The 60,948-nt window shown below is 43.9% G+C and overlaps 2 protein-coding genes across 5 annotated transcripts; both read right to left on the bottom strand.

Moving 5' to 3' along the window:
• Positions 1 to 8,648: 8,648 nt before the first annotated feature.
• Positions 8,649 to 54,247, bottom strand: ZNF684 (zinc finger protein 684). 3 transcript variants are annotated; one of them, XM_066269513.1, is made up of 8 exons: positions 54,169 to 54,247; positions 53,259 to 53,313; positions 27,627 to 27,823; positions 23,043 to 23,081; positions 14,960 to 15,086; positions 13,715 to 13,762; positions 11,234 to 11,290; positions 8,649 to 10,156 (listed from the first exon to the last, which is right to left on the bottom strand). In XM_066269513.1, exons 3-8 carry the CDS (start codon positions 27,648 to 27,650, stop codon positions 9,240 to 9,242), a joined length of 1,212 nt encoding a protein of 403 aa, XP_066125610.1. In that variant the 5' UTR covers positions 27,651 to 27,823; positions 53,259 to 53,313; positions 54,169 to 54,247; the 3' UTR covers positions 8,649 to 9,239. The 3 variants fall into 3 exon arrangements, with proteins under 3 accessions (XP_066125610.1, XP_066125613.1, XP_066125614.1); XM_066269516.1 differs by lacking the exons at positions 53,259 to 53,313; positions 54,169 to 54,247 and adding exons at positions 17,288 to 17,385; positions 30,156 to 30,293; XM_066269517.1 differs by lacking the exons at positions 11,234 to 11,290; positions 53,259 to 53,313; positions 54,169 to 54,247 and adding an exon at positions 30,156 to 30,293.
• EXO5 (exonuclease 5) lies at positions 45,573 to 54,248 on the bottom strand. 2 transcript variants are annotated; one of them, XM_066269518.1, is made up of 3 exons: positions 54,169 to 54,248; positions 53,259 to 53,313; positions 45,573 to 47,078 (listed from the first exon to the last, which is right to left on the bottom strand). In XM_066269518.1, exon 3 carries the CDS (start codon positions 47,050 to 47,052, stop codon positions 45,940 to 45,942), a length of 1,113 nt encoding a protein of 370 aa, XP_066125615.1. In that variant the 5' UTR covers positions 47,053 to 47,078; positions 53,259 to 53,313; positions 54,169 to 54,248; the 3' UTR covers positions 45,573 to 45,939. The 2 variants fall into 2 exon arrangements, with proteins under 2 accessions (XP_066125615.1, XP_066125616.1); XM_066269519.1 differs by lacking the exon at positions 54,169 to 54,248 and adding an exon at positions 53,420 to 53,471.
• Between the last annotated feature and the right edge of the window lie 6,700 nt (positions 54,249 to 60,948).

Genomic DNA, 60,948 nt, shown 5'->3' on the forward strand with positions numbered 1-60,948 from the left:
AGTGGGATTTATTCTTGGGAGGCAAGGCTGGTACAATATTTGCAAATCAATCAATGTGATTCATCACATAAAAAAAAAAAGGAGAGCCTGACCTGTGGTGGCGCAGTGGATAAAAGCGTCGACCTGGAAATGCTGAGGTCGCTGGTTTGAAACCCTGGGCTTGCCTGGTCAAGGCACATATGGGAGTTGATGCTTCCAGCTCCTCCCCCCCTTCTCTCTCTCTGTCTCTCCCTCTCCTCTCTAAAATGAATAAATAAAAAATTAAAAAAAAAACATAAAAAAAGAGTCTTAAAAAAAAAGGAGAAAAACCACATGATAATTTCAATAGATGCAGAAAAAGCGTTTGATAAAATCCAGCACCCATTCATGATCAAAACTCTTAGCAAAGTGGGAATACAGGGAACATACCTCAACATGATAAAGGCCATCTATGACAAACCCACAGCCAATATTATATTCAATGGGCAAAAATTAAAAGCAATCCCCTTAAGATCAGGAACAAGGCAGGGTGCCTCCTTTCACCACTCTTATTCAACATAGTTCTGGAAGTACTAGCCACAGCAATCAGACAAGAAAAAGAAATAAAAGACATCCAAATTGGAAAAGAAGAAGTAAAACTATCATTATTTGCAGATGATATGATATTGTATATAGAAAACCCTAAAGTTGCAGTAAAAAAACCCTGCTAGACCTGATAAATGAATTCAGCAAAGTGGCAGGATATAAAATCAATACTCAGAAATCAGGGGCATTTTTATACACTAACAACTGTCAGAAAGAGAAATTAAGGAATCAATCCCCTTTACCATTGCAACCAAAAAAAATAAAGTACCTAGGAATAAATTTAACCAGGGAGATTAAAGACTTGTACTCAGAAAATGATAAAACATTGATGAAAGAAATCAGGGAAGATACAAACAAGTGGAGGCATATACCGTGCTCATGGTTAGGAAGAATAAACATCATTAAAATCTCTATATTACCCAAAGCAATTTATAAATTCAATGCAATACTGATTAAAATACCAATGACTTACTTCAAAGATATAGAACACATATTCCAAAAATTTATATGGAACCAAAAGAGAACACGAATAGCCTCAGCAATCTTGCAAAGGAAGAATAAAGCGGGAGGTATCACACTTCCAGATATCAAGTTATATTATAAGGCCACTGTACTCAAAACAGCCTGGTACTGGCATAAGAACAGGCATATAGATCAATGGAACAGAACTGAGAACCCAGAAATAAACCCACACTTTTATGGACAACTGATATTTGACAAAGGAGGTAAGAGCATACATTGGAGTAAAGACAGCCTCTTCAACAAATGGTGTTGGGAAAATTGAACAGCTACCTGCAAAAAACTGAAACTAGACCACCAACTTACACCAGTCACAAAAATAAACTCAAAATGGTTAAAAGACTTAAATGTAAGCCGTAAAACCATAAGCATCTTAGAAGAAAACATAGGCAGTAAGCTCTCTGACATCTCTCGCAGCAATATATTTGCCGATTTGTCTCCACAGGCAAGTGAAATAAAAGATAGTATAAACAAATGGGACTTTATCAAACTGTGTCTTCTGCACAGCTAAAGACAATAAGAACAGAATAAAAAGACAAACTACACAATGGGAGAATATATTTGACAATGCATCTGATAAGGGGTTAATAACCTAAATTTATAAAGAACTTGTAAAACTTAATACCAGGAAGACAAACAATCCAATCCAAAAATGGGCAAAAGAAATGAATAGACACTTCTCCAAAGAGGACATACAGATGGCCAATAGGCATATGAAAAAATGCTCAACATCACTAATCATTAGAGAAATGCAAATTAAAACCACAATGAGATATCACCTCACACCAGTCAGAATGGCACTCATCAATAAAACAACACAGAATAAGTGCTGGCGAGGATGTGGAGAAAAGGGAACCCTCCTGCACTGCTGGTGGGAATGCAGAATGGTGCAGCCACTGTGGAAAACAGTATGGAGATTCCTCAAAAAATTAAAAATCGAACTGCCTTTTGACCCAGCTATACCACTGTTAGGAATATACCCCAAGAACACCATAGCACTGTTTGAAAAGAAGAAATGCACCCCCATGTTTATGGCAGCATTGTTCACAATAGCAAAGATCTGGAAACAGCCCAAGTGTCCGTCAGAGGACGAGTGGATTAAAAAGCTTTGGTATATATATACTATAGAATACTACTCAGCCATAAGAAATGATGACATCGGCCCTGGCCGGTTGGCTCAGTGGTAGAGCATCAGCCTGGTGTGCAGGAGTCCCCGGTTCGATTCCTGGCCAGGGCACACAGGAGAAGCGCCCATCTGCTTCACCCCTCCCCCTCTCCTTCCTCTCTGTCTCTCTCTTCCCCTCCCGCAGCCAGGGCTCCATTTGAGCAAAGTTGGCCCAGGTGCTGAGGATGGCTCCATGGCCTCTGCCTCAGGTGCTAGAATGGCCCTGGTTGCAACAGAGCAATGCCCCAGATGGGCAGGGCATCACCCCCTGGTGGGCGTGCCAGGTGGATCCCGGTCGGGCGCATGCGGGAGTCTGACTGCCTCCCCGTTTCCAACTTAAAAAAAAAAAAGAAAAAAAGAAAATAAGTTAAAAAAAAGAAAAAAAGAAATGATGACATCGGATCTTTTACAACAACATGGATGGACCTTGATAATATTATACTGAGCGAAATAAGTAAATCAGAAAAAACTAAGAACTATATGATTTCATACATAGGTGGGACATAAAAATGAGACTCAGAGACATGGACAACAGTGTTGGAGTTACAGGGTGGGGAGGAGGAGAGGGAGGAGGTTGGGGAGAGGAGGGGCACAAAGAAAACCAGTTAGGTGATGGAAGACAATTTTATCAATGTCACCCCATTAAAATTTAAAAAAAGAAAAAAGAATTTGTCTCAAGGCTAATTCAGGCAGTTGGAAGAATAGTATAAGGATGCTAATTCTGCTTCTCAAGCCACATCCTGCAAAAGGGGCCCCAAGCAAATTGGTGATTTGGCTCCTCTGATTTTGCCAATTGGATTTAAAATAAATAGGTCAGGAACGCCCTGAAATGGAACTAACAATACATGAGCATAAATTTAAAGGACTTTTAGATACTGGAGCTGATGTATCTGTTATTGCTAAGCTACATTGGCCTCCTTCCTGGCCCACTCATGCAGCAGCCACAGAATTACAAGGTATAGGGCAGAGTAAATTCCCTCAACAAAGTTCTAGTTTTCTACATTGGGAAGATTAAGAAGGTCATTCTGGATTTTTTTTTTTTTTTTTTTTTTTTTGTATTTTTCTGAAGCTAGAAACCGGGAGAGACAGTCAGACAGACTCCCGCATGCGCCTGACCGGGATCCACCCGGCAAGCCCACCAGGGGGCGACGCTCTGCCCACCAGGGGGCCACGCTCTGCCGTGACCAGAGCCACTCTAGCACCTGGGGCAGAGGCCAAGGAGCCATCCCCAGCTCCTGGGCCATCTTTGCTCCAATGGAACCTCGGCTGGCCATCTTTGCTCCAATGGAGCCTCGGCTGCGGGAGGGGAAGAGAGAGACAGAGAGGAAGGAGAAGGGGAGGGGTGGAGAAGCAAATGGGAGCTTCTCCTGTGTGCCCTGGCCGGGAATCGAACCCGGGACTTCCACACACCAGGCCAACGCTCTACCACTGAGCCAACCGGCCAGGGCCACATTCTGGATTTTTTAAGCCTTATGTGCTCCCTGGATGGCCAGTTAATGTGTGGTGTAGAGATGTTTTGAAAAATATGGGAGCATTGCTTGTCAGTCCTAATGGTTTAGTCAGTACTCAGATGCTTGATCGGGGATTTTTTCCCACCAAGGGACTAGGGATAGAACAGCAAGGAATTCTCACCCCCATAGAAGTGGCACCCAATACCAGAAGGTGTGGATTAGGATATCAAAATTTAGCATAGTGGCCTTGGTAGCTCCTGCTACCTCAATAATGCATTGTGCAGACCCAATTACTTGGAAATCAGATAATCCTGTATGGGTAGACCAATGGCCCCTTTCTCAGGAGAAACTTAGGGCAGCTGCTCAATTGGTACAAGAGTAGCTACAGCTTGGGCACATTGAACCATCTAATAGCCCATGGAATACGCTTCCATATTTTGATCTTGTTGCCTCCTGGATTATCAAGGGGCATAGGCGACCCTTACAGCTTATAGGTTTTTTTTTTTTTTTACTTTTTTTTTTTTTTTTAATTCATTTTAGAGAGGAGAGGGAGAGACAGAGAGAGAGAAGGGGGGGGGAGGAGCTGGAAGCATCAACTCCCATATGTGCCTTGACCAGGCAAGCCCAGGGTTTCGAACCGGCGACCTCAGCATTTCCAGGTCGACGCTTTTATCCACTGCGCCACCACAGGTCAGGCTCAGCTTATAGGTTTTGAGCCTCAAAATTATTATTGTTCCTTTTTTCAAAGGATCAACAACAATGGCTCTGGGAAACTTCCACTAAATGGCAAATCGCTCTTGCAAATCAATGGACAACTTTATACTGAAACTGTCAACTTAAAATCAAAGACTAGAATTATATGCCATTATCATGGCTTTTCAGCATTTGCCATATTCCCCCTTTAATCTATATACAGACAGCAAATATTTACTTATGGTGTTTCCACTATAAAGACTGCTGTCTTAGGGACAAATGCTGATGAACTATTTCAGCACTTCTTCCTTCTTCAAAGACTTGTTTGTCAACATAGAGCTCCATGTTTTATAGGACATACTCGAGCTCACTCCATGCTCCCTGGAGCTTTAGCATAAGGGAATGCCCTTGTTGATCAAGCTACCCAAAAGAAAATTATTTGGAGCAACCATGACACATCGAGCAATTCAGCCTCATACTATCCATCACCAGAACGCTGCAGCCCTGTGCAAGCAGTTTCAACTTTCTCGGGAAGCAGCACAGCAGATTGGGAAATCCTGTCCAAGGGGTCCTATACTACAATCTGACCCTTCATTTGGAGTTAACCCTCAAGGACTCCTACCAGGACAACTTTGGCAAATGGATGTTACTCATATACTTTCATTTGGCAAACAGTCCTATGTCCACGTTACAGTGGATACCTATTCTGGATTTATAGTAACCTCTGTCAGAACAGGAGAGGCTGCTAAGCATGTTATAGCTCATTGTCTGTATGCATTGTTCTATTATTGGAATTCCTAAACTGGTTAAACTGACAATGCTCTTGCATATGGAGCAGAAGCATTTACTGTATTTTGTCAAACCTTTCAAATTATGTGTATTTCTTACAATCTTTAAAGTCAAGGTATTATTAAAGTGTACCCAGCAAATATTTTAAGGTCAATTTAAAAAAATTTCCCGGGTTCGATTCCCGGCCAGGGCACACAGAAAAAGCGCCCATTTGCTTCTCCACTCCTCCGCCGCGCTTTCCTCTCTGTCTCTCTCTTCCCCTCCCGCAGCCAAGGCTCCATTGGAGCAAAGATGGCCCGGGCGCTGGGGATGGCTCTGTGGCCTCTGCCCCAGGCGCTAGAGTGGCTCTGGTAGCAACATGGCAACGCCCAGGATGGGCAGAGCATCGCCCCCTGGTGGGCAGAGTGTCGCCCCATGGTGGGCGTGCTGGGTGGATCCCGGTCGGGCGCATGCGGGAGTCTGTCTGACTGTCTCTCCCTGTTTCCAGCTTCAGAAAAATTAAAAAAAAAAAATTTAAAATGGGGGAGTCATATCCTGGAACTCCTACGGGTCTACCATATCATGCTTTTTATTTAAAAAACTTTTAAATTTATTTTGAATGCTGATGAACAGGAGACACCAAATCTTTTTCTCCTGCAAACTACTACCTTCTTTATTTGATCCAGCTAATAACACTCATTTGTCTTTTTCCAAATAGCTCCAGATATATGGAAAAGATTTATATAGGCAGATGGGGATCCTCAAACCCCTCAGTGAGATCTTCTGAGCATGGCTTTTAAGATACCAAGAGGCAGAAAAAGCCCAATAGAGATCAGGGGAACTACCAGCTTTTAGGATATGCCCTTAAAGGATCCAATGCTCCAAAGGGGTCTCATAGGATGCCATCTGGGTCCTGCTTCAATAGTGGAAAGGAAGGTCATTGAGCTAAAGCCTGCCAGGCTTACACGCCTCTGCTGTGAGGAAACAGGGACACTGGAAGGTGGGCTTCCCCCTCACTCCTCTAAGGGAGGGTTCAGTCTCTTCCAGCCCTGCTCCAGCCACCTATGACCTAACCTTGCCCAGTATGCTGGGGTTTGCCACTGAAGGCTGAAGGTGCCCAGGGCCATTGGCCCCATCTACGACACTATGGACGAGCCTAGGATATTTCTTCCAAGAAGCAGGTAAACTGACCTCATTTGCAACAAGGGCCACTTAACTATGTCGTGCCTGAATAGTCAGGTTTTTTATTCTTCCCTCGAAGATCTCTGTTGTGGGTGTTGATAGTCCTATTTTCTGCTGCTTTGTTTAATATATAGTTTCCTTTATTCCTCCTACCTCAATGCCCCACTCATATTTCAGGCTGGGACCTACTCCTAATTTAGAGCTCTCTTTCCCCCTTTTGCCAACTTCTATTATGAATCTATCTTTGCCACCCAGCTTAGTGTATCCCAAGGTTCTCTTTACCAAGCCACAGTCACAGAGCTCCAGGGAAAAGCACCCTGGTCTCATCTCTCCAGGCAGAGGAGAATAGAAGCTATATCTCCACACATGCTGCAGATGGCTTTTCCAGTCTACCTGAATCATTACCAGCTAGAAGCAGCAGTCACTGGGACTTGGACGTGAGCTTCAAAGTATAGAATTGTGACAATTCCAGTGCCATGCGGACTTTTCCTGGATGTGGACTTTTCCTGGACTCCTGCTCCTTGTGACAGCTCCTAACAGACTGAACTGGGGTTGGATTGCATTTTTCAGGGATTTGGCATGGTGTTGGGGCCAACTTGGACTTGAACATGTTAAGGACACTACTCTTTTATGGATTTTTGCTGTATTGGCCAAGAGTTTGCTTAAAGGCTCTAATCACTGTAAAAAAAAAAATAATAGAAGACTAGATAAGATGTGGCACATATACACCATGGTATACCATTCAGCCATAAGAAATGATGACATCAGATCACTTACAAAAAAATGGTGTGAGCTTGAAAACATTATACAGAGTGAAATAAGTAAATCAGAAAAAAATAAGAACTGCAGGATTCCACACATTGGTGGGACATAAAAACAAGACTAAGAGACATGGAGAAGAGTATGGTGGTTACAGGGGGCGGGGGGAGGGAAGGAGGGAGAGGGGGAGGGGAAGGGGCACAAAGAAAACTAGATAGAAGGTGACGGAGGACAATCTGACTTTGGGTGATGGGTATGCAATAGAATTGAATGACAAGATAACCTGGACATGTTTTCTTTGAATATATGTACCCTGATTTATTGATGTCACCCCATTAAAATTAATAAAAATTTATTTATTAAAAAAATGGTGGAGGATGAGGAATTCATAAGGAATCAAGGGTAGGGTGGGAGTATTCTGGCTACATAACTTAACAGGGTTCTTTTTTTTTTTTTTAGAGACAGAGAGAGGGATAGACTGGGACAGACAGACAGGAATGGAGAGATGAGAGCATCAATTATTAGTTTTTCGTTGCACATAGCGACATCTTAGTTGTTCATTGATTGCTTTCTCATATGTGCCTTGACCATGAGCCTTCAGTGCCAGCGACCTTGGGTCCAAGCTGATGAGCTTTTTGCTCAAACCAGATGAGCCCGCGCTCAAGCTGGCAACCTCGGGGTCTCGAACCTGGGTCCTCTGCATCCCAGTCCGACGCTCTATCCACTGTGCCACCGCCTGGTCAGGCGATGGTTCATCCTTTTAAGGGAATATGTGGAACTTTAAAAATGTCACATTTCATTGGCTCAGCGGTAGAGCATTGGCCTGGCGTGCAGGAGTCCCGGGTTTGATTCCCAGCCAGGGCACACAGGAGAAGCGCCCATCTGCTTCTCCACCCCTCCCCCTCTCCTTCCTCTCTGTCTCTCTTCCCCTCCCGCAGCCGAGGCTCCACTGGAGCAAAGATGGCCCGGGCGCTGAGGATGGCTCTGTGGCCTCTGCCTCAGGCGCTAGAGTGGCTCTGGATGCAACAGAGCGATGCCCCAGAGGGGCAGAACATCGCCCCCTGGTGGGCAGAGCGTCGCCCCTGGTGGGCATGCCGTGTGGATCCCGGTCGGGCACATGCAGGAGTCTGTCTGACTGCCTCCCCGTTTCCAGCTTCGGAAAAATGAAAAAAAAAAAAAGTCACATTTCAAAGCAAAATTGCTATGCAGAAAAACTTGCTCTTTTCAACGTGATTAATGGTGCCTATGCTGTCATATATACTGCTCACAAAAATTAGGGATTATTTCAAATGAATATGAAGCAATAAAATATCTCCTAATTTTTATGGGCAGTGTAGAAAATTCCAGGCACTGCTAGGGGGTAAACTTGTATTAATTTCTTCCAAAAAAAAAAAATCAGATCTAAAAACCATTTCCTCAGAGGTTGCAAGATAACGACACCTTACTTTACTAAAATCAAATACAGATAGATGCCCCTGTTAAATACTACTTGACCTATGCTTATATCTTATGTAAATACATCAATGAAAAACAGTAATATTGAGCACAAATGTTTTATTTTCCCCAATGGAACGCTTACTGTAATACAGAATACAATTGTTTTTTCTCTCAATTGGTATATTTTTAAATTTTTTGCTTTGGTGTTTATATACATAGGAAAATGTCTTAAGTTTTATAAATTAAAGAGGATGAGGAATTGATCAGGTATCAAGGGTGGGATGCGAGTATTCTCTCTACAAGTCAGTAATACTGCTCTGCCCATTAAAGTGCCAGCAAATGGATAAAAATATTACTGAAATTCACACTACATATTAAACCACCTTCCCCCCGCATGATTTTAAGAAAAAATGGTATTTACTGCAGAAACTCAGTATAATGTTATGTATAAACATTTTGTACACTCTCACATAATTATCTAATTTGTTATAAATATAAAATCAGGAATGGTAAAAGTAGTTTTCATCAATTCTTTATAATTTAATATTTTTCTGTAAAAACTTTATCACTTCCTGAACATGTTTGGAATTATCTTTTTATGGGAATTGACTCTTCCATATTAATTCTAATTCTTGGATTTCTCACCATGAATTCTCTAAGATTTATTTAATATCTAAGGTTCTCTCATATTCATTAAGTGATTATGCATGAATTTTTTGATGTACCGTAAGATTTGACTTCTGAGAAAATGCTTTACCACATCTGTTACATTCATAGGGCTTTTCTCCTGTATGAATTATCTGATGTCTAAGGAGATGAGACTTCTTGATGAAGGCTTTGCCACATTCAACACACCCATGAGGTTTTTCTCCTGTGTGAATTCTTTGATGCGTAACAAGCACAGATGTGTTGCCAAAGGCTTTGTCACATACGATACAATGGTAGGGTTTCTCTCCTGTATGAAATCTAGAGTGTTTATTAAGGGATGAACTATACCTGAAGGTTTTCCCACATTCCTTACACACGAATGAGTTCTCCAGTGTATGAGATCTCACATGTTGAGAAAAGGAGGAGTTCCACGTGAATGATTTCCCACACTGACTGCATTCATAAGGTTTCTCTCCAGTGTGAAGTCTCTGGTGGACCATGAGCTGTGCTTTCTGCCTAAAAGCTTTCCCACAGTCACTGCAAACAAAGGGTCTCTCTCCATTATGAATTTTCTGATGAGTTGCAAGGTGCGCCTTACTGCTATAGGCTTTCCCACAGTCATTGCATTCAAAGCGTTGTTTTCTTGTATGATTTTTTTCATGCCTAATGAAATGAAACTTCTTTTTGTAGGCTTTCCCACAATCCTTGCATTCATAAGGGTTTTCTCCATTATAACGTCTATTATAATTAAATAAGTCTAAAGTAGGTTTCAAACTCTTCCCATGTGATTTGCATATATATATCTTTCTTGCATTCAGATGATTTTTTCCAATATAACTTGTGCTCATGTTACAACCATGGACTCTCTCTACAGTCATAATTTTATTAAACATGAACAAAACTGAATTCAAAAAATTGTCTTTGCTTTCCTGGTGCTTCTCTGAGTCATCAACAAATAGGCAGTCGGCTTCTAAAAAGGAATACAATAAAACATTCCTAGTTATTTTTTTCCACCAACAGTTATAGAAAAACTTATATGACTTGAAATCTAGTCTTTCATTTTGAAACAAATCCTGTATTTGCCTTGCTCCCAAGCTTTTGTTTTCAGTTTAAATTGAATTTATTGGGGTGACACTGGATAACAAGCTCCTGAGCTTTAAGAATAAAACTCTAAAAAGGAAATGGGAACCGATGAATGACAGTAATGAGAAGAGATGGCTTATCTTATGACTTGTGGAAAGACAGTAAAATGGGCACAAGGTACAGTGAGTGAGGAGGGTACAAAGGAAGTCAAAGGTTGCTAAACAAGGCTACATGGGTAGCTCACAGAATGAAGAAAGCCCACTGTGGAGATCTGATTAATGCATAGGGTAACTAGGAAAACAAAAGACAAAGGAGTTAAGAGAAAATATCAGAGGATAAATTAAGAGGAGGCAGATCAGAATCAGAGTCCTCACTAACTAATCTCTAGATTACCCTATAGCTCTGTTTCCCTCATTCACATCTTTTTCCTCTTAATCACCTGGCACAATGTCAGTTCCCTTCAGGAATATTCTTGTAACTCCAGTCCTAACCCCATCCAAATCAGAGCTGAGACATATCTGTAGACAGAGCTCCAACTTTACTACAGCTGGGATTCATTTTCCCATGTACTTATTTGTAAGCCCAGGAGTACAATGTCCACACAAGTCATTCAAGTGGAAAGTCATCCTTAGCCCAAGCGCAGATTCAGTCTGCTTGCTGTCATTTTTATTCTGACTGGGTTTCTATGTATGAAAACTATTTGTCATATTTTTTTTACAAGAACTGTTTTTATATCCTCTATCAATCTGCCTAACAAAGTAATGCCCAGAAATTTGCCTTGTTCCTGAAGTCAGACTTTTTCATGCCTATCCTCAAAACCCCATAAATCCCAAATCTGTCACTCCATCAAAAAAGAAAGAAAAAAAGAAACTATGAAGAGGGCATTATAATTCCGTTTCTGAGATTCCTTCCATATGGAGTTTTAACACAAAACCCTTAGTTAGCCTCTTGCTCCATGACTTACCTTTCTGTGGAGCTGGATTGAGTAGTGGCCACAGACTACAATCTTCATAGAGCGGTTCTAAATATAGGGATTGGGTTTCTGTATTCTCTCCTCACTTCAACCAATGGGAATCAGCATCCCATGTTACCCCAACCAATAATAACCAGCTGAAAAACCCGAGGTAATTAGCCTGGTGAACAAACTTTGCAATATAATGAATTCACTCGTGGTATCTAAGCATGCTTTCTTCTAGTCTTCAACAAAAACCTTCCGTTCAAGGATTCTAGACTTTAGCTACAATCTTTTGCTCATTCTCCTTTCCCACTGTAACTTGCCCTCCTTTATCCCCTCTTATCCTATCTAGTGCTTAGATATCTTTAGGGAGGAACCACCATTTCAAGATATTAAAAAGAGACTTCCAATACTCGCATACCTTAAACTTTAAACTCCATTTTCTCTGAATGTCTAAGATAGTCACTGCTGCTGCCTACATTATGCATTCTGACAATTAACTAGAACAGAACTGCAATGTTATCATGCAATGAACAAATGTTCCACACCCATCAATTTATATATATTTTATATGGCTAAGTTTTGCCTTCTTTTACTACAGTTTATATATCTGAAAAAAACTCATTGGTTTTTGTTGTTTTGCTTTCTTTGAATACTTCTAAGGAAACAAGAGCCTTCTTGAAACTAAGATTAAGAAACATCCCCACAATGCTGACTTTACAACACTGAATTAATGAAATGGCCCGACCTGTGGTGGCACAGTGGAGAGAACACCTGGAACACTGAGGTTGCCGGCTTGAAACCCATCGAGGCACATATGAATACTCCTTGCTCCCTCTCTTTTTCTCTCCCCTCCACCTTCTAAAATCGATAAATAAAATCTTAAAAAACAAACAAACAAGAATTAGGCCCTGACCAGTTGGCTCAGTGGTAGTGCAATGACCTCACTAACTAACCTCTAGATCACCCTATCAGGATAGCTCCATTTCCCTCATTTACATCTTTTTCCTCTTAATCACCTGGCACAATGTCAGTTCCCTTCAGGAATATTCTTGTAACTCTAGTCCTCTAACCCCATCCAAACCCAGCTGAGACATATCTGTAGACAGAGTTCCAAGCCCAGGAGTATAATGTCCACACAAGTCATTCAAGAGCTGGTGTTTGCTTCCCAGTCTGGGCACACAGGGGGAGCAACCATCTGCTTCTCCCTCTCCTATCTCTCTCTTCTTCTCCCACACCCATGGCTCCATTGATTCAAGCACATTGGCCCTGGGCATGGAGGATGGCTTTGTCAAGCCTCTGCCTCAGGCACTAAAAATAGCTCTGTTGCCAGCAGTCCCAGATGGGCAGAGCATTGATCCCAGACAGGGGTTGCCAGGTGGATCCTAGCCAGGGCACATGTGGGACTCTCTGTATCTCCCCTACTCTCACTTAAAAAAAAAAATGAAATGTTCATTGAATGTCCTTTATGTGTCCAACAATAGTGTAAAGGAAAAATTATATAGGTCTTTCTCTTCAGGGCATTACCATAAGAAAACTTGCTTTAAAAAAAATCTAAGACAGGATTTGTCAAAAACAAATTTTTTGATTGATTTGAGAGAGAAAAATAAACATCAATTTGTTGTCCCATTTTATTTATGCACTCATTGGTTGATTCTTGTACGTGCCCTGACAAGGTATCAAACCCGCAACCTTGACATATCATATGATGCTCTAACCAACTGAGCTACCCAGTCAGGTTTTTATGACAAATCCATATTAGAGTTGGGATGGGAGTTCAAAGAACGTAGAAATTAACCTAGGCTGGAGTTACCATTAAAGAGAAAACTGAACTCAGATTTAATAGCATGCTGGTTTTAATTAGATGGAGCCCACCAGAATAAAAGGACTGATGCAGAGAAAACTGTGTACAGGGAACACTAATGAACCCAACTGCCAGGGAATAGGGAAAAGATGAACAATTCCGGATAAAGAAAATGGGATCATGTTGGAGATTTAAAAGCCATTTATATATCACAATACTTATGTTGTGATATAAAGGAATAACTTATGTTTATCAGGAACATGAAAATAAAAATAGAATAATTTTAATAAATCTTGCAGGAACATCTAAGATAAACCAGAAAATATAAAAGAATTCACAATAAAGGAATATGAACAGCCTAGACACCATATCAGGAGTTAAAATTAATTTGGTTTAATTGTGTACCTGTATATGATTTTATTAACCAATGTCACCCTAATAAATACAATAAAAAATTTTTTTAATTCATTTGGTTTATGCCAGTAGTTAAGGTCCCAGGTAATCTAAAAAACACTTAATTGGTGTCTTAATCATTTAAAATGTACTTCTTCTATAGGCTCTGTGGAAAGTGAAATTTTTATTTTGAATCAGTCTGGGATAAACTAATAGTTGAAATAATAGGCAATAAGTCACAACAGTACTTAAGGAGAAATTCTTGAGAGGAAAAAAAAAACTAAATTGCTTACCACAGTGATTTTGAGACTGCAAAGCAGCAGGCCGGTCGTTATCCTTTACTGTAATATAAAGACAGTGGTGAAGGTTGAAGAATAATGGCTAAGAAAAAAAGCAACTATAAGGCCAGGTAGGATAAAATTAGGGTGATAGGTAGTCAGGCAAAGATGCTGAAGATGGTATAAAACACATAACTTCAGTCTTTAGTGAGTGTTTCAGAGGGAGTTACTGTCAGAAAAGTTCAGAAAGTAGAAGAGAAGGCAAGAAGCAAAAGCTGAAAAAGCAGTAAGAAAGGGTGAAGGCAAGGAACCAACCTAAAGTTAGAAGAGAATTTCCAATAGATAATCAATATTGCCACATGAAACAGACAGATAAACTAGAATGTAGACAAGGTAAGGATTAATATTTTCCCTATTTTATAAATAAAATTGTGCTACAAAGTAATTAGGTTAGACAGTGATTGGTGGAGTAAGACTTCAAATTCACACTATCTGACTACACGCTAAGGATCAGATGTATGGAAAAGATCTGCAGTCATGTTGGGGAGGAAGGGGAATGAGGATTTTAGGAATTAAGAGAACAAAGCAAGGACTAGATGAAGCAGGCAGTGCGAGTAGAGAAGAAAGGGACAATCATTCATACAAGAGCTGAGCACAGAGAAAGAGCAGCAGTGCGGGGAGAGTAAAAGTGAAGGTGTCATTTGGACATCTGATGATGTTATGTCAGGTGTACCCAGTAACTTCCAAAGGTGTGTGGCTGTTAAGAAATGCTTCCTGAAAAACATTTCAGAAGTGCCTGTTCCTCAATGACTAATTCCTAAAACTCTCATCTACCTGTTTTTCTCTGACTCACCAGGGTGGCTCCAATTTGGGTTCTCTCCCTCCACTATCTGCAGCTCTTGTCCTTACTCTACCTTGAAGATCACTTTTGTTTTGGTAACTGGACACCCCGTTCATGGGAAACAACACAGCTGGGAACAATTGTGCTAGGGACAAACTACCTCACAACTCAGGTCTCCTTGAGTCTCAGGGCCTATCAACGATGACAAACAGTCTTTAGAACAGAAAAACTCTTCTCCACTTGGGGAGGTAGAAGAATAAACAGACTGACTTCCAAAGGGGATGAAGAATCTCTGATCACTAAAATTCAGAGCCAAACTCACTAAAGCTTCAGAATGTTCAGTTTTCACAAGCCTTCAAGGAAGGGCACTATTAATAGATTCTGAATTACAATGAAAAGTTACTACCCACTGTCCTTACCCACTGAGATGAGGTTTCTAAAGTTCTCCAACATCACATCCCAATACAATGTTCTCTGATCACAGTCAAGCAGCTGCCACTCCTCTGAGGTGAAGTCCACAGCCACATCCTGGAATGTCACTGATCCCTGCAACAGCACATTGATCTTCAAACTAAAGTGTGAATCATTTGGGGACTTGCAAGATAATCATGTCAGTCTCTTCTGGTCATATCATGTTCATTGCCAAGTTTTCAGAAAGTTATATATGATAACAACTGCGTGTCTGATTCAGAAGTAGACTCCGTAATAGAAACAAAAGTCTTATTTAAAATATTCAACTAGTGCCAAGACAATTCAATGGGGGAAAGTATAGTCTTTTTAACAAATGGTGTTGGGACAGTCAGATATACATCAGCAAAAGAATGAAGTGAGACTCCCCCACTCCCATACACCCCTCACATCATATTCAAAATGAACTAAAAATGGTTGAGAGGCCTAAAGGTAAGAGCTAAACCTAAAAAATCTTAGAAGAAAACAGGAGTAAATCTTTGTGATCTTGGATTAGCCAGTGGTTTTTTTAATATGACAGAAAAAATGTAAGTGACAAAAGAAGATTAGGTAAGTTGGAATTCATCAAAATTTTAAAATTTTGTGGTTCAAAGGACACCATCAAGAAAGTGAAAACACGGCCCCTAGCTGGTTTGCTCAGTGGCTAGAGCATCAGCCCAGTATTGAAGCATCCCAGACCTGGTCAGGATACAAAAGAGAAGCGACCATCTGCTTTTCTTCCCCTCCTCTCCCTCTTTCCACAGCCTGTGACTTGATTGGTTTGAGCATAGGTCCCGAGCACTGAGGATAGCTCGGTTGGTCCAAGTGTGTCAGCCTTAGGCACTATTTCAAGCATCAGACCCGGACATGGGTTGCCAGGTAGATCCCGGTCAGGGCATGTGGGAGTCCGTCTCACTATCTCTCCTCCTCTCACGTAAAAAAAAAATAAAAATAAGAAAGTGGAAACACAACACAGAATGGGGGATATATTTGCAAATCACGTATCTACTAAGTGATATGTATCTAGAATATAAAAAGAACTCATTACACAACAATAACGAGACAAGCTAATTTGAAAACAGGAAAAGTATTTGAACAGAAATTTTTCCAAAGACATAAATAGTCCATGAGCACATTAAAAGATGCTCAACTTCATCAGTCATTAGTAAAATGTGAATCAAAATCTCTATTAATAAGGTATCACTTCACACCCACTAGGATGGCTAAAATTAAAGACAACGATAAGTGCAGCAACTAAAAAACAAACAAACAAAAAAACTAGTTGGCAGCTCTGCAAAATGTTAAAAAGAGTTACCATATGATCCAACAATTCCTAGTAGGTACATATTCAAGATAACTGAAAATACATACCCACACAAAAACCTGTGCACAGATGCTCATAGCAAGCAGAATTATTTTTTTTATTTTTTTATTTTTTTTGCATTTTTCTGAAGCTGGAAACAGGGAGAGACAGTCAGACAGACTCCCGCATGCGCCCGACCGGGATCCACCCGGCACGCCCACCAGGGGCGATGCTCTGCCCACCAGGGGGCGATGCTCTGCCCATCCTGGGCATCGCCATGCTGCGACCAGAGCCACTCTAGCGCCTGAGGCAGAGGCCACAGAGCCATCCCCAGCGCCCGGGCCATCTTTGCTCCAATGGAGCCTTGGCTGCGGGAGGGGAAGAGAGAGACAGAGAGGAAAGCGCGGCGGAGGGGTGAAGCAAATGGGCGCTTCTCCTATGTGCCCTGGCCAGGAATCGAACCCGGGTCCTCCGCACGCTAGGCCGACGCTCTACCGCTGAGCCAACCAGCCAGGGCCGCAAGCAGAATTATTAATAGCCAAAAAGTAAAACCAATATGGGTATCCATCAACTAATGAATGGATAAAAAAATACTGCACATGATGCAATACTGCTCAACAATTAAAAGGTAACTAAAACATAGATGAAAATATGGGTGAAAAAGTTACAAACAATCACATATTGTATGATTCCATTTGTTTTTGTTTTTGCAAGACAGAGAGAAGGACAGACAGACAGGGACGGAGAGATGAGAAGCATCAATCATTAGTTTTCCGTTGCGCATTGCGACACCTTAGTTGTTCATTGATTGCTTTCTCATATGTGCCGTGGGGGTGTGTGTGTGCTACAGCAGAGTGTGACCCCTTGCTTAAATCAGCGACCTTTGGGCTCAAGCCAGCAACATGGGGTCATGTCTATGGTCCCATGCTCAAGCCAGCGACCCCATGCTCAAACCAGATGAGCCCACACTCAAGCAGGCAACCTTGGGGTCTCGAACCTGGGTCCTCTGCATCCCAGTCTGATGCTCCATCCACTGCGCCACTGCCTGGTCAGGCATATGATTCCATTTGTATAAAATGTTCAGAATAGGCAAATCTATAAAAACAATAAGTAAATTAGGGCTGGGGAAGGAAGGAATGGGTATGGAGTTTCTTTTGCAAGTAATGAAATGTTCTAAAATTAGATAGTAGTGATGGTTTCACAATTCCATGAATATACCAAAAATAGTGAATGATATATCCTTTAAACAGGTCAACTGTTAACATGCAAATTATATATCAATAAAATCACTTTAAAATATTGCTTATATAGTAGTCTTCATTCATTCACTTATATTTAATGATGACCAGATATTATACTAGTGATGCAAAAACAAGAAAATTACTGCCCTCAGTAATCTTACAATCTATTAGACACTTGAAAATAAACATGTAAGTACAGTAAGATGTTAAGGGGCCCACATAAGCATAATAAAATAGGAAGATGCGAATTTTTGTTAACATGATAAAATATATCCTCTCAACCATAAAGCCAAACCCGTGCTTAATTAACTTAAATTTAAATTTTTAAAAAGATTTTATTTACTCATTTTAAAGATTTTTTTATTTGTTCATTTTATTTTATTTAAAAAAATTTTTTTTATTTATTCATTTTTTTAGAGAGGAGAGAGAGACAGAGAGAGAGAAGGGGGGAGGAGCTGGAAGCATCAACTCCCATATGTGCGTTCACCAGGCAAGCCCAGGGCATTGAACTGGCAACCTCAGAGTTTCCAGGTTGACGCTTTACCCACTGCGCCACCACAGGTCAGGCTATTTATTCATTTTAGAGAGAGAAAGAGGCGGGGGAGGAGCAGGAAGCATCAAGTCCCATATGTGCCTTGACCAGGGAAGCCAGGGCTTTGAACTGGCGAACTCAGCATTCCAGGATGACGCTTTATTCACTGCGACACTACAGGTCAGGCTATTTACTCATTTTAGAGAGGAGAAAGGGAGAGAGGAAAAGGGAAAGGGAGAGGGAGAGGGAGAGGGGGAGAGGAGGAGAGGGGGAGAGGGGGGGAGAGAGAGAAAGAGAAAGGGAAAGGAGCAGGAAACATCAACTCCCATTTGTGCCTTGACCAGGCAAGCCCAGAGTTCCAAACCAGCAACCTCAGCATTCCACGTCGATGCTTTATCCACTGTGCCACCACAGGCCAGGCCTTATATTGAAATTTAAAAAGGCATATGGCTACATGTCTGTCACAAAGAAATATTAAGACCATAGAGAGCAGGAAGGAGTAGGGGTCAGCAGCTACATAACACATGGGCTGGCCTACTATTTTTGTAAATAAAGTGTTACTGAGACATAGTTATATTTTACCTCAACTATAAGGGCAGAGTTGTGTTGTTTCCACAGAGCCTATATACCTTTCAGGCCTAAAATATTTACTACCTTGCCCTTTTAGTTAAGAGACTAGGTAAGGTTTATCCCTAGTAAGGAATACATAGATAGCTCAATATTAGTAAATGTATTAGAAATTCTCTAAACTGCTAAAGAAAAAATATATAACTTAATTGACAGGTATTAAAAAAGAATATGATTTTTAAAAAACCCATTTATGAAAATAATGGTCACAAACAAAAACAAAAGACAACTATTTACCACAATACAAGAGAAAACAGTGAAACACTGGAAACATTCCCATTAAAAATAGAACAAAAAAGCCCTGGCCGGTTGGCTCAGTGGTAGAGCGTTGGCCTAGCGTGCGGAGGACCCGGGTTCGATTCCCGGCCAGGGCACACAGGAGAAGCGCCCATTTGCTTCTCCACCCCTCCGCCGCGCTTTCCTCTCTGTCTCTCTCTTCCCCTCCCGCAGCCAAGGCTCCATTGGAGCAAAGATGGCCCGGGCGCTGGGGATGGCTCTGTGGCCTCTGCCTCAGGCGCTAGAGTGGCTCTGGTCGCAATATGGCGATGCCCAGGATGGGCAGAGCATCGCCCCCTGGTGGGCAGAGCGTCGCCCCTGGTGGGCGTGCCGGGTGGATCCCGGTCAGGCGCATGCGGGAGTCTGTCTGACTGTCTCTCCCTGTTTCCAGCTTCAGAAAAATGGAAAAAAAAAAAAAAATAGAACAAAAAGATTTTGGCTAGCAATCATATTCAAAATTATAATTACTAGAAGTCCTGTCCATTGCAATAAGACAAGAAAAAACAGAGATATACATATTGAGCAGTCAGGGACAAACTCCATTTGAAGAATACAGGATTGTCTAACTTAAAAATCTAAAAAATCAGCCCTGGCCTGTTGGCTCAGCGGTAGAGTGTCGGCCTGGCGTGCAGGGGACCCGGGTTCGATTCCCGGCCAGGGCACATAGGAGAAGCGCCCATTTGCTTCTCCACCCCCCCCTCCTTCCTCTCTGTCTCTCTCTTCCCCTCCTGCAGCGAGGCTCCATTGGAGCAAAGATGGCCCGGGCGCTGGGGATGGCTCCTTGGCCTCTGCCCCAGGCGCTAGAGTGGCTCTGGTCGCGGCAGAGCGACACCCCAGAGGGGGCAAAGCATCGCCCCCTGGTGGGCAGAGCGTCACCCCTGGTGGGCGTGCCGGGTGGATCCCGGTCGGGCGCATGCGGGAGTCTGTCTGACTGTCTCTCCCTGTTTCCAGCTTTGGAAAAATACAAAAAAAAATAAATCTAAAAATCAATTAAAAACCTCTTAGACTTAAGAAGAATTCTAGAAATTAACATATAGTCATGTGCTGCATAATGTTTCTGTCAATGACTGACCATATAGACAGTGGTGATACCAGAAGAGTATAATGGTGCTGAAAAATTCCTATCACCTAGTGATGTTGTAGCTGTCATAACCTCATAGTACACAACACATTACTCATGTGTTTGTGACGATGCTGGTGTAAACAAACCTATTGTGCTGCCAGTCATATAAAAGTATATACCACATATAATTATGTACAGTATATAATATTTGACAATGATAATAAACTATTGTTACTGGTTTACTATTTACTATACTAAACTTTTTATTGTTATTTTAAAGTGTACTATTTCTACTTACTAAAAAATAGTTTCGGCCCTGGCCGGCTGGCTCCGTGGTAGAGCATCGGCCTGGTGTGCAGGAGTCCCGGGTTCGATTCCCGGCCAGGGCACACAGGAGAAGTGCCCATCTGCTTCTCCACCCCTCCCCCTCTCCTTCCTCTCTGTTTCTCTCTTCCCTTCCCACAGCCGAGGCTCCATTGGAGCAAAGTTTGCCCGGGCGCTGAGGATGGCTCTGTGGCCTCTACCTCAGGTGCTAGAATGGCTCTGATTGTGGCAGAGCGACGCCCCGGATGGGCAGAGCATTGCCCCCTGGTGGGCATGCCGGGTGGATCCCGGTCGGGCGCATGTGGGAGTCTGTCTGACTGCCTCCCCATTTCCAACTTCAGAAAAATACCCCCCCCAAAAATAGTTTCCTGGCCTGATCAGAAGTGGTGCAGTGGATAGAGCCTCGGACTGAGACACAGAGGACCCAGGTTCAAAACCCTAAGGTTGTTGGTTTGAGTGCAGGCTCATCCAGCCTGAGCACAGGTTCGCTTGCTTGAGCATAAGATCATGGAAATGACCTCATGGTCACTGGCTTGAGCCCAAAGGTCACTGGCTTGAAGTTACCTGCTCTTCTGAAGGCCCTCCCCTCCCTGCCCCCCATCAAGGTACATATGAGAAAGCAATCACTGAACAACTAAGGCGCTACAAGGAAGACGTGATGCTTCTCATTTCTCTTCCTTCCTGTCTGTCTGTCCCTATCTGTTCCTCTCTCTGACTCTGTCCCTGTCAAAAAACAAAAAAATGTTTTCTGTAAAACAGTATGGTATGTTATGCCAGCAGCCTCATACGTTTCATGTTTACAGTTCTCTTGATTGAATCATTTTCTCTTGTACTTGGTTTAATCGCATGTTGTTTTATACATACATGGTTTAATCGCATGTTGTAATATACTATACAGACTTGCAACCTACAAGCAACAGGTGATACCATCTAGCCTACATTTGTAGTTGGTTATACCATCTAGGCTTGTATAAGTATATTATATGATGTTCAACCAATGACAGAATGCTTAACGATGCATTTCTCAGTTGTAAAGCAATGCATAACTACAAAGCCAAACAGATTAATCCATATTTTCCTATATAACAGAATAGCCAATAAGAAAATATAATGAAAAAAAATTATCATTCTCAATAGCAACTTTAAGCACATAAGAATAAACATTACAGCCTGACCAGGTTGTGGCATAGTGGATGGAGCATCAGCCTGTGATGTTGAGGACCCAGGTTTGAAACCCTGAAGTCACTGGCTTGAGTGTGGGATCATGGACATGACCTCGTGGTCACTGGCTCACCTAGAGCCCCCAGGTCAAGGCACATATGAGAAAGCAATCAAATGCCAGACCTGTGCTGGTGCAGTGGATATAGTGTCAACCTGGAACACTGAGGTTGCCCATTCAAAACCCTGGGCTTGCCTGGTCAAGGCACATATAGGAGTTGATGCTTCCTGCTCCTCCCCCTGCCCTTCTTTCTGTCTGCTCACCCCCACCTCTAAAATGAATAAACAATAAAAAATGAATTTAAGGGAAAAAGCAACCAATTAACAACTAAAGTGCGGTGACTAAGAGTCAATGCTTCTCATCTCTCTCTGTCTCTCGCTAAAAATTAAATAAAGAATAAACATTACAAAAAATGTACAAGAATTACTATGAAACTATAATGAAGGACATATAAAAAATTAAATAAGTTAAAGACTCATTACTGAAAAGTCATTAATTCTCTTCAAAGTAATCTAAAAGTGTAAATGCAATCATAATAAAAACACCTAACATACTTCTTCAGGAACTTTGACAACCTCATTTTAAAATGCACATAGAAGAGAAACTGCTCAAGAATGGCTGAAGAACCTGACCAGGCGGTGGCGCAGTAGATAGAGCGTCTGACTGGGACGCGGAGGACTCAGGTTCGAGACCCTGAGGTAGGTTGCCAGCTTGAGTGCGGGCTCATCTGGTTTGAGCAAGGCTCACCAGCTTGCGCCCAAGGTCACTGGCTTGAGCAAGGGGTTACTCGGTCTGCTGTAGCCCCCCAGTCAAGGCACATATGAGAAAGCAATCAATGAACTAAAGGAGCCACAATGAAGAACTGATGTTTCTCATCTCTCTCCCTTCCTGTCTGTCTGTCCTTCTCTCTCTGTCTCTGCCACAAAAAAAAAAAAAAAAAAAAAAAGAATGGCTGAAGACACTGAAAAATGCACAAGGATACCTGTTATTTATTTTTCCAGACGAACTTTAAAAGGGTTTATATAGTACTGTTTGGCACTTTTTACTCCAGGAAACACTCTAAGAAAGGCATAGGAAATCTGATGTTATATTTATCACAGGGCTCTTGATGTGAGTTTTTAATATTATCTCTATGAAAACCCTTTATAAGATATTTTCTTCAGAGAAATGTGTCAGGAAAATCTTTACTTATCTGGGAAACTACTTTGCTTTATCCTCACAGACAATGCCAACACTTTAACTGGTTATCCATTTTCTATGACTGTCAGAAACAGTGGATACACAAATACAGCTCAAATTTATTACAACTATGTGCAGACCCTGTGACTGAAGTATCAATTTGCCTATTTTCTAAATTTCCTTTTGGACCTCATCTATTCAATTTACATTTTCCCTGACTGTACTATAATTTCCTTTTTACATGGACTTTGAGAGGTTTAAATGACTGAATAAATTAAATGGATGTCTTACCTGAAGGTTAATCATTTTCTGCAATTCTTGCACAGAGATCTATGAAAGTAAAAATGGGAAAGAGAATAATAGCAGGACATGAAAGACCAGGACCGCTCTATCGGAACATAAGTACTCACAATGCAGCCTCAGAGAATGCCACCAAATGGGAGAATGTTTCTAGCCAGTCAGAAAAGCCCCTATTTTAAAAGCACCACTGTTGGTCAAATAAGTTTTTAAATATGACATATGTTTGCTCGCTTTTGGTGTGGGAGACAGGCTGTAAGCTGGCAAAGTCATTATAGCCCCACACCCTTGACTGTTGCATGATAGGGTGTGGTGCACTAATATGAGGAATCCCATTTATGCCGTAGATAAGTGACTTTGTATCAAAGACTTCCTTATTTGTATATTGGATTAAAGGTTTTGATTTCTACACTATAAAATGGGGACAGACCGGGGGCCTGCTCTCTCGGTTCCTGCTATCACCATGCAGGGGCCTCCCTGATCCCCTGCCCTCCATGGGAAAAGCAGGTTGCAGAAAACCTGCTTTTCCCTTGACTTCTCTTGTGGCTTGCCTGTCTTGGTGAGACACCAATAAACAGAATGGCTCACCATCCTCTGACTCCACCATTTCTTTACCATCTGCCCGAATCCAATGGGAACCTGCATGTGAATGGCCATGATGGTGGCTCCTGGCCATACATACACTCCCTACTTGTGATTCTGTTATGAATATATGGATGGTGTACACTTCTGTCCTACTGATCTATAGAGCAAGTTGACCTTTTTTTTTTTTCTTTTTTTTTTTGTATTTTTCTGAAGTGAGAAACGGAGGCAGAGAGACAGAATCCCACATGCACCGGACCAGGATCCACCCAGCAAACCCAATAGGGGGCGATGCTCTGCCCATCTGGAGTGATGATCCGTTGCCCCAGAGCCATTCTAGCACTTGAAGTGGAGGCCATGGAGCCATCCTCAGCGTCTGGGTCAACTTTGATCCAATGGAGCCTTGGCTGAGGGAGAGGAGGAGAGATAGAGGGAAAGGAAAGGGGGAAGGATGGAGAAATAGATGGGTGCTTCTCCAGTGTGCCCTGGCTGGGAATCGAACCTGGGACTTCCACACATGGGGTCGAAGCTCTACCACTCAGCAAACCAGGCAGGGCCAGTTATTGACCTTTGAACCAGTCACTTTCCCCCCTAGAAATTTATCCTAAGAAAATAATAATGAACAAGTGTTAGTCAAATGAGTTTGTAAATATGATATATATGTTTGCTCACTTATAGTTTGCATTGGGTGTGGGGGAGAGGCTGTAAGAAGGCAGGGAGGGTCATTATAGCCTAAGGCAGGGGTCGGGAACCTTTTTGGCTGAGAGAGCCATGAACACCACATATTTTAAAATGTAATTCCTTGAGAGCCATACCATATGTTTAACAGTAAATACAAGTAAATGTATGCATTTCATGTAAGGCCAACACTTTTAAAGTACAATAAGTCTCTGAATTCTTTTAATAACGTTGTTATACTGTTGCTAACCAACGATGAATAAAGTACTTCTTACCATTAATGCGACTTCTGGTGCTGCATGGTTTTGCTGATGGCTTTGTAGTCTGGTTGACACATGGTGAGGTTAAGTTTCATGCAGGCGTTGAGACTTCCATCCATTAAACGTGATCGTAGGTTGTTCTTAACGTTATTTAGATGTGAGAAAGACTGCTCACATGCATATGTAGAGCCAAACATTGTCAGTACAGCAATATTCACACACTGCAGTGTGTGGTATGTGATGGGAAGTGCGTTCCAAGTTTTGACAATCAGCTGGTCCATGGGTTGAAGTTTTTTCATTTCTCCCTACTTGCGTTTGCTCACCAATTCTGCTTGCTGTCATGCAAGTCTTTCCAAATCTTCATTCAGTGACTTGAACTTATTCACTCACATGTCTGAGGCCTTCAGGTCAGCAGCTTGTAGCTCAATATCTTTGATGGAGACACCGGGGATGTAACTCAGGTTGGCGTTGTCCACTGCATACTTGTGTGGATGGTGATGAACTTAAAAAGACGAGTGCAAGGCCCTGGCCGGCTGGCTCAGCGGTAGAGCGTCGGCCTGGCGTGCAGGAGTCCTGGGTTCAATTCCCAGCCAGGGCACACAGGAGAAGTGCCCATCTGCTTCTCTACCCCTCCCCCTCTCCTTCTTCTCTGTCTCTCTCTTCCCCTCCCGCAACCAAGGCTCCATTGGAGCAAGGATGGCCCGGGCACTGAGGATGGCTCTGTGGCCTCTGCCTCAGGTGCTAGAATGGCTCTGGATGCAACAGAGCGATGCCCCAGAGGGGCAGAGCATTGCCTTCTGGTGAGCATGCCGGGTGGATCCCAGTCAGGCGCATGCGGGAGTCTGTCTGACTGTCTCCCATTTCCAGCTTCGGAAAAATGAAAAAAAAAACCAAAACAAACAAAAAAAGACGAGTGCGCTCACAAAATTCTCCAAAGCGTGCTTTGAATGACTGCAGGAGATTAGATGTGAAGCCTGCTAGCTGCTGGAGATCAAGATGTTGAGCAGGGTCACTTGCTGTGCATGCATCTTTAAACTCTCCCAGTTTTTCAAAGTGTAGTAAACAACCTGTTTCAATATTGGCATTGAAGAGTTCCAGCTTGTTTTCAAATGCAAACACTGCTTGTTGAAGGGATAAGACTGTATTTCCAATGCCTTGCATTTTCACATTGAGCTGGTTCAGATGTTCAGTCATGTCCACGAGATAGTAGAATTTCAGGAGCCACTCAGTGTTAGCTAACTCAGGATGCTCGACATTTTTCATTTCAAGAAAAGTCCAGATTTCGCTCAGACAAGCCACGAAATGGCTGAGCACCTTCCCTCTTGACAACCAATGCACATTGCTGTGCAGAAGCAGACCAGGATAATTATTCCCAACTTCATCCAGCAGTGTTTTAAACTGGCGATCATTTAAAGCTCAGGCAACAATAAAGTTGACCACCTGAATGACCAGCAACATCACCTCACCAAGCTGCTTGCCACATCTGAGCACAAAGCACCTCCTGATGTAGGATGCAGTGAAAATTTAGGATGGGTCTCTTTTCATGTTCACGAAAAAGCACTACGAATCCTCTGTTTTTGCCCACCATGCACAGAGCACCATCAGTACACATCAAAATAAGTTAATCCATCTGTAGATTTTTTTTCTTTAGCGAACTCAGTGAAAGACTTGAATAAATCCTCCCCTCTTGTTGTCTCTTTCATAGGCAAAACAGCAAGACTTTCCTCAGGTAGTGTGTCACCGACAGCATACCTTGCAATCACGCTGAACTGGGATAAATGGCTTACGTCTGTTGACTCATCCAAAGCGAGAGAAAAGAATGGTGCAGCACTTATGTCCTTCACTTGTGTTGCCTCATTTTGATTTGCCATCATGATGGTACGATTGTGAACAGTTCTTGCCGACAGAGGAGTGTCTTTTATTCATTTGATTATCTTGTCTTTATCCGAAAGGTCGTCAAAAAGTTCATTGGCAACATCAAGCATGAATGTTTTGGCATACTCCCCGTCTGTGAATGGCTTTCCGTTTCTCACAATTGCTAAAGCACCAGCAAAGCTAGCCAAATTCCAGTCACCTTGTTGGGTCCAAACACGGAGTTGATGCTGACTAGCTTGCACTCTGCACAGTAGCTCTTGACATGCTTTCTTCATGCTGTCCCCTGCTGGATATTTCAATGCAAATGTAGTATGGCATGTGTCAAAGTGCCACTTTATATTTGACTGTTTCATCAATGCAATTTTATCTTTGCATATTAGACACATGCAGAACCTGCTCTCTCCACAAGGGTGAATTCCTCTGTCCATTCCTGCTGAAAAGTATGATACTCCTCATCTTTTTTTCTTTTAGCCATCTTCTTCATCAAAAGGGTTTCTGCAATTAGCTAGCTGACTACTTGATTAAAAGGAGGGAAGTTTACTTCCTGACCTCACAACGGCCTGTGTACGTTATGCATTATCCAATAAAAATTTGGTGTTGTCCCGGAGGACAGCTGTGATTAGCTCCAGCCACCCGCAACCATGAACATGAGCGGTAGGAAATGAATGGATTGTAATATATGAGAATGTTTTATATTTTTAACGTTATTATTTTTTTATTAAAGATTTGTCTGCAAGCCAGATGCAGCCATCAAGAGCCACATCTGGCTCGCGAGCCATAGGTTCCCGACCCCTGGTCTAAGGCTTAGTTTTAAGACTAAGCCTTTCTCACCCTAAGTGACTGTATCAGAGACTTCCTTGTTTGTATATTGGACTAAAGGTTTTTATTTCTATACTATAAAATGCGGCAGAGGAGCCCGTGCTGGAGGAGAGCAGAGAAAGGCCATGTAGAGGAGAGGAGAAGCAGCCAAGATGGCAGAGTGCTGAAGGAGAAGCCAGTTTGTGCAGAGAGAAGGAGATGGGGAACAGAGGTAAATAAGGCTGGTGAGGTTAGAAACCTTTGATTCTAGGAAACTCGAATAAGTCAGTGGCTTTGGGAGCCCTAAATGGAAAGGGAAGTGTTTTCCCACTGTGTGTATTTCTTGCCCGCCGGGTGCAAGCTAGGATTAAAGCTAATGGCCTACCAGTTCTTGGCTCCGTTGTTTCATTACCGTCTGTCCGAATCAAATGAGAATCTGCACGGACCAGGTGGCTGTGATGGTGGCCATGGCTACTGTCCACACAACAAGTTAAAAGAATAAGTAAAAGCCTGGTCTCTGAAGCTCAGCATCTCTGGAAGTCACTGCTTCCTGTGATTCTGTGGTTGGTCTCCACGCTAAACCTGGTGTAAGAGATCTCAAGTTAGGTTGGCTTCACTGTGTCAACATAAGAAACTTCAAGACCTGTAAGAATTTTTTATCAGTTTATTTGAGCCAAACTGTTGACAACAGCTGGGAAGCAAAGCCTCAATGGATTGAGAAAGTGCTCCGGAACATGGCGCCTTCACCACTTATTTTATACAGCAGAATCAAAGGGAAAGCGGTACAGGGATTACATGAAATTGATTGGTGATTAGGGAGGTGAGAGAAAGCAAAACTGACAAATCTCCGGACTGGATAAAAAGTAAAAATGTATAGACTCAAACTTCTTTTACATCACAAGATAAGATAGTTAACAGTTGACAACAATTACAATGAGGAGATTTGGTGGTTCCTGTTCTGATGGGATGGCTGCCCGAAGGCAGGGGCAGAAAAAGATTATCCTTCATTTCTTTCTTTCTTTCTTTTTTTTTTTTTTGTATTTTTCTGAAGTTAGAAACAGGGAGGCAGTCAGACAGACTCCCGCATGCGCCCGACCAGGATCCACCCAGCACGCCCACCAGGGGGCGATGCTCTGCCCATCTGGGGCATCGCTCTGTTGCAACCAAAGCCATTCTAGCACCTGAGGCAGAGGCCATGGAGCCATCCTCAGCGCCTGGGCCAACCTTGCTCCAATGGAGCCCTGGCTGCGGGAGGGGAAGAGAGAGACAGAGAGGAAGGAGAGGGGGAGGAGTGGCGAAGCAGATGGGCGCTTTTCCTGTGTGCCCTGGCCAGGAATTGAACCCGGGACTCCCGCACGCCAGGCCAACGCTCTACCACTGAGCCAATCGGCCAGGGCCTATCCTTCATTTCAATGGCATGTTATCAGGTTGTAGAATGCAAAAGACGACAGGCTCCTTTAAGGTCAGCACTGACCTTTATAGAGAAAAATACCACCCTAGGACATGACTTCCACCATGAACTGCTTTTAGACCATCCTGTGTGGTAACTTTAGGTCTCTGAGTCTGCAAAGCCACTATGCAGGGCTCACCTGAGCTTGTCTGTTTAGTCTGTGGCCCCTTCTTCATCCACAACTGAGAAGGCTAGATCTAGAAATCCAAGAATTTTTTTTTTTAAGATGGAGTCCTTCAGTTTAGACTCCAAATGTGTGTGTATGTGTCTGACTCTGTCTCCAAGCAGTACTGCTGGGGCCCTACAAAGGCTAGCATGTGCAAGAGGGATTGACAGCTTTATTTACACAATCTTCACTGGAAGATCTACAGATTCACCTAGTGACCCTTAAAAATGCTGATATATTGAAATTTACTCAGTAGTCACTGCTCAAATATATATGTATATTTATATTTTTACAGAGACAGAAAGAGGGACAGATAAGGTACAGACAGACAGGAAGGGAGAGAGATGAGAAGAATCAATTCTGGGAAGCATCAATTCTTAATTGCGTCACCTTAGTTGTCCATTGATTGCTTTCTTATATGCGCCTTGACTGGGGGGGGGGGGGCTATAGCAGAACAAGTGACCCCTTGCTCAAGCCAGCGACCTTGGGCTTCAAGCCAGTGACCTCTGGGCTCAAGCCAGTGTCCATGGGGTCATATCTATGATCCCACGTTCAAGCCAGCAACCCCTCGCTCAAGCTGGTGACCCCCACGTTCGAGCTGGTGAGCCTGCACTCAAGCCGGTGACCTCGGGGTTTTGAACCTGGGTCCTCCACGTCCCACTCCTACACTCTATCCACTGTGCCACCACCTGGTCAGTCATCAAATATTTCAAAAGAATAAATCCAACTCGGTTAAACCGTTTTTTTGGTATGGAGCTATCTTCCAAAAAAAAAAAAAAAGGAATTTGGAGAAAATTCACTTACTAAGCTGTGAGTCTGGCCAAGACTCTTCCCCTTTCTCAGCTTCGGTTAATTCAAACGAAAAATGAAGACAACAATTACTTCAGGTGATACTTGCGTTAGAATACCTTAAAGAGCACAGTAGTTTCTCTAGAAATATATACTTTTCCCCAGATTTTTTGAAATGATTTAACATCTCCTATTGCAGGCTCTGGCAGGGCCAACGGTGCTTTTGTAACCAGGAAAGGTACAGTTTGATGCAAACACTCCTACAGAGTGACCTATACCAGCGAAGGCTAGAATGCAAACTGAGCCTGCCCCAGCACCGGCCAGGATCTAGGACCCCACTGAGCGACAGTCAGAGCCCGGCGCTTGCTTTCTCTGAACTACTCCAGAATTGGAAAGAGCCCACACACCCAAAGTCACCGCACGTGCGGGTTAAGTTTTACCTTCTCTTAGGTAAGCCAAAAAACCGGCCCGTCTTTCTCCCCGCCCTTCCCTTTGTCACGCAGTCATACCTGTCAGCCTTTCACCGCCACGCTCCCAGCTCCGGGTGGAAGTCCCACATCAGCTCACAGAGCTGTCCCAGACTCAGGGAGCAACACCCACTCTTACTTAGCAACAGAGGTCTGGAAACTACAGAATGCCGCCTACCGCCACACTGCGCGTGTGCGGAAGTAACTGCCACCTAGAGTTCCCAGGCTCCCCCGCGGTGCAGGCCATCCATCGGAGACTACATTTTCCATAAGGCCCCTGGAGCTCTCTTTCTGAAAACGTCAGCTGCTTCTACCACTTTCGGGGGAGATTCCTGGGTTGGTATCTTTGGGGCTGTCTTGAGAGCCATGCTCATTTGTAAAAGGCAGGTGCACATATATATTTCTGTTTAAAATGATAAACTATTTAGTTGGTTATAATTAAGTTATAGCTCAGTTCGTTAGAAGTAGTTCAGGATGTAAAATGAAAGTAGTAATTCGGAGTTAATTAAATAGGCAAAGACACTCATAGCAAGCTGAATAACATAGACTTTAATTCACTCATGGTTAAGACGAGGGGTTGGCTGAGTCTAGGTCCTCTCTTCGCTTTGCTTCCGTGAGGCCGGGAACAAACTTGGTTACAGAGGCAGAGTAGAGTGGTTGGTGGCAGTTGCCAAATAGTTGTGGTGGGCAACATGTAGTCTGCACCCCAGTCTCAGGAGACTGACTTAATCTTCACCCCAGCTACTTATTTCCAGTTTGCCCACTCCTCACATCATAGAGTTACATTATCACACTTCAAACGTAAGCCACATATGGGCTTGATAAGGTTGACAGATGGAGTTATCAGAAAAGGGAGTAAGCCCATTACACCTTGGAAATTGAGCTTTACATAGTAGGCTTTTACGTAAAATATAGTTAATCACATTACTTCACACTTAGTGTTGGTATGCAGTTAAAACATATGGCATTCATCAATAGATGACTGGATAAAGAAGATGTGGCACATATACACTATGGAATACTACTCAGCCATAAGAAATGATGACATTGGAACATTTACAGCAAAATGGTGGGATCTTGATAACATGATACGAAGCGAAATAAGTAAATCAGAAAAAACCAGGAACTGTATTATTCCATACGTAGGTGGGACGTAATAGTGAAACTAAGAGACATTGATAAGAGTGTGGTGGTTACGGGGGGGGGGAGGGGGGAATGGGAGAGGGAAAGGGGGTGGGGAGGGGCACAAAGAAAACAAGATAGAAGGTGACAGAGGACAATCTGACTTTGGGTGGTGGGTATGCAACATAATTGAACGACAAGATAACCTGGACTTGTTATCTTTGAATATATGTATCCTGATTTATTGATGTCACCCCATTAAAAAAATAAAATTACAAAAAAAACAAACAAACATATGGCATTATCTCAAAAGGGAGTAAACTGGTTACACCTAAATTACTCTTAGTTTCCTTTTTACATTTTATTAAGGTGACCAACTTTTTTACAATGAAAAGGACAAAAACAAATTGAAGTAAACAATATTGTAAATAAAAAAACATTTTATTCATTGCAAAAATAATACACTATAAAATGATAAATGCATACTAAAACATCTGTAATATTTTATATTGTAATTATGCTTACATGCCTATTAATTTTTAATAATAATTGTAAGAAAAAAATACTCATTTAGATACAAATACATCCCATCACACGCATTGGATAGATTCTGCATCGATTGAATATGTACATTTACGGATTAGGCTTCCAATATCAAAAAGGAGGACATGTAGGAGGACACTTTTCGAGGGAGGATGGAACTTACAAAAGAAGGGCTGTCCTCCCTAAAGGAGGATGATTGGTCACCTTAATTTTATATTAACTTGATTTTGTGTTTACTATAACGCATCAGTTTTTTGTTTTTATTTTTTTTCCAAAAGGTAAGTTTATTTAAAAAATGCCTGGGTACAAGCAGGCTGAGATCAGCAAAGGGTGTCAGCCTAACACATCAGAAGTTTTATTTTTATTTTCTTTCCAGAATTTTCAAATACTGGAGAATATAAATCAGCAGTGTGCTAAGAGAATAATTTACCCTTACTTAGTTTGATTTCTTCTAACAATGCAGTAGCTTAGGTCAGGGAGATGAAGAGAATCCAACAAAGACTGAGAAGTAATCATCTGTGAGGTAGATGGAAAAGTAGAAGAGTTTGGATCTGAAAACTCAAGGGAACAAAAATGTTTCAAGAAGAAGGGAGTGATCCACTGTTAAATGCTGCCAATAGGTAAACCAAGAATAAGAACTGATCATTGAATTTAGGAGCAAGGTGGAAGCTGTTGAAACATGTCATTTTGGCACAGTGGTGGAAGTTCAAGAAGAGTGGGATGAAAGGATGGGAGGAGAGGAAGTAGAGAAAGCAAGTATAGAAAGTGCTTTCAAGAAGTTTTGCTTTTTTAAGATAAGCAAAAAAATAAATAAATAAATAAATAAAGCTGTTTTAGCATGTGGATTATGGGTCCAGAATCTTTTTTAAGATGGAATAAATTACAGTATGTTTTTTCCTAATAAAAATGATACAGTAGTACCTGACTGTTGGTGGCACAGTGGATAAAGCATCAACCCAGGAGGCTGAGGTCACTGGTTCAAAACCCTAAGGTTTCTGGCTTGAGTAAGGGATTGTCCACATGATCCCAAATGCCAGCTTGAGTCCAAAGGTCAGTGGCATGAAAAGCTCAAAGTAGCTGGTTTGAGCAAGAGGACACCAGCATGACCTGGTCAAGGCACGTACGAGAAACTCAAGTACAACTGAAGTGAGAGCTACTATGAATTGATGTTCCTCGCTCTTCTCCCTCTCTTGGAAGCAATCAAAGCACAACTAAAGTGAAAACAATTGAGTTCATGGCTCTCACTCTCTCCCTTCCTGTCTCTCTCTCTCAAAATAAATTTAAAAAGATAACAGTAGAAAGGGGGAAACGGACAATACAGGAGAGCTAGGACAGTTACAGAAGGAAAGTCCTTGAAGAAAGAAGGAATGGAATCTTAGTCAAATAAGTTTGTAAATATGATATATATGTTTGCTCGCTTATAGTTTGCATGGGGTGTGGGAGACAGGCTGTACGCTGGCAAAGTCATTATAGCCTAAGGCTTAGTATTAAGACTAAGCCTTTCCCACCCTTTTAATACTAAGATCTTCTCAAAACTAAGCTTTTCCCCACACCCTTGACTGTTGCATGGTGTGAGGTGGTGCACTTTTTTTTTTTTTAATTTTTATTTATTTATTTATTTTTACAGAGACAGAGAGAGAGTCAGAGAGAGGGATAGATAGGGACAGACAGACAGGAATGGAGAGAGATGAGAAGCATCAATCATCAGTTTTTCGTTGGGACTCCTTAGTTGTTCATTGATTGCTTTCTCATATGTGCCTTGACCGTGGGCCTTCAGCAGACCGAGTAACCCCTTGCTCAAGCCAGCGACCTTGGGTCCAAGCTGGTGAGCTTTTTTTGGCTCAAGCCAGATGAGCCCGCGCTCAAGCTGGCAACCTCGGGGTCTTGAACCTGGGTCCTTCCACATCCCAGTCTGACGCTCTATTCACTGCATCCCCACCTGGTCAGGCGGGTGGTGCACTCTTAAGAGGAATCCCATTTATGCCTCAGATAAGTGGCTTTGTATCAGAGACTTCCTTATTTGTATATTGGCTTAAAGGCTTTAATTTCTACACTATAAAACGAGGCAGAGGGGGCACTCTCACTAGGGTCCTGCCATTAGCATTGCAGAAGAGAGGCAGCCAGGATAGCGGAGTGCTGAAGGAGAAGCCAAGTTTGTGCAAAGGAAAGGATATGGGGAACAGAGGTGAATAAGGCTGGTGGGGCTTTTGATTCTAGGAAACTCAGATGATTCAGTGGCTTTGTGTAAAGCCAGTATCCAAGGCCACCATCACAGCTGCCTGGCCCATGCAGGTTCGCATTAGATTCGGACAGATGGTAATGAAAAAACAGAGCCAAGAACTGGTGGGCCATTATCTTTTTTTATATATATAATTATTTTTAAAGGTAACCTTTACAAAGTAGCATTTAAAAATAATCTCACAACTCAAGTGTCTGACAGGGAGGCCCTCATACTGGCCAGCAAATATGTGTTGTGTTGTGTGTGTCCACAGGCTGGCACACATTATTATTTTTTTTTTTTTTTTTTTTTTAGTTTTATTTTATCTATTCATTTTAGAGAGGAGAGAGAAAGGAAGAGAGAGAGACAGAGAAGGTGGGGAGGAGCTGGAAGCATCAACTCCCATATGTGCCTTGACCAGGCAAGCCCAGGGTTTCGAACCGGCGACCTCAGCATTTCCAGGTCGACGCTTTATCCACTGCGCCACCACAGGTCAGGTCTATTATCTTTAATTCTAGCTTGCACCCGGCGGGCAAGTAAAAACACACAGTGAGCTCCAAAACCCACTCATTCAGTGCTCACAAAGCTACTGACTTATCTGAGTTTCCTAGAATCAAAGGTTTCTTGCTCACTAGCCTTATTCACCTCTGTTCCCCATCTCCTTCCTTCTCCCTGCACAAACTGGCTTTTCACTCAGCACTCCACCATCTTGGCTGCTTCTCCTGGCTTCCTCCATGTGGCCTTTCTCTGCTCTCCTCTCTAATGCTAATCTCAGGAACCAAGCGAGAGCAAGCTCCTGGTCTGCCCCCATTTTATAGTATAGAAATAAAAACCTTTAATCTAATATACAAATAAGGAAGTCTCTGATACAAAGTCACTTATCTGAGGCATAATGGGATTCCTCGTGAGAGTGCACCAACCTATATCAAAAAGGGTGGATGGGAAAGGTTTAGTCCTAAAACCAAGCCCCAGGCTACAAGGATCTTGCCTGCCCACAGCCCGCCCCCAACACACATTAATATAATCACACCCATTCCAAGCAAGAAAGGCAACTAATATCACCTGGGCAACGGGCTTCCACATGGGCAGTGCCATCTTTAACAAAGTGAGCATAATATATTTTATCTACCCAACACTCTGGGAGCCCTGAATGGAAAGGGAAGTGTTTTCCCACTATGTGTATTTACTCGCCCGCCGGGTGTGGGCTAGGATTAAAGGTAATGGCCCACCAGTTCTTGGCTCCATTGTTTCATTACCGGCTGTCCGAATCAAATGCGAACCTGCATGGGCCAGGTGGCAGTGATGATGGCCGTGGCTACTAACTTTATAGAATCCAATACACAATCAGAAGGATGAGTTGTAAAAGTATGGACAATTCACCCACTGAAATAAGGGGGAAGGCAGAGTTCATAGGTACGGATGCAGATGGGCAGACAGATTTGGTGGTGGAAGATTGAGGATATTCTCTTCAGGGTGCTTCTATTTTCTCAGTGAAATAGAAAGCTGAAAATGAAGATAGAAGGTATTGGAGTTCGGAGGAGAGAAACCATAAAAAATATTGTACCACATTGATTCTAATACACTTTTTCCCCCATCTGTCAGCATTTTTTTTTTTTTTTTTTTTTGTATTTTTCCGAAGTTAGAAGCAGGGAAGCAGTCAGACAGACTCCCGCATGCGCCCGACCGGGATCCACCCGGCATGCCCACCAGGGGGCGATGCTCTGCCCATCTGGGCCGTTGCTCTGTTGCAGCCTGAGCTATTCTAGCATCTGGTGTGGAGGCCATAGAACCATCCTCAGTGCCTGGGCCAACTTCGCCTCAGTGGAGCCTTGGCTGCGGGAGGGGAAGAGAGAAAGAGAGAAAGGAGAGGGGGTAGGGTGGAGAAGCAGATGGGCACTTCTCCTGTGTGCCCTGGCCGGGAATCGAACCTGGGACTTCCACACACCAGGCCGATGCTCTACTGCTGAATCAACCAGCCAGGGCCCATCTGTCAGCATCTTTTAAGTTGCTAACTTACAAGTGATGGCATGCCATAGTTTAATTGGCATTTTTTTCTTTCATAGTAGTATGTAATATGATACATCTTATAATTAATGACATCTGAGATTCTAATGTTACTTAGGAATGTGAAAGAATGAATGGATTAGGTAAATGTAGTATTGCCTGTGGCAACATTAAGGGCCAACTTGATATTAGTAGCCATTGACTTGACTAGCATTTTCAATGTCATAAAGACATATTTTTAAATTTTTATTTTTTGACTTCAGAGACAGGGAAGGGAGAGACAGAAACATCAATCTGTTCCTGTATGTGCACTGACCAGGGATCAAACCCGCAACTGCTGTATATCGGGACAATGCTCTAACCAACTAAACGACTGAGCAAGGGCAAGACATTTTTATATCACATCTCTTAAAAATCCTTTCTTGACCTGTATCCCACTTGAGCAATTGCTCCATTTCCTAGCTTTCCTCCACAGAAAAAAAAAATTATCTAATAAGTAGCTGCCTACATTGTCTCACCTCCAAATTTCTCCTGTCCACTCTTAATTGTTGATCCTAACTACTCTCCTGAAACTGCTCAAGTTATTAATGAAATTCCAGTTGAAAAATTAATGAACTCCCTGTCCTCATCATATGTGACATCCAGAGCATTCAACAAAATTGAAATAAAATCTTTCTGAGGCTTCTGAAACATTTCACAAAAATTATTTTCTCCCATCTCACTAAGACTATTTCTCTATTTCTTTTATTGAATACCCTTCCTGTGTTCCACATCCCGATGTTGAAATACTCAAGGGTTTGGCCTTGGGACTTTTCTTTTTGCAGTTTTCCACAAAATGGTTTCATTTGGTCCCATGGCTTTAAAAACCATTTATATCCCAATGATTGACAAATCTTTTCCCTGAACTTCAGACCCCTAATTCAGTGCTGGGATTCAAATAATTTAACAACTAGTTCTCTGTCCTTATGACCATTTAAAGTATAAAAAAAGATATACCAAAAAGTAGTTTATTTCATGCATTTTATTCTTAAATAAGAATAAAAGAGGTACACAAAACTAGATTATAAGAGTTTTAAAATGTTAATTAAAATATTAAATAATACCTGACAAAAAACAATAAAACTGTTATTTAAGATATTTCCATATTGTTTCTTGATTGGCATCCTCACTTGCATTTTTTTTTTTTTTTTTTGCTTTTATCCGAGCATCACCAGCAATGTGATTCATCCTTAACCATCTTTTCACTGTAGGAGTGCCCAAAATGGGCAATAAGATAACCCTTGAAATTTGTATTTCTATTGGTTCATTGTGCCCTAGCTTCCTACTGGTTTCACCCAGTGGTGGGATTCAACCGGTTTACACCAGTTCAGCAGAACTGATAATCTAATTTTTTGTTCAGTTCAGTGAACAATTTGTTAAAATGGCACTTGTAATCAGGGTTCTAAGGAGGGCACCTGTTTCTAATACATCAAACACAATGACTATTAGTCTAATCAGCCCAAACCAAACTCTTAATTCCTTCCCCCACCCATCCCAACAAGTACTTCTCTTAATTTGATAAATGCATCATCATCAACCTGGTTAATCGAGCAAAATTTTAGAAGCCACCTTGATTTCGTTTGTTCCTTTTCCTTGCTATCTCTATATCATATTATATATGTTCTATGAGGGCATATATTTTTGTTTGTTTCTGTGATACTGTGATTTATAAGAAAATATAAATTTGGTCTTCTTCCATGTTTCTGGTTCAGAGCTCCTAAAACTCTTGGAATTTCCTAAGTAATAGACAAATCATCATCTTTTATGTTAATGAGGTGACTGTTGCTCTTCATCTAAGAATGGGGGCTAGTTGCCAGAGAACCAATAAAATGATTAGAAGGTTGAAACTTTCTAAATTTTTGTTGTTGTTGTTGTTGTTGTTAGAGAGAGGAAGGGGCCAAGAGAAAGTGAGCCGGGAACATCTGTTCATGTATGTGCCCTGACCGGGAATCAAACCAGCAACCACTGAGTTTTGGGATAAAGCTCTAATCACCTGAGCCATCTGGCAAGGCCAAGGGTTGAAACTTTCAGTGCCACCCCTCATCTCTGAGGCAGGGAAAAAGGCTAGAGGGTGACTCAGTCATCAATGGTCAATGATTTAATCAGCCATGCCTATGTAATGAAGCCTTCACAAGAACCCAAAAGGAGGGGGGTCAGAGAGCTTCCAGGCTGGTGAACACATGGAGGTTCAGGAAGAGTGGTGAGCCTAGAGAGGGAGGGTATGGGAGCTCTGTATCCTTTCCTTGTTACTTGCCCTAATGTATCTCTTCCATTTGCCTGTTCCTACATTATATCCATTAATAATAAATTGATAAACTAGTAAGTAAAATGGTTTTCTGAGTTCTGTGAGCCACTCTACTGAATTAACTGAACATGAGGAAGGGGAGTTTGGGACCTCCAATATATATCCTGTAGGTCAGAAGCACAAATGACAACTTACTATAGTTGCAATTAGTATCAAGAAGTGGAGAGGCCCTGGCCGGTCGGCTCAGCGGTAGAGCGTCGGCCTGGCGTGCGGGGGACCCGGGTTCAATTCCCGGCCAAGGCACATAGGAGAAGCGCCCATTTGCTTCTCCACCCCCACCCCCTCCTTCCTCTCTGTCTCTCTCTTCCCCTCCCGCAGCCAAGGCTCCATTGGAGCAAAGATGGCCCGGGCGCTGGGGATGGCTCCTTGGCCTCTGCCCCAGGCACTAGAGTGGCTCTGGTCGCGGCGGGGCGACGCCCCAGAGGGGCAGAGCGTCGCCCCCTGGTGGGCAGAGCGTTCCCCCTGGTGGGCGTGCCAGGTGGATCCTGGTCGGGCGCATGCGGGAGTCTGTCTGACTGTCTCTCCCCGGTTCCAGCTTCAGAAAAGTGCAGAAAAAAAAAAGAAGAAGAAGAAAAAAAAAGAAGTGGAGAGAGGGCAAAGCTGTAGGACTGAGCACTTAACCTGTGGAATCTGACACTATCACCAGGTAGACAGTGTCAGAATTTTATTGAATCACAGGACACTCTGCTGGTGTCAGAGATTGCTTGGTGATAGGAAAACATACACACACATACACACATTGGAATTGGTGTAAGTATAATTTTAGTTTTCATGACATTATCTCCAAAGCCTGGCACATAGTAGGTGCTAAACAATTATCTGTAAATACTGAATAAATATGACTATAGTTTCAGCTTCATAAATACATTATGGAATTTGTCTGGCTCAGCATCTTGCATCCATACCATAGATCAATTTGGGAAGAACTGATATTTTAAGAGTACATATGTGTTTTCCAATCCATGAGCATGGTATATCTCATTTAAGTCTGCTTTAGTTTGTCTGCAATGTTTGCCAGTCTTTGGTGTAAAAAAATCATAGTTTTAGGTCAGAAATATCCCTAAATATTTCATATTTTTAATATTATAAGTTGATTTATTGTGACTATGTAGAAATACAATCTATTTTTGAATACTCATCTGACACATGCTATAACATATATGAAACTTAAAGACATGCTAAGTGAAATAAGCCACTCACAAAAGAATAAATATTATATGATTCCACTTATATGAGATGCCTATAGCAGTCAAATTCATACAGACAGAAAGTAGAATAGTGATTGCCAGTGCCTGGAGGGGTGGGGGAGAAATGAGTTAGTGATTACTATTTACACAGTCTCAGTGGGAAAGATGAAAAAGATCTGGAGATAGATGGTGGAGATGGTTGTGCAATAGTGTGAATATACTTAAAATAACACTGAATTGTACACTGAAAATTATAAATACTATGTTATGTATTTTACTACAATTTTTTTTTTTTGTATTTTTCTGAAGTTGGAGACAGGGAGGCAGTCAGACAGACTCCCGCATGCGACCAACCGGGATCCAACCGGCATGCCCACCAGGGGGCGACACTTTGCCCATCTGGGGCGTTGCTCCGTTGCAACCAGAGGCATTCTAGCGCCTGAGGCAGAGGTTATAGAGCCATCCTCAGCGCCCGGGCCAACCGTGCTCCAGTGGAGCCTTGGCTGCGAGAGGGGAAGAGAGAGACAGAGAGGAAGGAGAGGGGGAGGGGTGGAGAAGCAGATGGGCACTTCTCCTGGGTGCCCTGGCCGGGAATTGAACCCGGGACTCCCGCACGCCAGGCCGATGCTCTACCACTGAGCCATCCGGCCAGGGCCTACAAAAATATTTTTTAAAATACTGAAAATTGGAAAGAGAGAAAGAAATTAGGGGCAAACAGGCAAGAATTCGTCTACTCTCACCCCAAAATTTTAAGCAAGGTATTTAAGGTCTTACATAATTATATACCGTGTACTTCTCTAGCTTCATCTTCTCCCACTTCCCTTCATTCTATTATCTAAATTTAATAAACTCCTTTGATCCTTGAAGCCACTATATTCTAAATCTGACAGGCTGTTGCACATATCATTCTCTGCCTGAAAAATTATTACTCACTCTCTCAACCCAGCTAATTCACTCTGTTTAGCAGTCTACCAGAGAGCTTTCCTGACCTCACAAGTTCAATGTAGACTTCCTCTTGTGAATTTTTCTAGTATCTTGTACTACCCTATACTAGCTCTTGTCACATGGTTCTGTCATTGCCTGTTTACTTGTCTGTATTCTCTAGACCAGTGGTCCCCAACCCCCGGGCCACGAACCGGTACCGGTCCGTGGGCCATTTGGTACCGGTCCGCAGAGAAAGAATGAATAACTACATTATTTCCGTTTTATTTATATTTAAGTTTGAACTATGTTTTATTTTTAAAAAATGACCAGATTCCCTCTGTTACATCCGTCTAAGACTCACTCTTGACGCTTGTCTCGGTCATGTGATACATTTATCCGTCCCACCCTAAAGGCCGGTCCATGAAAATATTTTCTGACATTAAACCAGTCCGTGGCCCAAAAAAGGTTGGGGACCACTGCTCTAGACTATATGAAGCATGAGGGCCAGAACTGAATCTCTCTTTCTCTCTCTCTCTCTCTCTCTCTATTAGGGATAGAGACAGGAAGAGAGAAGAGTTATGAGAATCATCAACTCGTAGTTGCTTCACTTTAGTTGTTCATTGATTGCTTCTCATACGTGCCTTGACTTGGGGGCTCAAGCCAAGCCAGTGACCCCTTGCTCAAGCTAGCAACCTTGAGCTAAAGCCAGCAATCTTGGGATCCAGTTGAGGATCCTGTGCTCAGGCCAGCGACCCGGTGCTAAAGCCAACAAGCCTGTGCTCAAGCAGGCAACTTGAGTTTTCACACTAAGGACCTCAACGCCTTGGGTTGACGCACTCTCCACTGTGCCACCACTGGTCAGGCCAGAACTGAATATCTTGACTAGGTCCTCTCAAACTTGCTCTCTTCTTTATGCCTCAGGATGCTCAGAATCATTTGATAAGCCCCCAAGAATTTCATGGCCTTGAAGATCTGCTTTCTGGAGGCCTCCAATGGATTTGCAAGTATCAAATTCTGAACACTGACCTTTTCAACCTGATTCTTTTGCCCCAGAATATACAAGGCAGGGAAAGAGTTGTCCAGATTCCATCTAGCGCAGGGGTCAGGAACCTTTTTGGCTGAGAGAGCCATAAACGCCACATATTTTAAAACGTAATTCCGTGAGAGCCATACAACAAACCATGTACATTACACATTATCCAATAAAAATTTGGTGTTGTCCCAGAGGACAGCTGTGATTGGCTCCAGCCTCCCGCAACCATGAACATGAGCAGTAGGAAATGAATGGATTGTAATACATGAGAATATTTTATATTTTTAACATTATTTTTTTTTATTAAAGATTTGTCTGCGAGCCAGATGCAGCCATCAAAAGAGCCACATCTGGCTCGCGAGCCATAGGTTCCCGACCCCTGATCTAGCAGATGACATCAGAGTTTTAAAATTATGAGCCTTAACCTAGAAACATTCTAACACATTTTGGTGCTGGGATGGCGTTGGCGGAACCGATTAAAGACTAGTCATGTTCATCTCTTCCTCTTTTCCCCAAGGATTTAGGGTCCTTAGCAAGGCAAAAGTTGCCAGCTCTGTTCCTGAAAATCTCAATGAGGCAGAGAATGCAAGTTGTCATTCAATATCCATTCTTTTAGAGTTCACAGAATTTTCTGTTTTTGTCTGGGCATATGTCTTCCCTGAATAAAAATTACATATGCCAATCTCCTTTGCAGCTAGCTCTGACCATATAACCAAGTAACTGTTGGCCAGTGTGACAGAAGTGGAAGCAGTGGTGCAAATTTAGGAAGTGTCCTTAAATTGATGTCCTTTTCCTATTTCAGCTCTATGCTGAACATGTAAAGGGTGACTGAAGCTTGGGCAGCCAATCTGGACTATGAAGTAGGAAGATACCTGCTCATGTTAGAGAAATAAGAGAGAAGGAACCTGGGCTCCTGACCCCATATGATGCCACATCAGAACTAGACTATCTTTTCATAAGACAGAAATAAATTTCTGTTTTGTTTAACCACTATTGTTTTGGTAATTTCTATTATGAGCAGTTGAACCTACTTCTAATTAAGGCACTCAACCCATTCTCTGGCCCGGGAAGCACATTAAAAAAAAAAAAAAAGGCAAGAAATAGCTTTGTGTGATATTTCTTTTCATTTACCCACTCACTAAACAAATATCCAAGAGGTCCATACTTTAGGGTTCAGACACCTTAGGCAGAATTCACAAGGGAGAGATGAAATTATTAGACATGTGAAGGATATAAAACCAGGGAAGTATTTGTAGAAAACATCCAGTGGTCCTAAGGTGATCTCAATTGTAGATGCCTCAACTATTTTGTGGGAAACCATAAACCGATAATCAGGAGATGTTAACTTAAAGTAAGGATTTGAAAGCTCAGGGAATTACTGATATACAGAATTGCTGAGTTCTGACAGGGTCACTGTTTGAAACAAACGGATTTTCTCATTTTCTTCTTTTTAAAGCTTCTAGTACAAAAAAGATGCTACAGAACCCTAAGCAAATTCTTCTCTTGAAGACTATTGCTGTTTATCCCATAAGGTCTAGTTTATTAAGCCCCCAATGATTTCAAACTTCCTAGGGCCTATAATAACATACAGTGCATGAAGCTTCACAGTAGCTTCATGAAAAATTCATGACACAGCAAGAAAATTTTACCACATAATGGTTAATAGCATAAGCACTACAGTCAGACATGGCCAGGCTACAGCCTATCATTGTCAAACTGTGGGATCTTAGGCAAGTTTTATAAGCCTTCTAAGCCTCATTCCCTCACCAAGGATAATGAATACATAGATTGAAACATAAAAAGTACCTAGCACAGTGCCTCGCACATAACATTCTACTTTGTAAGTGGGAAGAATTATCACCAGAATCCCACTGTCCATAAAAGAGTATGTGTAGCTCAGAAGGCCTCCAGAGGTAACCTATCATTTCTCCTATAAATGTCCAGGTTTTAACAGTTTATATATAACATGGAGTTACAGTAACAATACTTACCATATTCAGCTGGCTCTTGGCCTTCCAATTAATATAAACTCCTTTCCCTCTCTATCTACTTCTGCCAATTCTTTAGTAGTATCTCCATAAACATGTCTTCACCTTCCAGATGATGTCCACATCATTCTTCCCTCTAGCCTCTTTGGTGATGTTACAGCTAAGGGCTCCACTGCCTTCTAAGATACACAGAAATTCCTCTCCACTATCTTTGCATTCCTTTACATGTTTTTATTCTTGTTTTTCACTTTATAAAAAGGGTATATATTGCCTGACCAGGCGGTGGCGCAGTGAATAGAGCATCAGACTGGGACATGTAGGACTCAGGTTCGAAACCCTGAGGTCGCCGGATTGAGTGTGGGCTCATAGACATGACCCCATGGTCATTGGATTGAGCCCAAGGTCACTGGCTTGAGCAAGGGGTCACTCGCTCTGCTGTAGCCCCCCACTCCCTGTCAAGGCACATGAGAAAGCAATCAATGAACAACTAAGGAGCCACAGTGAAGCATTGATGTTTCTCATCTCTCTCCCTTCTTGTCTGTGCCTATCTATCCCTCTCTGTCTCTGGCACACACAAAAAAGGGTATATATCATATATAACCCTCTTGGACTTACTTTTTCACTTACTACTGTACTGCTAAGATTCATCCACATTGCTACATGTCATTGCAGCTCATCTGTTGTGGCTGCTGTACCACATCTGCCACTCTTCTATCAGGGCCCTGGGTAGTTACCCAGGGTTTAGGTTCCATATTGTGAAAGTGCTAAAGAATATTCTTGTTCATATTTCCTGTTGAATAAGTTTCTCTGAGTATATATATAGGAATGGTAATACCGGATTGTGCAGTGTAAATGTTACTTCATATATTTTTCCTATCTAACATTTTCATTTTATGACTTCCTGTTCCTACTTAATTTTCCTTTCTTTTTTTTTTAAGTGAGAAGAAGAGAAACAGAGATATAGACTCCCACATACATCTTGACCGGTATCTACCTGGGAACCCCTGTCTGTTGCTTATCCTCGAATCAACCAAACTATCCTCAGTGCCTGAGGCCAACGCTTGAACCAGCTGAACTATCCTCAGAGCCAAGGGACAACACTCAAACCAATCCAGCCACAGGCTGAGAGAAAGAAGGGGAGAGGTAGGGTAAAAAAAGCAGATGGTTGCTTCTCATGTGTGCTCTGACTACAGATTGAACCCAGGACATCTATACGCCAGGCCAATGCTCTACCCACTGAGTAAATCAACCAGGACCTCCTTTATTTCTTTGAGCATATTTACTATGATTACTAAAATTCTTGATCTGGTCCTGGTCGGTAGCTCAACGGATGGAATGTCATCCCAGAGCACCAAGATTGCGGCTCAGTCCATGGTCACAGCATGTAAGAGAAGCAATCAATGAGCGTACAAGTAAATGGAACAACTACCGTAAGTGAAACAAGTTGATGCTCCTCTCTCTCCCTTCTCCCCTCCTTTCTCCTTTCCTCTCTCTCCAATCAATGGGGGAAACAAAATTCTTAGTGCTCATCCACTAATTCTATTTCAGAAATTTATGTATGTATGTATGTATGTATGTATTTATTTATTTATTTATTTTTATTTTTTTGTATTTTTCTGAAGCTGGAAACGGGGAGAGACAGTCAGACAGACTCCCGCATGCGCCCCACCGGGATCCACCCCGCACTCCCATCAGGGGCGACGCTCTGCTCACCAGGGGGCGATGCTCTGCCCCTCTGGGGCGTCACTCTGCCGCAACCAGAGCCACTCTAGTGCCTGGGGCAGAGGCCAAGGAGCCATCCCCAGCGCCCGGGCCATCTTTGCTCCAATGGAGCCTTGGCTGCGGGAGGGGAAGAGAGAGACAGAGAGGAAGGGGGTGGTGGAGAAGCAAATGGGCACTTCTCCTCTGTGCCCTGGCCGGGAATCGAACCCGGGTCCCCCGCACGCCAGGCCGACGCTCTACCGCTGAGCCAACCGGCCAGGGCCTAGAAATTTATGTATTTAAAGGCTTGGACTAGCATACACACAATCATTTATAGTAGTCACCATTGAAAGGTTAAGATTATGGAAAAAAAATCAGTTAACTAATCTGGACAGTGTTTTACTTTATTATATAAAATACAGAAAGCCTTGATTGAGAAAAAAAATAGGTAAAATATTTAACAGAAACTGGAGACTATTCTTAGGAAAGCACTGATTCCTGAAGGATACTTCTCCTCCAGCCATGATGAGCATCTGTCTTCCTGGCAATCTATGGCCAAGCTCCAGGTATAGCATTATCTCGAGTCCCTCCCACAAACCCAAGCCTTGGTCCTAGATTTGAGTGGTTAGAGGCTGAGAAAATATGAAAAGAATCGAAGTAAGAACATTCTCCATAAAAGCTAAGTACAGAGACTGGTCCTCTTTTACTCTCTAGTGCATCAGGAGCAGGAAGGATCCAAGTTCCTTAAGGCACACCTTTTGTTCATTTGCCTTTTTTAGCTTGGGGCTCTAACATGGACCTGTACACCCCACTGCCCTTCCTCCACTCACAGATATCTGCATAGTTGCATGTCCGGCATTTCCAGGCCTCCTCCACATCAACCCCTTGAGGCTCTCGGTGTCCCATCCAGTAGGCCATATAGTGCTGTACTTTGCTTCTCAGCTCCTTCTCTTCAAAGGCCACAATCTCTGAACCCAGCACAGTGGCAGTCTCTTGGTGAATATACTCAATCTTCAGAATATCAATGACTGGAAGGTCAGACTGTGTTAGCGACAAGAAGACCAGCTCCATGAGGTCAGCCAAGGACGTCACAGAGAAGCCTCCCAGCTGCGCATGCCTCAGCACTGCAGGTCCCAGTGGTTTTTCTGGATGCAATTTTGTGTGATGGATTAGGTTAGCAGTGCTCACTTTCCCTTGTACCATGGCATCAAAGATATATTTGTATAGGCTGCCTTGAAAACAGTCCTTTTTTATCTGCGCTGCTGGAGGGAGCACAGGGCGTCTGCGTGTCTTGAGTTCAACCAGTTCCAGTTCCCCCTTGGCTGTATAGTGCAGCTCATCGATCACTCCAACCAGAAGCACACCCTCCACTTCTCCAAACACTGGAAACTCTCTGATGCACCCTTCTGACTGCAGGATAGGAATCATCGATAACATATTCATAAACTTAACTGCCCAAGCATCTTCTTTACTGGTGATAGGGATAGTCACAAGATCATGAACTTCTAGTTCTCTAGCTAGGTGGATACTGGCACCAGTGTCCAAAACAGCTGCCTTCTCAGGTGCCAAGAAACCAGGAAGCTCCTTCCCATATACCATCTGCTGTTCACACCAGTTCTGAGTAGACAGGTCAGTCACATACAAATATTTAAAGTGGAATCGCTCCATGGGTGATGAGACATCCAATCCTCTTTTCCACTTTGGTAAGTTTATGGGATTGTCATTTCTCCCAGGGAGTTCAGAAGAAGGGCCAGGCTTGCTAAGTGAAGCACTTGACTCTTGCGTATCTATCAGATCCAGAAACTCCGAGTCACTCATGTCTGAGAACCCTGAGGCCTCTGCTGACACCGTCTCCTCTTCCGCAGTCTCTGCCATGGCACAGCTCTGGACTGGGCTATGCCCTGCATATCATGTTAAAGAAATGCATTATCCAAATAAAAACTTTCTCAAAAAACTTTCAAAGTTCAAGGAGGTAAAAAGAATTATGACTATTTATTTACATTCCTTAAAGAAGTCTATTTGTTTACAACTAATTAGTAATACTGCAGAGTTGTATGTAGTATGGGTACAATTTACAATAATAGGGCTCCTTGTATCATTCATAATGAACACTTCAAATTTTTTTTAAGTGCAAGGTAGTTTTAATTTTGAATCTGGCACTAACACATTATGAGTGACTTTAAGCAAATCACCTTCCTTGGCCTCAATTTCTTCATTTAAAAGACCTGAGTTTGCCTTTTCGGCTTCAAAATTCTACTGACTTGGGACATTATTTCATTATTTTATTTTTTTTATTTTTATTTTTATTTTTTTTTCCATTTTTCTGAAGCTGGAAACAGGGAGAGACAGTCAGACAGACTCCCGCATGCGCCCGACCGGGATCCACCCGGCACGCCCACCAGGGGCGACGCTCTGCCCACCAGGGGGCGATGCTCTGCCCATCCTGGGCGTCGCCATATTGTGACCAGAGCCACTCTAGCGCCTGAGGCAGAGGCCACAGAGCCATCCCCAGCGCCCGGGCCATCTTTGCTCCAATGGAGCCTTGGCTGCGGGAGGGGAAGAGAGAGACAGAGAGGAAAGCGCGGCGGAGGGGTGGAGAAGCAAATGGGCGCTTCTCCTGTGTGCCCTGGCCGGGAATCGAACCCGGGTCCTCCGCACGCTAGGCCGACGCTCTACCGCTGAGCCAACCAGCCAGGGCTATTTCATTATTTTAAATGAATATAGAGCTTTGTAAATGTTGGAGCAATGTTCAACAGTTTACCATGAATCACTTCTACAATTCCTTTCAAACAAAGTCCTTCACTATGAAAATAAATCTCAATTACAAACTGTTTCTTGAGAAAAATCAGCTCTACAATGACTGTTTCTAAATGTAGCTGGCAGGGCACGCTGCCTGTCTCTGTCTCCCTCTCTGGAGCTTCCAGCGCCTTGCCCCTCTCCGTCCCCCACGTGCATTTTCTTTGCCTTTCTCTCTCCTAAGCTCCAAGGGTCCTTTTTTTGCCTCTACAACTTGTTTCCTGAGTCCATGCAGTACAGTTGGCTCATTTCTTCCATGGCTCAATTTGTCTACCTCTGTGACTTTCTAAATAAACTTTTGCTGGCCCTGGCCGGTTGGCTCAGCGGTAGAGCGTCGGCCTGGCGTGCGGGGGACCCGGGTTCGATTCCCGGCCAGGGCACATAGGAGAAGCGCCCATTTGCTTCTCCACCCCCACCCCCTCCTTCCTCTCTGTCTCTCTCTTCCCCTCCCGCAGCCAAGGCTCCATTGGAGCAAAAGATGGCCCGGGCGCTGGGGATGGCTCCTTGGCCTCTGCCCCAGGCGCTAGAGTGGCTCTGGTCGCGGCAGAGCGACACCCGGAGGGGCAGAGCATCGCCCCCTGGTGGGCAGAGCGTCGCCCCCTGGTGGGCGTGCCGGGTGAATCCCGGTCGGGCGCATGCGGGAGTCTGTCTGACTGTCTCTCCCCGGTTCCAGCTTCAGAAAAGTACAAAAAAAAATAAAAATAAATAAAAATAAATAAACTTTTGCTGGTATTTGAAAAGATAAATAAATAAAATGTAATCTGCAGAAACAAAATTGAAAGACTAACTATAGATACAAACAGACCTACTTATAGTAATAAAATGAAGTAATGAGAAAGGATGTTCACATAGACATGTGGCAATCGCTGCTTTTTATACTTGAGATATGGCAAGGAAAAAAAGTCCTTGGTTGGTTTTACTTTACCTTACTGACTTTATACTGTGCAATCATTGTGTGCTAGACACCTGGACAAGTGTTTCACTGCAATATCTCACAGGTACTTCAAGCTGGAGACCTCGGAGTCTCGAACCTGGGTCCTCCACGTCCCAGTCTGATGCTCTATCCACTGAGCCACTGCCTGGTCAGGCTCTCACAGGTACTTTTAAAAAAATATTTATTATGGCCTGACCTGTGGTGGCATACTGGATAAAGCGTTGACCTGGAATGCTGACATTGCCGGTTCAAAACCCTAGGCTTGCCCAGTCAAGGCACTTATGACAAGCAACCAATGAACAATAAGAGTGAAGCAACAACTTCTGTTCCTACTCCCTCTGTAAAATCAATAAATAAAATCTAAAAAAAGAAATTTACTACTAAGGCCTGACCTGTGGTGGCACAGTGGATAAAGCGTCGACCTGGAAATGCTGAGGTCGCCGGTTCGAAACCCTGGGCTTGCCTGGTCAAGGCACATATGGGAGTTGATGCTTCCAGCTCCTCCCCACCCTTCTCTCTCTCCTCTCTCTCTCTGTCTCTCCCTCTCCTCTCTAAAATGAATTTTAAAAAATTTACTATGAAAACTATCAGAGAAACAGAAAGAACAACGAACACTCATATACACATTATCTAAACAACTATTGACATGTTATAGTATTTGCTTCTTTCCTGTGTGCATTTTTTTGGTTGAACTACTTTAAAGTAAATTACAGACATCATAACACTTCAAATATAAATGTTTCAGCATATATTTCCAAATATGTACATTCTCCTACATTAAGTACACTATGATTATCACATCTTACAAAACTAAAAATTCCCTAAATTCTGGTCCATATTCAAATTTCTCCAACTGCCCTAAAATATCTTGGATGACTTTTCTTTAAACCAGAAAACAAAAACTACATATCTCGTTTGTATTGTCACTCAAGTATGTTTAATCTTAAAAAACGAGGCGAATTACCTTGTGAAGATACTCTTTTTGAGCCTTCCTCACATATCTAATCTAACCTTGCATAGAGAGAAAACAAAACAAGGTGTGACCAGTCCACTAGTGTTTGACTTTGGGCACCAGAAAAATAAATAATTTGACACAGAATTTAAGGTGATTGAGTAACTATGAGCCAAGGTTCCTATTTGCTATTCTAATAAACAACGAATAAGCTGAATGACCAATTCCCCGGTTTAAAGCTTAAGAACTGAGGCCTTGAAAATGGTATACTTGAATATGGGGTCCTCAAGTTACAACAGTCTCGACATATGACATTTTGAGTTTACGATGCTCACTCTCATAAAAACTTCAAAAAATTGAGACGTGTTTTGGCATATGCCATCAGCGTCATACTTATGGACTACGTGGGCGAACTAGTTTGGTTATGCGTGACGGAAGAATATGCAATAACGGGGAATATGAGTGAGGGAGCTGGCGTCCCCCAGTACGCTTACCTACGCCATTTTGGACTGTTAAACATGCAAGTGTTCTGTTTGTGTTAGGCTAGGATGTGTTTCAACTTACACCAAAATTCAGGTTATGTCACTGTCATAGGAAAGGAACTGTGTCATAACCGAGGACCCCCCTGTAGTAATAAAACACAGAGAGCCTGACCAGGCAGTGACACAGTGCATAGAGCGTTGGACTAGAATGCCGAGACCCCAAGGTCGCCAGCTTGAGCACGGGCTCATCTGGTTTGAGCAAAAGCTCACCAGCTTGGACCCAAGGTCACTGGCTCCAGCAAGGGGTTACTCGGTCTGCTGAAGGCCCGCGGTCAAGGCACATACGAGAAAGCAATCAATGAACAACTAAGGTGTCACAATGTGCAACAAAAAACTAATGACTGATGCTTCTCATCTCTCTGTTCCTGTCTGTCTGTCCCTGTCTATCCCTCTCTCTGACTCTCTCTCTGTCTCTGTAAATAAATAAATAAATAAAACACAGAGAGAAGTTGCACATTTACACAAGTACTGTATCTTAAACTATAAATGTGCCTTAAACGATGACAGTTTCAAAATGAGTAATAGTTTTTGGAGCATGAAGCCCTTTCAGGGGTCAATCTTTTTATAAAAACTGCCCACTTTTGCAGTGCTGGTCAACCTGGTCCCTACCGCCCACTAGTGGGCGTTTCAGCTTTCATGGTGGTAGCAGAGCAACCAAAGGCTCCGGGATTGGCCCACCATGAAAGCTGGAACGCCCACTAGTGGGCAGTAGGTACCAGGTTGACCAGCACTGCAAAAGTGGGTGGTTTTTATAAAAAGATGACGACCCCTTCTTGATGGTTTGAAAGGATCTTTACCGTCTATCAAGAAACTAAAGTTAGCCTGGCCTGTGGTGGCGCAATGGATAAACTTTCGGCCTGCAATGCCAAGGTTGCCGGTTCAAAACCTTAGGCTACCCTGGTCAAGGCACATACAATAAGCAAGCAATGAACAACTAACATGAAGCAACTATGAGTTGATACTTCCCATTCCATGCTCCCCTTTCTCTCCTGTCTCTGTAAAATCAATAAATAAAGTATTAAAAAAAAAAAAGAAACTAAAGTTAAATGGCAGTAAACACATATACTTTGTGGTTTCCCTCCCACCCTCGTTCCCAGGACAGGGGAACTAAAGCCAAATCAGCTGACCTTGAAAATATTTAATTTCAAATATCCAGACCTGGGTTGTTCATTATATAGCCATCAGCCACAGTTGACTAATTTTTTTTTTTTTAGAAAGGCAGACTGCCACATGCAGCGCCTCACTTGGATGTGTCTGGAGTCTTGGAAGCTTGACTACCCTACGTTCTCCTACAAATGGAGCTTGAGACTTGTTTGGAGGTTCTAGCAGGGGAGCGCAGCTACTTGTATACCCTTGACCGAAGAGCGGTCCTCTCCTCTAGCGGGGAAGGTCGTCCTCTTCGATGGAGCGCACAGCTTCGGGAGGGACGCACATGGAGCGGTGAGGGAGGAAGGGGACACCCGCCTAGCCAGCCAGATCAGCCGAATCAACCCTGGTGACCAATGGGGTGACAGATGTTGTAGCCAGATCGCCCTCACATCCCACAGTTGGCTAAATTTAAATAAAATGTATACCTCATTTTCTCAGTTGCATTAGGCACATTTCTTTCTTTTTTTTCTTTTCCAAGTGAGAAGAGGGGAGATAGACTCCTGCACCTCCCCCCAGCCCCCTGCCAGGATCCACTCGGCAACCCCCATCTAGGGCCATGCTTGCAACAGAGCCAATTTTCTTAAAGCCTGAGGTGGAGGCTCCATGGAGTCATCCTCAGCACCAGGGCCAATGTGCTGGAACCAACTGAGTCAAGGCGCAGGAGAGGAAGAGAGAGAGAGAGACAGAGAGATCACCAGAGAGAAGGGGGAGAGGGAGGGGTGGAGAAGCAGATGGTCACTTCTCTTGTGTGCCCTGACTGGAATTGAACCCAGGACATCCATGCCCTAGGCTGATACTCTACCACTGAGCCAAACAGCCAGGGCCACACTAGGCACATTTCAAGTGCTCCGGAGCTACACATGGCTCGTAGGTACCATATTGTAAGGCACAGATATAAAACATTTTCCTCATCACGGAAAGCTCTATTGGAGAACACTGTTTTAGATTATTTTGTGTTTATGTGTTAACTCTCCAAAGAGTAAGCTCTTGAAAGGTTATGAACTTTCTACTTGTTTTTTATACAGCTTTGAGAACAGAGTAGCCCTGAACAGGTAAGTGAAATGTTTTGTGAAAACGACACAAAGGGGTGGGGGAGGTGCTTTCTCTGTGGAATTATTTATCTAAAAGAAGAAAAGAATACACTGGGGACAATTTAGCCTCAGATATGTCGCTTGGACTTTCCCGTGCAGAAAAATAATCTCAGCAAGAACATGATGCCATGCGCTGCCTCCCAAAATGCAGTCTGAATCTTTCTGACACGAGATGGTACACTGAACAATATTTTTAGTGGTATCTTAAAATAAATGTAAAGCTATTAGAGCAACCATCAAATGTATCATTCCATTTCTTAGGACAAGTTTAATTTCTAGGCCAGCAGTATTTAGCAGTATGCTACTTGCTTTAGGAGTACTTCTGAGTAAGTACTTTAAAATCCTTTAGGAAACCACAAAGTATAAGTGTTTATTGCCATTTAACTTTAGTTTCTTGGTGGATGGTAAAGATTCTTTCAAACCTTCAAGGACTTCAAAATTCAGAGTATTACTTCCAACTGGACTCAGCTACCCGCAAAACTGGGTGATAAAACAGTATATATACTGTATTAGCACTTAACAATTATGGATCTTCTTCCCCTTCCCAAGGAAGAGGTAGTGTATCAACCCCCTCTGACAAATGAGATTAAACCTTAGGAGAGAGGAAAACTACTCACCTGGGATTTGGTTGACCCTCCTCACAGGAAAAGGCAGAACACTGAAATGACAATGCTAGGGGAGGAGAAAGAAGCTCTGTAAGACCAGGTCTACATCAAAGAATCCAGATCAGTAACTCTGGGCTTTGCCGTGGTAGCGGGGACCTTTGGTCCTTTCTCACCTGACCAGTCCCTCACATTACGGCGTTTCCTCCTTTCTGATCCACACTGCACAAACTGTAGCCCACCCCAGGTCCTAGTTAACGCCTGCCTCTCAGGGGCTAATCCTCCATGACTTCTTCATTTTCCCCATACCCTGGATGCAGTTACTTGAGCCAATCCCTGCTCCCTGCAAGTAAAAGGATAACAAATAACCAAGGTCCTCCAGGAGCTCCGCGGTCAGTACTGTCTTCCAGCCCCAAGCTCAGTCCAGAAGCTCGGAAAGAGAACTCAGGTCACACAGAGGGTTCTTTGATGGGTTCCTGCTGCTACGGAAATACCACGGCCCTCACGTCAGCGTCTGACTTGTTGGGGACAGCCCGGACTCGTGCACCCCGACAACGTCTGCCTTGGTGGGGGGTACATTTCCACCGGCCCCAAACCACGGTCTCCCCGGGAGTTCCAGGCACGCCCTAAAGTTGACTGCACGCTTCCTGACATTGCAGGAATACAGAATAACAGCAAGAGGTTGCTGGCCTCCGGAAGGGGTCCCAGAGGACCGCTGGGTCTTCCGAGGGTAAAAAGTCCAGAACCCACAGGAGCCTGGGCTGAGCGCGTGGACGGGACAAGCCCCTGCCACCTGGGGAGGAGGGAGGGAGACGCGGGGACAGACCCCCGAGCTACCACAACGCAGCTTGTCACCCCCCCCCCCCCACGCCCATTCGCCGGCCTTCCCCTCACGTCGGAGACTCCAGCGAATCCCGGACTCCACCTGGCTCCGCCGCGACCTCGCAACCGCTCCCCGACTCCACTGCCGACCAGCAAGAGCAGATCAGGCGGCACACTTGTCGTTCCAGGGTTCGCACACACCAGCCAGGAGACCCGGGTCCCAACACACAGCGCTGCCTAAGGTCCGCCCCCTCTAAGAGGCCTCGGTGGCACCGCCCAGTCCTCGCGAAGCTGCGGATCCCGCGAGAGTCCCTCTAGGGGTCTTGCAGAGCAGGGTTCTAATGCGGGGCCCACCTCTGGGCGGGTCCTCCCTGGGTACCGCTGGCTGTGCGTGCGGTTTAATTCCAATCGTTGCTGCGCGATCACGTGACTTAGAAGCGCGCACTCTGGTGGGGTTCCCTGGGTACTGTAGAGCCAGTGCCCGGGAAAGGTCCGGGCATGCCCCTTTCTTTGGACACCCGGCCTCAGTCTATTAAGTGTGTGTCTTCGCTTCGCTACTTTGAATGCTGTATCCCCGCCAGCACCGCCCACCAGCTTTCCTAGGGGAGAGGACAACCACGAATTCACTTTTCAAAGATGCCGGCGCTTGTCTCATCAATGTATTTCTCTTTTCTATTTCCTTACTTTTTAATTAACCTTTTTATTGGGAAATATAACACAATTATATTTTGATATATAAAATAAAGGTAAGTGCGCCGTGGCCAGGTGGCTCAGTTGTTGGAGTGATGCCCCACCTGTGAAGGTTGCAGGTTCATTCCCAGTTCCTGCCCCTGCAAGAATCAACCGGTGAGGGAGTGAATGGGTGGAACAGCAGATCGATTTCGCGCTCTCTCTCTCTCTCTCAAAATCAATTTCAAAAATAAGGGCCCTGGCTGGTTGGCTCAGTGGTAGAGTGTCAGCCTGGCGTGCAGGAGTCCCGGGTTTGATTCCCGGCCAGGGCACACAGGAGAAGCGCCCATCTGCTTCTCCACCCCTCCCCCTATCCTTCCTCTCTGTCTCTCTCTTCCCTTCCCACAGCCAAGGCTCCACTGGAGCAGTTTGCCCAGGCGCTGAGGACGTCTCTGTGGCCTCTACCTTAGGCACTAGAATGGCTCTGATTGCGGCAGAGCGAGGCCCCAAGATGGACAGAGCATCGCCCCCTGGTGGGCGTGCCGGGTGGATCCTGGTCAGGCGCATGCGGGAGTCTGTCTGACTGCCTCCCTGTTTCCAGCTTCAGAAAAAAAATAAATAAAGGTACGGGTAAGTGTAGTCCTGACCTGTGGTGGCACAGTGGATAAAGTGTCCATCTGGAATGCTGAGGTCACGGGTTTGAAACCCTGGGCTTGCCCGGTCAAGGCACATATGGGAGTTGATGCTTCCTGCTCCCCCCCCCTTTCTCTCTTTCTCTCTCTCAAAATGAATAAATAAAATCTTTTAAAAAAGGTAAGTGTAGCCCTGGCCAGTTGGCTCAGCGGTAGAGCGTCGGCCTAGCGTGCGGAGGACCCGGGTTCGATTCCCGGCCAGGGCACACAGGAGAAGCGCCCATTTGCTTCTCCACCCCTCCGCCGCGCTTTCCTCTCTGTCTCTCTCTTCCCCTCCCGCAGCCAAGGCTCCATTGGCGCAGAGATGGCCCGGGCGCTGGGGATGGCTCTGTGGCCTCTGCCTCAGGCGCTAGAGTGGCTCTGGTCGCAACATGGCGACGCCCAGGATGGGCAGAGCATCGCCCCCTGGTGGGCAGAGCGTCGCCCCTGGTGGGCGTGCCGGGTGGATCCCGGTCGGGCGCATGCGGGAGTCTGTCTGACTGTCTCTCCCTGTTTCCAGCTTCAGAAAAATGAAAAAAAAAAAAAAAAAAAAGGTAAGTGTAGTAATTATTGAACAGACATATAATCGTTAGAGTGAAAATAAAAAGATTTCAGGCCCTTCCCAAACACATTCCTATGTCTTCTTGAGGAAACCACTAGCCTGACTTTTATGGCATCATGTCTTTGCTTTTATTTAGTTTTATCACATATTTGGAAACTTGATTTATGACAAAGGTGGCATTGAATAGAAATAAAGATGATCTTTTTTTTTAATTTAGAAATTAAATGGGTGACATTGATTAATAGGAGGAGTACACAGGTTTCAGGTAAACATCTCTACAGCATTTGAACTTGTGTGCCCATCACCCAAAGTCAAATCATTTTCCATCACCATATATTTGTCCCTGGTTGTAAGGTCAGTGAATAATGGAGGATGGTCACGTGGGGAACTCAGACCTGCGAACTTTGGCTAGGACTGCCCACAACCAAGCGCGCCAAAGGAGGCTTCACAGGAACCGTTTGGAAAAAAGCAACCATCTATCAGCCAGTGGGATTTCACCACGTCATGTTAGCTCGACTTCCCTAGAGGGACCTCTTTAAATATCTCCCACGCGGTTTAATCCGTGCAACTTCCCTGGCCTTCATCTTACCTCGGGGCCAGGGAACCTTGCCAGGCGGGATGTGCGCTCTGTAGTCAATAAAGCCTTTTGCTATTCCCACTTTGTGGCTCTGAGCCCTGTTCCTTCCTTCTCAGTGGGGAAAAATACCTTACATTTTGGTGCCGAAAACCTAGAAGGAGTTAGAAGTCTGCAAGGACTGCTCCTCTCCACGTTCCCTCCAAGAAAGAACCAGGATCTCTGACCTTCCACCCACTTCGGCGAACGGTGCGATAAGTCCCTTGCCTCCACCTTCCTCTCAGTTCTTTCCTCCGAGACTCCCTGTCCGAAACCGTAGCTACGTCAGGGAAGTCTTTAACGTCCATCCAAGTGCGTGTGCTGTGGAGACCTCCCCAAGCACATCCACTTTACCTTTTACGTCCGTGGTCAGACCTTGAGTTTTTAGGACGCTAATACTCAAATCTGACCACTCCGAGGACTGAGGGTGGCTGCGGGGGCACAGGAATCTCCCTCCCTAAAGAAGAAGAAACTGTTCTTCTTCTCCGCTGTGGCCAGGCCACAGAACCCACTGAATTAGCCTCCTGAAGGGACTTTCGGTGTTAACACCCTCACCAATTTAACTATCTCCAAAAAAGCTGGGAACTGATTGGAGATCTCTTACATTCATGGTTTCTTTTTTTTTTTTTTTTTTTTTTTCATTTTTCTGAAGCTGGAAACAGGGAGAGACAGTCAGACAGACTCCCGCATGCGCCCGACCGGGATCCACCCGGCACACCCACCATGGGGCGACGCTCTGCCCACGAGGGGGCGATGCTCTGCCCATCCTGGGCGTCGCCATGTTGCGACCAGAGCCACTCTAGCACCTGAGGCAGAGGCCACAGAGCCATCCCCAGCGCCCGGGCCATCTTTGCTCCAATGGAGCCTTGGCTGCGGGAGGGGAAGAGAGAGAGAGACAGAGAGGAAAGCGCGGCGGAGGGGTGGAGAAGCAAATGGGCGCTTCTCCTGTGTGCCCTGGCTGGGAATCGAACTCGGGTCCTCCGCACACTAGGCTGACGCTCTACCACTGAGCCAACCAGCCAGGGCACATTCATGGTTTCTAATTATTCATGCACCCGTCCTTAATCTCTGTGCCCCCTGTTCCACACTGCGCAGGCCTTTTCCTGGCCAGAGAAACCTCACCTAAAACCTCCACTCCTAATCTTTCCTTCTCCGCGGACTCCCAACCCTCTCTCTCTCCCTCCTGTCTGACCCCCGGGGGTGCCCCTCTCTCGGGACTTTTCTCTGGTCCCTCTGCAGACCTCTTTTGTGCTTGGGTCTCTTCCCTCTGAAAGCCCCCTCCCCTCCTTTTGCAAAAAACCTGTTTCTTATTTGCCATCTACTACCATCTCTCTTTCTCCTCCCCTGCTGGCCAGGGGCCCCTCCCTTCACTGTGTTCTTTAACCCCTCCTCCGTCAGGCCATTCTCAGCCTGGCATTGGCTCTTACACCGGTTTTCAGGACGTCCAACCCCAATTTTCTTGCAGGAAGTTCTGCCCCTGTCCCACCTTTGGCTCCAGCGTTTCCTGCGGGATCTGGGTGCCGGGCTCCCCACGAGCCCCCCTCCTCTTATTCCCAAACCCCTATCCTGAACCTGTGAACACGGCATTTAAAGTTTTTAACGGTCCCAACTAGTAGAAACAGGCCAAAGCTGTTCACCAGGCCCGCATGCAGCAGAAGATAACGCTCCAAACCCAAACTCTTGTGGCAACCCTGAGACCAGCAGAGCCACCAGCAGCTTGCTTTACGTGTGGCAAGCAGGACCACTGGTCCTGGCAGGGCCCCTGCTGGTGGCTGCCCACTGAACTCTGCCCTGACTGCAAGCAGCCCAGTCACTGGTGGAGTGATTGCCCCTTTGGGCAACAGGTTTTTCCTCAGCGCCTCTACGTGGAGGACAAGCCGCCCGAACGGGAAGGCCAGTCCAGCCAGGTGGGTGCATTGCTCGAACTCCTAGGACACGGCCTGGACTCAGAGAACCCAGGGTATGCTGCAACAAGTGGGTAAATCTATCTCATTTCTTGTGGACACGAGGGCTGCCTTCTCTGTTTTGCCATTACACTCTGGACCTCTAGTACCCTCACAGGTCTCGGTTATGGGAAAGGATGGGACCCTTTCCTTTCCCCTTTTTATGCCACTCCTGACATGCAGTTCTGCCTCAAGCTTGCCTCTTTACAGGACCACTGGCAGTCAGAACCACTGGACTCCATCCATCTCCAGCTCACCAAAAGTCTGGACCCTGCAAATCCCCCTATTACTCCTCTTTTTAAAAAATCTTTACAGGACCGCATCCGCGAAGTTTCTCCAGTCACAGACACACAGATGTTCCTCCTGACACCCCTTAAAACCACCACCTTCTGATCTCCCCCTCCCCACGATGCCCCTATTCAGCAGGAAGTAGCCAGACGAATAAACGGCGCCCCTTTTCTATTTAACACAAAAGGTCAGAATGTAAGGTCGGTGGATAATGGGGGATGGTCACGTAGGGATCCCAGGCCCACGAACATTGGCTAGAACCGCCCACAACCAAGCGCGCCAAAGGAGGCTTCACAGGAACCGTTTGGAAAAAAGCGACCATCTACCAGCCAGTGGGATTTCACCACGTCATGTTAGCTCGACTTCCCTAGAGGGACCCCTTTAAATATCTCCCATGCGGTTTAATCTGTGCAACTTTCCTGGCCTCCATCTTACCTTGGGGCCAGGGAACCTTGCCGGGTGGGATACGTGCTCTGTACTCAATAAAGCCTTTTGCTATTCCACACTTGGTAGCTTCGAGCCCTCTTCCTTCCTTCTCGGCGGAGAAAAATACCTTACACTGGTTACTCCAATTCCCTCACAGCGGTTTTTTTAATGAAGGTTCTGTAACAATAGGTATCCTTATTAAATATATATAAAATGAGACCTCTGACTTTGTTGCAAAAGCCAATTTCAGAGAGATTAAAGGTCTAAATGTGAAAAGCTTAACTCTGAAGTTTTTAGAATAGAGAAAAATAAGTTTTAGGCTTCAGAATAGGGAAACTTTTCTTGGTTTTTACTTATTTAAAAAAAATTTTAATTTATTGATTCTAATGAGAGAGAAAGAGAGACAGGAACATCAATCTGTTTCTGTATGTGCCCTGATCAAGGATCAAACCAGCAACCTCTGCATTTCCCAACGACGCTTCACCCAACCAAGCCACCCAGCCAGGGTGGAAATTTTTCTTAAAAATACAAAAATATTTTTGGCCCTGGTGAGTTGGCTCACTGGTAGAGCATTGGCTCAACATGTGGAAGTCCCAGGTTCAATTCCTGGCCAGGGCACACAGGAGAAGCACCCATCTGCTTCTCCACCCCTCTCCCTCTCCTTCCTCTCTCTTTCCTTCCCCTCCTGCAGCCAAGTCTCCATTGGAGCCAAGTTGGCCCAGCACTGAGGATGGCTCCATGGCCTCCGCCTCAGGCAGTAGAATGGCTCTGGTTGCAGTGGAGCATCGCCCCCTGGTGAGCATGCTGGGTGGATCCCAGTAGGATGAGTGTGGGAGTCTGTCTGCCTCTTCCCGTTTCTAACTTCAGAAAAATACAAAAAAAGTTTATTTTTTTTAAACTACGAAGAACTGAGGAACGGAATTGAGACAGAGGAGGGATCAAAGGGACCAGAGGAAAAGAGAACAGAGGGAAAGGGGTTGATAGGATGGGATAAACCTGAAGGGAAGGGGGGAGGGAGATGTTGGGAAAGGGGCAAGGAAGCTGTTGAGGGGAATATGGGGGGGATGCATTCGGGGAGACACTAGAATCTATGCAAACACAATAAATAAAAAACTACAAAGCACGTTTTGGGTCAGTTGGGGAAATTTAAATGTGAATTGTATATTAGACAATAGTATCAATTATAAATACCTTGAGTGTGATAATGATTTTGTAGTTGTGTAGAGAAATGTTCTTGTTCTTAGAAATATGTTAAGGAGAAATCCTTTTTTTTTTTTTTAGAGAGAGAGAGGGAAAGATGAGAGAGATGAGAAGCATCAACTCATAAGTTGCTTCACTTTAGTTGTACACTGATGTCTTCTCATATGTGCATTGACCCTGAGCTCAAGTTCGCCAGTCACCTCTTGCTCAAGCTCACAACCTTGGGCTCAAGCCAGTGACCTTGGGATCATGTCAATGATCCTGCACTCAGCTGGTGATCCCACGCTTAAGGCAGGTAACCCCATGCTCAAGCTGACAAGCCCCCACTCACACTGGTGAACTCAGAGTTTCAAACCAGGGACCTCTGTGTCCCAGGTCAATGCTCTATCCACTGCACCATCACCCATCAGACCCTAGTCCACTGTTAAAATGTATTGCAGCCCCCAGATTACAGGAGATAGCCCAATCTCTCTCTAATAACACCTCCTTTGAGACTTAAATACCCCAGCTG

Source organism: Saccopteryx bilineata, chromosome 3, assembly GCF_036850765.1.
Source record: "Saccopteryx bilineata isolate mSacBil1 chromosome 3, mSacBil1_pri_phased_curated, whole genome shotgun sequence".
Classification (NCBI taxonomy): domain Eukaryota; kingdom Metazoa; phylum Chordata; class Mammalia; order Chiroptera; family Emballonuridae; genus Saccopteryx; species Saccopteryx bilineata.

Excerpts from the sequence above, each read along its gene's own strand:
- ZNF684 (XM_066269513.1), bottom strand. The coding sequence starts at position 27,650 with ATGAAACAACGGAGCCAAGAACTG. Across the intron at positions 23,082-27,626 it reads AACAACGGAGCCAAGAACTG|ATCTCTGTGCAAGAATTGCA; the intron begins GTAGGCCATTAG and ends TTACTTTCATAG. Across the intron at positions 15,087-23,042 it reads AGAAAATGATTAACCTTCAG|GGATCAGTGACATTCCAGGA; the intron begins GTAAGACATCCA and ends GTGCTGTTGCAG.
- EXO5 (XM_066269518.1), bottom strand. The coding sequence starts at position 47,052 with ATGGCAGAGACTGCGGAAGAGGAGACGGTGTCAGCAGAGGCCTCAGGG.